At 37.7% G+C, this 72,089-nt stretch overlaps 1 protein-coding gene and 1 non-coding gene across 8 annotated transcripts; both read right to left on the bottom strand.

Moving 5' to 3' along the window:
* Positions 1–12,323: 12,323 nt before the first annotated feature.
* On the bottom strand, positions 12,324–62,602 carry RPGR (retinitis pigmentosa GTPase regulator). Of its 7 annotated transcripts, none has more exons than XM_066249827.1 (18): positions 62,436–62,602; positions 59,691–59,816; positions 59,178–59,270; positions 57,713–57,775; positions 54,863–55,021; positions 53,435–53,584; positions 50,366–50,524; positions 45,213–45,368; positions 41,806–41,930; positions 39,565–39,747; positions 37,385–37,556; positions 34,576–34,670; positions 34,172–34,237; positions 30,731–31,675; positions 19,962–20,129; positions 17,854–17,911; positions 16,242–16,333; positions 12,324–12,962 (listed from the first exon to the last, which is right to left on the bottom strand). In XM_066249827.1, the coding sequence occupies exons 1-18, from the start codon at positions 62,596–62,598 to the stop codon at positions 12,759–12,761; spliced, it is 3,177 nt and encodes a 1,058-aa protein (XP_066105924.1). In that variant the 5' UTR covers positions 62,599–62,602; the 3' UTR covers positions 12,324–12,758. The 7 variants fall into 7 exon arrangements, with proteins under 7 accessions (XP_066105924.1, XP_066105927.1, XP_066105925.1 ...); XM_066249830.1 differs by having other exon boundaries at positions 19,983–20,129; XM_066249828.1 differs by having other exon boundaries at positions 34,579–34,670.
* Positions 54,106–54,212, bottom strand: LOC136317945 (U6 spliceosomal RNA). Its single transcript, XR_010727934.1, has one exon. It is a non-coding gene; the product is annotated as a U6 spliceosomal RNA (small nuclear RNA).
* Positions 62,603–72,089: the final 9,487 nt, after the last annotated feature.

The raw sequence follows: 72,089 nt of genomic DNA, 5'->3' as shown, positions 1-72,089 counted from the left end.
AAAATAAAACTTGGATCCAAACCTCACACTGAAGACAAACATTAATGAAAAATTCATCTTTAGGTAATGAATAATGAAAGTTAAATTCACTAATTCAAAAAAATGATTCTTAGTCCTAATTGTAGAACATTAAACTATAAAATAACTAGAAGAAAACTTAGGAGAAAATCTTTGTGAGCTTAAGGGAAAGATTTTTCAGACATGACACTAAAGCATAATCCAAAAAAGAAAAAAAAATATATTAAATAGACTTCATCAAAATTTTTTTTTTTAAAAATGCTTTTTCAAAGACAGTGTTAGGAAAATTAAAAGAAAAGCCACAGACGGAGAGACAATACTGGAAAATTACACCTCCACATATATAAAGAACTTCCAAAATTCAATAATAATAAACAATCCCTAAATTTAGAAAATATAAATTCCCAAAGTAAATTAACACTAAAAGATATGCAATATCATGAGGAAAATTCAAATTAAAACCATAATGAGATCACCATATACCTTTTATATTTTATTTAAAATTTTTTTCCAGATTTTATTTATTCCTGAGAGAGAGAGAGAGAGAGAGAGAGAGAGAGAAGGGGGAGGAGCAGGAAGCATCAACTCCCATATGTGCTTTGACCAGACAAGCTCAGGGTTTTGAACCAGCAACCTCAGCGTTCTAGGTGGACACTTTATCCACTGCGCCACCACAGGTCAGGCACAACATACCTTTTAGAATGGATAAAATTGAAAGTACTGACCACATATACCAAGTGTTGGTTAATATGTAGAGAAACCTGAACTCGTTTATACTGCTGGTAGGAATGTAAAATGGTATAGTTACTTTGGAAAATAGTTTGGATGTTTCTCAAAAAGTTAACCATACACCTATTCAATAGCCCAGACGTCACACTAGAATAATTATGCTGAGTGAATTTAGACAGATAAAAATGAGTGTATAACACATTGTCCCATTTATATAAATTCTAGAAAATGAAAACTAATCTATAGTGATAGGAGACATATCAGTAATTGGGGGAGGGGGTGGAAAGAGATGGAGTCGAAAAGTAAAGTTACAAAGATGCATAAGTAAACTTTTGGGAGTGATAGAAGATAGAAACATTTGTTGAGTATATATATACATATATATGTATATATAAACATATATGTCAAATTGTATATTTTAAAATATGTAAAGTTTATTGTATTTCCATTATACCTCAATGCTATTTTTTTTTTCCAAAAGTACTATTGGTAAGAATCAGATTAAGAGTGTGATCCTCATTAAATATATTCACTTGTATAAAATTACTCAGGGAAAAGATCTGAATAAGATTATGGCCTTCTCTGGCCTTTTCAGATTCCTTCACCATTAAATTAGGAAAAGATATGGAATTTAGAAAATAGCAAAAACTGTGCCAGATCTGTTAATTATGTCCCAAAAAGAACTGTGGTGTGATTGCTACATGGAATTGACTACAATCATATATTAAGAAATATAGTACAGACCTTAGCTGGGTAATTCAGCTGGTTCGAGTGTCATCCCGACATGCTGAAGTTGTGGGTCCAAACCCCAGTCAGGGCACATGCAAGAACCAAGCAATGACGGTATGAATAGGTGAAAAAAGAAAATCAATGTTTCTCTCTCTCCTCTCTCTGCCCCCCTCTCTCTCACACACACACATACACTCTCTCCCTTCTTCTCGGCTCTAAAATTCAATCAAAAAGAAATCTAGTACATTTTTATTGTGTACTTTTAATATATAGTCCAGTAATGTTTAATATGTTCAAAAGTTGTACAACAATTACCCCTACTACATAATTCTAGAAACTTCTCATGGCTCCAATTAGCAGTCACTGCCCATTCTCTCATCCTCCCAGGCCCTTAGAAACCACTAATCTATTTTGCATCTCTATGGATTTGCCTACTCTATTCATAAAGCAGAATCATATAATCTGTGATCTTTTGTATTTGACTACTGTCACTTAGCATAAGGCTTTTACGATTCATCCACAGTGTACCATGTCTCTATTTCATTCATTTTTATGGACAAATTGTTTCATTATATGGCTGTACCACATTGTATTTACCCATTTATCCATTGATAAGTCTAATAAGTTTTTAACAGTCTTATACAGCCCTGGCTGGTTTGTTCAATAGTAGAGTGTCAACCCGGTGTGTGGATGTCTCAGGTTTGAAACCTGGTCCGGGCACACTGGAGAAGTGACCATCTGCTTCTCTACCCCTCACCTTCCCCCTTATTTTTCTCTCTCTTCCTCTCCTACAGCCATGGCTCAATGGTTTGAGCGCATCAGTCCCAGGTGCTGAGGATGGCTCAAACTCAGGTGCTAAAAATAGATCAGCTGAGAGCATGGCCCCAGATGGGCAGAGCATCCGCTGCAGACAGGGTTGCTGGGTGATCCCGGTCAGGGCACATGCAGGAGTCTGTCTCTCTATTGCCCCTACTCTCACTTCAAAAAGAAGAAGAAAAATCTTATACTGCTAGTTAAGCTACCAGTCTGAAAAAAAAAAGTCTTTGACTATTTAAGACCTAAAACAAATCTTCTAATTTTAATTTCTAATTGTCTAAGGGAAGCTGAGAAAGCTCTATAGACTCCAGGAGTGCATATGTTTTTCAGTAACTTCCCATTTAGAAATGGGAAGGAGCATAACAGGAAAAGGAGGACTCTCCAGAGGGCATATCCAGGGACTATAAACAAAAAAGGACAGTGGGGTTCCTCCAGAGAGAAAACCAGGGCCTAATTCAGAATGTCCTTCACTCTCAACATAGGGGCCTGCTAACATCTACAAAACAAGTTTTAAAATTGCTACATTCCAGTGACATCTGTGTGTCTCCCTTCTTCCCCTAAGTAGGAGTGCTTATGTCTATCATTATTTCTTAGGTGCATGATGGAGGGCAGACCAGATAATCTGTCTATTTTGTTAGTCTTCTATACCAAGAAGAACCAGGACTGGTCCTTATGTGATTACCATGTATCACCACAGATGCAGGATTGTGAGCTAGATTCATTGATTAGATGGGACTTTGATGGTCTCTCTTAGAGAAAGGTGGAAGGTATTCCACATGAGGGAATGTTTTAGAACAGATTTCCCAGAAGTACAGTCTAAGATTCTTGTTCAAGTGATTTGTTGGGGGTATGTTTTCAGGTTAAAGAAATTTAGAAAAGGAGGCCCTGGCTGGTTGGCTCAGTGGTAGAGCGTCAGCCTGGCATGCAGGAGTCCTGGGTTCGATTCCCGGCCAGGGCACACAGGAGAAGTGCCCATCTGCTTCTCCACCCCTCCCCCTCTCCTTCATCTCTGTCTCTCTCTTCCCCTCCCACAGCCAAGGCTCCATTGGAGCAAAAGTTGGCCTGGGTGCTCAGGATGGCTCTGTGGCCTCTGCCTCAGGCGCTAGAATGGCTCTGGTTGCAACAGAGTGATGCCCCCGATGGGCAGAGCATCGCCCCCTGGTGGGTGTGCCGGGTGGATCCCAGTCGGGTGCATGCATGAGTCTTTCTGACTGCCTCCCTGTTTCCAACTTCAGAAAAATAAAAAATAAAAAAATTAAAAAAAAAAGAAATTTAGAAAAGGAAAATAGAGCAGGGGAAAAAAATCTAAGTAAAATGATGGTATTAGATATAGAATAAATTCAGTCTAATACTATGAAATAGTTCTAGAAGACTAGAGTTAGCCCCACTCTGAAGCAAGGGAGACTGGCCTTTGGAACTCTATGTCATTCAGTCATTGGCTGAGGCCCACTCCCCAGGGATAGAGCGCATCGCCTTCTATCCAAGAAGACTTCCCTTTCACTAAGGGCAACTTTCCAGAAGAATAAGCAGCCGCGAGCTGTTGGCCAACACAGCAGCTGGGGATGTATGTAACTGCTTGATAAAGAAATCAAGGTGGGGCACCGATAGCAGCCACTGCTGGGGAGATAGAAGCAAAGGGGTCTTTGCTGAACAGAAGGGTGGACTTTACTTTACATTGAATATGTTTCTTCATATTTCAAGGCCACTTTATAGTTAAATGGAGTCATGTGATCAAAGAGCTTGAGGAAGTAAATTAGTTATTTTTGAGCTAAAGCATTTAAAAGTCCCTTTCTCTTTGTCTCATCAATTATAAAACACAAGTGTTGAGATGTCAGCATCTCCACTGGTCTGTGTCCTTAAATAACTGTGTGGATCAGAGCCATATGCAACACCCACTTTATGGACTCACACTGAATATGTGATACAGAATTTGAAATCTTTGCTAAAGATTAGACCTTAAACAATTTTGAAGCTGGCGAGGAACCGTATGAAGAGCTGTTGTCTCTGCATATGGTGATGAGCCTGAAGTCACTGTAGGTAGCTGAGCTAGCAGTCAGAAAAGCTGAACAGGAAGTATAAGAGAGCAAGGACAACCAGGAACCAATAAGGACAAAGAGAAACCCATAAGGACAGTTCAGCTGTTGTCCTGTGCTAACAAGGTAAGCCAACGTGTCATCAGTCATGTGCACACTCGGCAGTATCGCCTAGCCCCTAACACGGACCTTCGGAGAATATGACTACCACTCATCTTTACTGTCTAAAATCACTTGTGGCCTACCAGAAACTAGAATCACACGAGGACGGAAATTCTGGGAAACATCGTTCCAGGTTAGCTAAGTTGACACAGTACAAGGCTAAAACATGCAGTCTAATTTAGTACAGATCTCAAATGAATCGACAACTTAACACCCCGAATAGGACTCATCAACAGAATTGGAGTAAACTAAAATAAGATCAAAACGAACATTTTCTTGACCACATCAGGTTAAGAATATTCTTCAGTTCAAAAAAAAAAAAAAGAAAATGAATGTAGGAAATTAAGTAATTACAGGGCTCTACACAATTTAAAGCGTAGTGGTTAAGAGCACAGGTTTTTTAAAGTCAGAAATCCCACTTACAAGCTGTGTGTTCTTAAGCAAGTTTATTTTCTCTGTGACTCATTTCTATATTTGAAAATGAGGATAATATTTTCATAGGTTCATTGTGAAGATTAAATGTGTTAAGAGAAAGCTTGTAGAATAATGTAATAATGTGTGGTTCATAAATTCTTTTTTTTTTTTTTTGTATTTTTCTGAAGCTGGAAACAGGGAGAGACAGTCAGACAGACTCCCGCATGCGCCCAACCGGGATCCATCCGGCACGCCCACCAGGGGCGATGCTCTGCCCACCAGGGGTCGATGCTCTGCCCCTCCGGGGTGTCGCTCTGCCGCAACCAGAGCCACTATAGCGCCTGGGGCAGAGGCCAAGGAGCCATCCCCAGCGCCCGGGCCATCTTTGCTCCAATGGAGTCTTGGCTGCAGGAGGGGAAGAGAGAGACAGAGAGGAAGGAGGGCGGGGTGGAGAAGCCAATGGGCGCTTCTCCTATGTGCCCTGGCCTGGAATCGAACCCGGGTCCCCCGCACGCCAGGCCGACGCTCTACCACTGAGCCAACCGGCCAGGGCCTGGTTCATAAATTCTTATCAAATGTTAGTGTTTTAATTATTATATATAATCACGCTTTAACCTTATAAGGAAATATGCACATTTATGATTCTCAGTAAATGCCTAGGTTGTCTTCACACACTTCTGGGTGAAATGCTTCCTCCGTGTTATGTGTTTCTGCCTACTGGCTGTAGGCAAGATGCTGGTGTCTCTCTTGCTGAATGATTTCCATTCAAGAAAGTGTCTGAATTGATAGATACCTAATTAAAATAAACTATTACCACTTCTTTATATCTACACATCAACATAGGATACCTGACATAGAAAAATTATATGTATTCACATTCCATGAATAATCAGATAAAACAAAAACTGTCTTTTAAAAAACTCTTCTAAATTCTGCCCTGTGTGTTTAGTAAAGGCTTTTTCTCAGGTAAATAAAGCAAAGCTATTCAAGTAAGTGTAACTGTGGTTTATCAGAGTTAATTCTGGATTTGGGATGATTTTCAATAGAATGTATGCACGTGTAGGTGTATGTGTGTATGTTCTAGAGGCTGTTACCAAATCAGACCTTGTATTTAGATTTCCACAGCTAATTAGGCTGACTGCATTTGTTACTTTAAACATTCAGTACCTTTTGGTGGTAGGTCTAGGGAGCCATGATGGTGTAAGACGAAACTGGTTAAGGAAGTTGATAATAGAGAACCATCTCCTTTTTTGTAACCTAGATGTGGCTAAGTCTTTCTAATTTTTTTTATCCAAATGAGTTTTTAATAACATAAAAAATCATAGAGTTGCATCCTATAAAATATATTTTACAGTATATAAATTATCCATAGCCATAATGTGTACCATATGTATTAACACATATAAATTGGATGTGGTTAGTGGAATGGGCATCACAAGGTATTCAAAGAACTCACACATGGAATATCACTTACCCTGTTCTTCACTCTTCACTTAAGGGCTAGAAATTGATTCTACCCAAAACAGTGGTTCAATTTGAGAGCTACACAATCTCAAATTTTAAACTCTAGTTTCTTTCATTCTTACTAATCGAAGTACTGTTATACATTGAATTGTGTTTCTCCTAAAAGATATGTTGAATTTCTAACCCTCAGTACTTCAGAATGTGATACAGTGGTACTTGAAACACGAGTTTAATTCGTTTCATGGCCAAGCGCGTGACTCAATTTGCTCGTGTGTCAAATCGAATTTCCCCATTTAAATTAATGGGAATGCAATTAATCCGTTCCAGCCAGCCCCCAAAAACCACATGAATTTTTTGTTTTATATGCTTTTAAATAAGAAAATGTACTTTATAAATAATAAATACACACACATAATAAGGGAGGATGCAAAGAAATAAACTAGTTTATGAAGTGTATTTACCTTCAAGGTTAGGAGAAGATGCTGGCAGAGGGGGAGGAGACTGGAGGAGGAGGTTTTCATTTTGCGTGCTGTCTCTTTCTGTAACTTACTCTCTACACACTTAACGCTACATTTAATTGTGAAATTTAACTTACACACTATGTATGATATGTATCTTTATCACTAAACTTAATTGCTATTTATTTACTTTGCTTAATCATCATCATTTTCTTCACTGACTTTTGGCTTTTTCGCCACACTTTCCTTGCTTTCACTTCGAGGCCATTTCAACAAAAACCTTTCCATGGAAGTTTGTTTCTTCCTCCTTTTCAGAACATTTGGCAGGCCATGTAATGGAGGGTGTCAGAAACTCATGATTCAAATATCCACTCCTGATTTAAAGCAAAAAATCCTGGAGTGACTGCTCATCTCTCAAATTGTTCATGATTTAAAGTGCTCATGTGTCAAGGTACCACTGTATTTAGAAATAGGGTCTTTAAAGAGGTAATTATGTTAAAATGAAGTCATCAGGGTTGGTTCTAATTCAATGACTGATGCTTTTTTTTTTTTTTTTGCATTTTTCCGAAGCTGGAAACAGGGAGGCAGTCAGGCAGACTCCTGCATGCGCCCGACCGGGATCCACCCGGCATGCCCACCAGGGGGCAATGCTCTTCCCACCAGGGGGCAATGCTCTGCCCATCTGGGACATCGCTCTGTTGCATCCAGAGCCATTCTAGCACCTGAGGCAGAGGCCACGGAGCCATCCTCAGCACCTGGGCCATCTTTGCTCCAAAGGAGCCTTGGCTGCGGGAGGGGAAGAGAGAGGAAGGAGAGGGGGAGGGGTGGAGAAGCAGATGGGCGCTTCTCCTGTGTGCCCTGGCCGGGAACCGAACCTGGGACTCCTGCACACCAGGCCGACGCTCCATCACTGAGCCAACCGGCCAGGGCTGATGCTTATATATATATAAAAGAAAATTTGGAAATGGAGACAGACATGCACATTAGGAAGACAATGTGAAGAAACATAAGGAGAATGCTATGTGAGGACACATACTGGAGTGATATCATTTATCAGGAATGCCTGAGGCTACGAGAAGTTAGGAAAGAAGCATGGAACATTCCTAGTGCCTTCAGAGAAAGCATGGCCATGACAGCACCTTTATTTTGGACTCCTGGCCTCCAGAACTGTGAAACAATATATTTTTATTGTTTTTAAGCCTCCTAGTTTATGGTCATCTGTTACAGAAGCCCTAAGAAACTAATATAAGCACTTTTTCAGATTTGTAACTCCTTGTTTTTGAAACTAGTGTAAATTGATCATGCAATTCTATTAACAACCTTTTGATTTTTTTCCTTATTCTTTTTTGAGTTCTCAGATATGGCAGCTTGGTTTTTTTGTTTGTTTGTTTGTTTGTTTGAAATTTAGTGCTCATTAATCTCCTTCCCATTCAATTAGAAAACATAGGTTTTTATTTAAAAAATTTTTTTTTGGTGAGAGACAGAGAGAGGTACAGATAGGGACAGACAGGAAGAGACAGAGATGAGAAGCATCAATTCTTTGTTGCAGCACCTTAGTTGTTTGTTGATTGCTTTCTCCTATGTGCCTTGACCAAGAGGCTACAGAAGACTGAGTGACCCCTTGCTCAAGGCAGCGACTTTGGGCTAAAGCTGGTGAGCCTTGCTCAAACCAGATGAGCCCTCATTCAAGCTGGCGACCTCAGGATTTCAAACTGGGTCCTCCACATGCCAGTCCGATGCTCTATCCACTGCACCACCACCTGGCCAGGCAGGAAACATAGGTTTTTAAATTGCCGTAATACCTCCAAATGATAACGCATTTTCTTCATTTTACTCCAATGTAACTGTGACTTCTATTTTCTTAGTTCCTATGAAGTGCTCAGTAAGTTTTTCAATGTAAAAAACAAAACATGAAACCAAATTTGGAAAATAAGTGTAATACACAAGCATTCACAGTTCAAGGGAAGATTGCTGTTATAATGCTTTTATAAAAGTATTTATTCATACTATGAAAAATGACTCTTGGTGTTGATGATCCTCAACAAACCACGTTATTGAAAATTGAATTGTTCTGACACATCTGACAAAGCAGAAATACTTTGTCAGTTTGGTTAGGCTTTTCTCATGTTTACCTCTTCCAAGTGCTTTGGCTTAATTCTTGTTTTGTCTCTAACCCTTCCCTTTCTCCTTTTCAATGAGCAGCCAAATGGACTGGAATAGCAGGTAGGATCTAAGACGGCCCTTGTGATCCTTGCCTCCTAGTCTTCACATCCTTGTGTCAACTTCATCTTGACTATGGATGGGGCCTGTGACTTGCTTCTAACCAACAGAGTATGTCAAAAGTGATAGGATATCACTTCCATGACTATGTTACCTAAGACTGTGACACTTGTTTTGCTATAACACTATTGATTCTCCCCCTTGCAAGACTCTGATGAAAGAACCTGTCATATAGAAAGGCCCTTCCCCAGGATAAAACTGGTATTAATTTCTATTGTTGCATGACCATTACCGTAAACTTAGTACAGTGGTTCTCAAAGTGTGCGCCAGGTGCACTGATGTGCCCTAGATTTCCAGGTGCATCTTACGGGATTCCAGGGAAATATGTGCCTGTTGGGGACCAAAAAACCAACAGGTTTTTTTTTTTCCGAAGCCAGAAACGGGGAGGCAGTCAGACAGACTCCCACATGCACCGGACTGGGATTCACCTGGCATGCTCACCAGGGGGCAATGCTCTGCCCCTCTGGGGCGTCGCTCTGTTGCGACCAGAGCCACTCTAGTGCCTGAGGCAGGGGCCACAGAGCCATCCTCAGTGCCCGGGCAAACTTTGCTCCAATGGAGCCTTGGCTGCAGGAGGGGAAGAGAGAGACAGAGAGGAAGGAGAGGGGGAGGGGTGGAGCAGATGGGCGCTTCTCCTGTGTGCCCTGGCCAGGAATCGAACCCGGGACTCCTGCATACCAGGCTGACGCTCTACCACTGAGCCAACCAGCCAGGGCCAACAGGGTTTTTAGAGTTTAGATTTTTGGGGGACAGGTGTGGAGAATTGGCTGTAAGCTGACAGTCTGCCCAACCCCCACTTCACTTGCCTGATTAGGTTGCAAAAGGCTGTTAAGCTGTGGTACTTTACACTACCCCCCATGTTCCCTGGAAAGACTGGAGGCAAGTTTCTTCTATCTTTTGTTTGGTGTTAAGATGATATGTAGGGTGGGGGTTTTCTGCACTCAACACAATTAAGAGCAAAAAAGAGAGGAATTCTTCAATGTATTGATGAAGAAATGAGAGTTTGCTTTTCAAATATATGCCCAAACATTGAAGAAATTGCTAGGACACATCAGGCTCATGTTTCTCATAAACACAAGAATGAAAAATCTTAACACATTTGCGCCGGGATCTGCTGAATTTACTAAATCTTACTGAGAATGTATCTATATCTGCCTGACCTGTGGTGGCGCAGTGGATAAAGCGTCGACCTGGAAATGCTGAGGTCGCCAGTTCAAAAACCCTGGGCTTGCCTGGTCAAGGCACATATGGGAGTTGATGCTTCCTGCTCCTCCCCACGTTCTCTCTCTGTCTCTCTATCCTCTCTCTCTCCATCTCTGTCTCTCTCCCTTTCTCTCTCCTCTCTAAAATGAATTAAAAAATAAATAAATAAAAAAAGAGAATGTATCTATATCTATAAAAAGATAATTTTGTCTTTTTCTATTTTAACCCTTTTACAAATTCTAAAAAGCATAACTCAAAAAATGTAACATAAAAATGTTTTTTTAATGTCAGAATAAATTCAATTTTGTTGTATTTATTTCATTTAATTACCATAATTACACTTGGACTTTATATTTTCTTTAATATTTGACTTAATTATTATAACATATTTCTCAGAAATTTGTATATAGTGTGCCTACAATTATTTGTAGGATTTTAAATGCACCCTGACTTCAAAAAATTTGAGAACCACTGACTTAGTGGATTAAATCTACATATATTTACTATATCACTGTTTTCATGGGTCAGGAGCCTGGACATTGCTTTACTGGGTCCTCTACTCAGGGCCTCACAAGACTTCAGTCAAGGTATCAGCCAGTGCTGTGGTCTCATCTGAGGATAGGTACCTTCTTCCAGGCTTCTTGTTGTTAGTAGAATTCAGTACCTTGCAATTGTAGGGTGGGGGCTCTCAGATCCTAGAGCAGGGGTTCGAACGACCAAAACACAGGGGTCGCCTAAAGCCATTGGAAAATACATATTTATTATTCAATACATTTTAAAATAAAATATGTATTTCCGATAGCTTTAGGTGACCCCTGTGTTTTGGTCGTTCGACCCCCACCGGGGTCACGACCCACAGGTTGAGTACCACTGTCCTAGAGGCTTTCAACCATTCCCTGGCACATGGCCCTCTCTATAATGTGGCAGTTTGTTTCTTCGAGGCCAAGAGGAAAGCATCTCTACATCTTGAACTTAACTCCATTTCTGCTTTCTAAAGCCTCTTTAAAAGGGCTCATCTGATTAGGTCATGCCCACCTAGGGTTATTTCCCTTTTGCTTAAACAGATTAGGGATTTTACTTACATATATAAAAACTTTCACCTTTTCCATATAATGTAAACTAAGCAATGGAGTGTTATCACCATATTCACTGGTCCCAATCACACTCAAGGGGAAGCGATTATTCAGGGTAAGTGTATCAGCAAGTTAGAAACTTGGGGGCCATCTTAGAATTCTGCCTACCATAACGGGCATGAGTTAGTCCTATCTGTAAGTTTAAATTTCATTTGGCTCCTATAGTTTATATTTTGGCAAAGTATTTTTGCATGCTGTACTATTATTGTAAGTGGTAATAGCAAAACATTTTATTAAATTCACCTTTAATAAAATTAGAATTCCACTAAATGTAATGTATACATACAGAGGGCTACTTTGTAAGATGTCAAAATCACATCCACTGTGTTTCTTTTTCTTTGTTTAAATGAGGGCAATGGTCACTGTGGTTGAAGAAGAAAATGTTTAGAAGCTAGAGTGGGGAAAATGAAGGTAGTTTGCTCTATTAAATAAGCATCATTTGTGAGCACAGGAAAGCAATGTCTCTATCAGTGTACACTTAACAGCTTTACCCTTTCTATTCATGTGGCAGAGCACTGTGTGATAGAGCCAACCTTGGTTACAACTGTCAGTGCTAGGTATAGCTGAAATAGCAAGGCTGGCTCTGTTTGGTTCTCCTGTGGTGGCAATCTGTGGTATGGTCAAACACTCCAGATCAGACCACATAATCTGCAATGTCCTTATGCCAAATCACCTCCCTGATGAAAGGAGTGGGAGGCAAAGAAATTTCAATACAGTTTCTCTATCAGGATGTACTGTTTACATATTTACACTGAAATTTCCTTTACTTAGAGGTAAAAGCTTTTTATGACTTTCAGTATTTTAAAATGAGATTTTCTGCTCCCATTTTATCAACTGGTAACTCCAAGCACCCCCAATATTTCCTACATAGTCACCCATTTAAACAGTGAAATCAACCAGATATTTATTGAAAGATACTCAATAACAAGTTTGATTCACATTTTAAAACTTGCAAATACATTACAAACTGTTACAGTGTCTTAAGGTTGTAGATATTGCCTTATTAAATTATAAGATGTAAAATTATTTAGCAAAAACTGTGCAATGTCTTAATTCAACCTTCACATATAAAAAATATACTTTTATGGAACACTGAACAGTTAAGGCCACAATACTCGGAGAGTTTGAGATACACGTATTTTGAAATTGCTTGTCAAAAATATTAGCATAAATAAATATCAAAACTGGTCATATTATTCAAACCAAATAAAACATATTATTAACTTATATCTTCAAGTTTGTTATCAGAAACATTCTTATAGAAGTCATGTTATTCAAGTATAAATTAGAATATGCCTGGTAACTTCATAAATATATATTTAAAGTATTACACAGGATTTTGATGCTTTCTCATTATTTGAGGGAGAAACATCCTGAGTATTTTTCCCAGTGATGTTCTTTTTAAGCTCCTTCTTATTTTTAAACTCTGCTGGATCTCCTACTGATTTTGTTTCTCGAAGTGGCTCATTATCACTTGGCATATTTTTCAGACTCATCAATGACAGTCTTTTAAAAAGGAAAGTCTAGAAAAAACACAAAGAATTTATTTCAGTATGTGAAATATTCACTTAATACTATTTGGGGAGTATAATTTTCAACATCTTTATGGGGCACAATATGTGCATTCTTAGCATCTGTAAGCTGCTTTTTACTAATAACAATCATGATTCGTCCTTTAGAAACTAGCTGAAACATGGCAGTGAGAAGGTAGTTGCTAGGAAAGGCAAGAATCCACATGTGTTCTTTTGATAGCAAAATTCTCATCTCAGACTCTTTTATTTATTATAATGACAATGAGTAAGAACTCTACTGACTTCAAAGTAGCACTGGATAGTTAACCTCTGTATCTGCAGCCTCTAGCCCTGTGCCTGGCACATAAGAGGTACCCAATTAATATATGCTAAATAATTACATGGATAAACTAATTTCATAACAAAGAAATTCTTTTTAACAACTGATAAGTTTACTGCTTTTTTTAATTGGCTTATTAAATGTGGAAGGAAATCAAGTCAATAACACAATTTTCTCAGTAGCTAACTGTGTGTCCAAATAATCAGCATTGACTATAGTTTAGAAATGCAATATTTGGTAATTTGGAGATATAACAATCACCCACCAAAAGATCTCTGCTTCCAATTAAAAGTCATAGGTCCTAACCTGGTTATCTGAAACATTTAAAATCATCAAAACAAAATTCAGTGGTGAATTCTGTCTTGTAGACACAAAGAGTGCAATTCTTTCTTTTCCCTCCTTTTTAGATTATCCTTATAGTGTCTGTCTAATTAAGGGAAGCAAAATGCAAAATCTCAAACACATATTTATTTTGATTTATTTTGATATAGGTTAATGAACCATTTTTCCAAGTTTTAAAAACAATTTGATTTATTTGGCTTGGGTAGTATAAATAAGTTAGAGATACTGTAGAGAAAAATATGTGGGAATGATTTTTAAAAAAAATCTCATTTAAATTATCTTATTTCCTTTTAAAAATATGTAGACTAACAGCATATTCCTCAAGTAGGGGATATGTTTATTACTGCTTGATTTGTTAAATATAATTTTCATTACCTTTTGTTTCTTTCTTTTAAACAAGAAAATGTATATTTACTTAAATATATTTTTCCATTAGGTATAAATGAGAATTTAAGCAGAATCAATGTTGAAGAATGAATTCTTCAGCCTGGCCCTTATCCTGGCCTAATCCTCCCTTTGTCCTATTCACTGGTGCTGGCGCTTGGCTGCCCATCTTGGTCTACTCCTACAGGTGTATGCTATTCTGCCTCCTGCAAGGCATTCCTTCCTGGGCTTGGCCCTCTCCTGTCCTGTATATCCAAATCGCACCACCCACAGGCAGTGCTGCAGACTGGAGAGCCTGAAAACTTCCTGAAACTTGATCACATATTCTAGAATACATTAGGTCAGAGCTGTGTAATTCTCTCTTTTTTTCTCCCTGCTTCACTTTTCCTCTCCTTAGGTTTTTATGTCTCCTGACTCTTTAACTTTTCATCTTCCTCCCTCGTATTTGATTTTCTTTTTCAGAGCCTTTCCTTGAGCTCTTATAATCGAAAAAAAAAATTTTAAATATTTACAGGGATGCTATGAATCATAGTATAGTATCTGTTAAATGTTCTGGTCTACTAGACAGAGAATTTAAAAAGTTCCTAAACCTTGATCAAATGTTCTGACGATACATCTGTTATAATTCTAAAAATAATTCCAATGTGTCCTTTGAGCCATGTCACAATTACCTTTTGGGTATAATAATCCACATGTATGAGATAATTTTTATAAAGATAAAAATGATCATAAAGTAATTTTTAGTAAAAGATAACAATATAGGATCAGGGCCAAAATAGCAGTTGAAATTTCTAGAGTAATTCTGGAAGGAATTTCAGAGTGGCATATACCTCCAAAGATGGCAAAATACAGGCTGTTTACTACGCTAAGGATGGCTCCTGGTTTCACACCTTCACCCTTTCGTCTTCTGTACTCCTTTATATTTTTCAATTCATTATCAACCAAAAATATTTACTGAGCATTTACCATGTACCAGAAACTGATAAGTGTGTGAGGATACATGGGAAAAGCAAGACAGATTATCATTTCTGTCCCAATGGAGTTGAAGGCCAGTGGGGAAAGAGGCATAAAGCAAATAGATATACAAATGACTATGCAATTGCAAATTGTGATAAGTATTAAAAAGGATACAAAAAGAGAGTTATATGAAAGAATAGAACATAATAATTTATATAAGTGCTGCTGGTCACAAAAGGCCCGTGTATGGAAATGACATTTAAGCTGAGACCTGAAGGTTGAATAGGAATTAACAAGGCCTCCCCCCCCCCCTTCCATGTCTCCTCTTCAATCCTGACAGATGGTCTCATGATTAAAGAATGTTCTTAAAGTGAAAAGAGCAACTTACTTTCAAGAAGAAATGTATTCATCAGACTTTTAACAACTACAAAAGAGGTATCAGTCATCCTGAGAGACTGGAGTAGCATGCTGTAATGTTTTCTAAGCACAACAATCTTTATTTTTTCATTTATCCTCTCTATTTCTTGGCTTAGCCTTACCCCCTTCTAGACATTCATGATCATTATACTCTTATACTTTAAGCAATAAAGTTCTTCTGTGAATCTTTTATTGTATGACAAATCAGGAGGAACAGAATGATGGAAATAAGTACGTTATTAGATTTTGACAGAACCACCTGAGTCATACATAACTTAATAAATAAATATGCATGTTAAAAATATGAAACATCGGCCCTGGCCGGTTTGCTCAGTGGTAGAGCGTCGGCCTGGCGTGCGGGGAACCCGGGTTCGATTTCCGGCCAGGGCACATAGGAGAAGCGCCTATTTGCTTCTCCACCCCGCCCTCCTTCCTCTCTGTCTCTCTCTTCCCCTCCCGCAGCCAAGGCTCCACTGGAGCAAAGATGGCCCGGGCGCTGGGGATGGCTCCTTGGCCTCTGCCCCAGGCGCTAGAGTGGCTCTGGTCGCGGCAGAGCAACGCCCCGGAGGGGCAGAGCATCGCCCCCCGGTGGGCAGAGCATTGCCCCTGGTGGGCGTGCCGGGTGGATCCCAGTCGGGCGCATGCGGGAGTCTGTCTGACTGTCTCTCCCTGTTTCCAGCTTCAGAAAAATACAAAAAAAAAAAAAAAAAAAAGAAACATCACCTGAAATTATTCACATTTCTGGGCATAAAAACTCATACTAAGGGAGTTAAATTATGTGGATCACCAAAAGGTAGGAGCAATTCAGTACTTTGTCCATAATATTAAAATAAGAAGTTTATTTCACTTACCTTCTTTGATGCTTTCATGCCTTTAGCTGGTATGGATTCAGTATTTTCTAGGATTTCTGAAGAGCTGCTCTTTGCAAGCTCAGACACGTTTCCTAAAATAGAATATATTTAGAAAAATGTTTCCTAACTAATGAGAAAAAGAAAAGTCATGATGCTTTCAGTGAAACTCTATCAACCCTGAATTATTGAGTAATAATAAAACATCCTATCACTGGAGTAATGGAAAAGGCCTATACTGCATACTTTCTGAAACGCTGAGTTAAGTCAAAAAGCCCAGAATGAACTGACCAATGCAGTAAAAGTTGAGGAGGCCAAAAATAGTTACAAAGGTTACAGGAAATGTTAGGAGAGACTTCTGTAAAATATAAATTACCTTTGTAAAATTAACCTACTTATAATTAAATTATTTTACAAATGGACATGTTATTTTTGTGTTCCAAATTAAACCATAAGTTATATAGTTAAATAATGATCTTTAAAGTATACTCATGAAGCATATGCATTTTTTTAATTTATATGATCAACTATTTAAATATTACACTAAACTTCTCTTTAACATTTTAGGCTATACGCTAAGAAAACTTAAGAGATGATAAATATTTTAATATTTTTCTTAAAATATTCTAAAACTACTCTTTGTATACAAGTTCCTTTTCTGCTTAAGTTCAGATCAAGTATCTCTTATTATGAGAGTTATTTCTAATGAGAACACAGTAAAAATCACATTGTGATGTGATGGTATGGCAACATAATATAGGGGTTGTAAAACAAAAACACAGATGATTTGGGTGTAGAAAACGTAGATCGTTAATCTGTGGCACTTGTTCTCTGACACCAACTGCTAGGCCTGGGAAAAGATTCCTCTCAAATGTCTATGGTAAGATCAAAGAGTCAGGTCTGGGGTCTGAAGGAAATAAGTAGCTGGCTCACTGTGGCTCTAGGCCAGGCTGGTCATTGGCAATGGGGTCTGGCAGTGCTTACCATAGATATAAATTGAAATTTGGGGCAAAAGCTCAATTTAATACTACTGATTGAGCCCGGCCAGGTGGTGGCGCAGTGGATCGAGTGTCAGACTGGGATGCGAGGGCCCAGGTTTGAGACCCCAAGGTCACCAGCTTGAGCGCAGGCTCATCTGGTTTGAGCAAAGCTCACCAGCTTGGACCCAAGGTGTTACTTGGTCTGCTGAAGGCCCATGTTCAAGGCACGTATGAGAAAGCAATCAATGAACAACTAAGGTGTCACAACGAAAAACTGATGACTGATGCTTCTCATCTCTCTCCATTCTGTCTGTCTGTCCCTACCTATACCTCTCCCTCTGTCTCTGAAAAAAAAAAAAGAAAAGGCTGTCCTAAACTACTTGACACTGACATATGAACAACTAGGAGTAGTGTGAATATTCTTATGTGAAGAAGCTGTGGTGGTTATCAATGAGAAAAAACTCATGTCACATATTTCATAGCTCATTATAAGGGTCATGTAAAAGTAAAAAGCATAAAATAGAATACATGTGTGTAAGCTATAATTATTCAGTAAAGGCATATATATACATATGTATGTGTGTTATATATCTAGCCTTTCTAAAAGTATATATTGAAATCAAATGTGCTCACACCTTTTGGATTTTCATTGTATTCACAAATGGCCAGTTCCTCTTGGTCGGTTTTTTTGTCCTATAAATAATAAAGAAACAATAATAACAAAAAACATATTTGTGCTGTGCTAGAAAATCTAGTCTTGCTTTTTAAGCAAGGTTCCAGAGTCAACCTCTAGCTATTAACATAAACATGTGACAATTACTTCACTTTGCTGAGCTTTTGCCTAAGATGCTGAGTGACTGCTAAATCACTCCTAGCTTAAAACTGTATAATTAACATGGGAGGGAGGGAGGGAGAGAGTTAGGGGGAGGGGGAGGGGCACAGAGAACTAGATAGAGGGTGACGGAGGACAATCTGACTTTGGGCGAGGGGTTTGCAACATAATTTGATGACAAAATAACCTAGACATGTTTTCTTTGAATATATGTACCCTGATTTATTAATGTCATCCCATTACCATTAATAAAAATTTATTTAAAAAAAAACTGTATAATTAAAATAATTGTATTATTCAAGTATTCTACTAAAAGAATATTCAGAAATATTAATCGGTATATGATTTAGCTCAGAATTTGACAATGCCAAATTGGAGTTTAATGAGTTCTTTGTTAAAGAATTTAGAAACCATCCTAACTGTAATTCATAAATCTCCTTATTAACAGAATCCTTCACTCCCTCTAGAAACAAACAAAAAACAAAACAAACAAAGAATTAACTAATAGACCATTTTTTTTTTTCTAAATGAGAGGAAGGAGTCTTGGTTAAAGAAGGAATCAAGAAAGATAATGAGGCCCTGGCTGGTTGGCTCAGCGGTAGAGCATCGGCCTGGTGTGCGGGGGACCCGGGTTCGATTCCCGGCCAGGGCACATAGGAGAAGTGCCCATTTGCTTCTCCACCCCCCCCTCCTTCCTCTCTGTCTCTCTCTTCCCCTCCTGCAGCCAAGGCTCCATTGGAGCAAAGATGGCCCGGGCGCTGGGGATGGCTCCTTGGCCTCTGCCCCAGGCGCTGGAGTGGCTCTGGTAGCGGCAGAGCGACGCCCCAGAGGGGCAGAGCATCGCCCCCTGGTGGGCAGAGCATCGCCCCTGGTGGGCGTGCCAGGTGGATCCCGGTCGGGCGCATGCGGGAGTCTGTCTGACTGTCTCTCCCCGTTTCCAGCTTCAGAAAAATACAAAAAAAAAAAAAAAAAAGAAAGATAATGACCTAACACAATACCATCTTGTAAATTAAAAACACATGTATACAAAACAACAAACATGTTTTACAAGTACACATTTAAATAAAAGGACAAACATGTTTCAGTAATCGTCTATGACTGGGTGAAGGGAAATGGGGCTAAAAGGGGATCAATTTCAATAAAGAAAGAGGAGCCTGCTTAGAACAATGATAATAGTGTTCGGTCAATGAGAAGACATGACTGACTCAGTGTTTTGCACAAGAGGTCCAAATAATGAAAATGAAAATGAACCAATACAGTGACATTGACTTTGATTTCCAAATTCCATACCTCTGAAATTAATCCAGGGTAGTGTTTAGCAAATGAATAATTTCAAACCTACCAACTATCTCACAGCAGGGTCACCCTTGGACAAAACTACAAAATGGAAGAGATGATTTTGATGTTCCTAGCTCACCTTCAGGATGGTTTTTTCTCTTCATTGATACCTCCTTTTAGTCCTACAAATAATTCCTTCTAGACTGCATCTATGCAGAACTGATCACAGCCTCAAATACTGCTGTGACAACTTTAGTTTCTCCATATACATGTAAATACACACATGTACACAGGCACACAGACATCACATTTCTGCCACAAGTATAGTGCTCCTAGTTTTGCATTTTCATCATTTCAAAAATGATGAAAGTTCACTGGTGCTGAACTTCATTCATTTTTCAACAGTATACTATACTGGCCCATATCAGTTCATTTCCACTCATGCAGGGAATAGAATGCTACCAGTAATTACAGAAAGGGTGCTACAAACAAAGTTTGCCTCATTCATAACTTTGCGTGAACAAAATTATTCATAGAAATATCTCTGCTATCAAAGGATGTTGGAATCTGCCTTAAGCAGATTCCAAAGAACACATATACTTTCTCTTAGGATTTAAGCACATGTCATCATACCTTTTCAGTGGTTGTTAATACCTTTTCAACTGAGGTGTCACCGGTTTCACTGTGGTCATCTGCAGGAACATTTTCATCATCTTCCTTAGCTTTCTTCTCGCCTTCCAGAGGTTCATTAATTTCCTTTTCCTCATCTTCTGGTTCTTCCTTTTCTGAAAGTTTGCAACTCTGTGGCAAAATTGATAATCAGGGAAAAGTTAGATTTTCTTTTGAAAAAAGAGAGATTTTTATTGCTGTCATAACTCATACCATCTCAAAGAACACATGGATATGAATTCAAAGAAATAAAAGCATAGTTACGGGGGGAAGAAAGAGAGGGAGGGGGTCAGGGGAGGGGAACAGCACAAAGAAAACCAGATAGAAGGTGACAGAAGACAATTTGACTTTGGGTGATGGGTATGCAACATAATCAAATGTCAAAATAACCTGGAGATGTTTTCTCTAAACCTATGTATCCTGATTGATCAATGTCACTCCATTAAAATTAATAAAAAAGACCATTAAAAAAAGAACTAAAAGCTGCATAATCTATACTGCCTGCATAGCAAGTTACTATATTGCCAAGGATTATGCACCTGTTGCTTTATTGCATTTTTAATGAAAAGAATTCCCAAAATTCTATTAGCACCTATGAAAAGATTAACATAGAAACAAAATTAAATATATCAGGGCTGTTTCAAAAGAATGTTTTTAAACTTAAAAGATGTTAAAAAGCTTTCTACCTACTGTTGCATTATAACATAATCATATCTATGTATTATGTTCATTTTCCAAAACATAGGAATTTAACATCATTTCAGAAGTACAATTCACTTTTTCATGAGCAGTAAAATTATTTACATTACAGAAAAAAACATAAAGAGACATAAACAGTTCAAATTATTTGTTCTTATTTACAGCAAAGGAAAAATTAATCTGAGGCGGAGCTTAGTCTATCCGACTCTTGTCCAGCTAATCCAAATTATAAAACAGCTTGTCTATGAATTTGATAGACTGAGAGTAAATCATGTGATGCTTATTAAGTTTAGGTGGAAAACATTAGTTTTATCTTCATTTTTATATTGAGTTTTTTTTTTTTTTACAGTTTCATATTTGGGGAGCAACACTGGTAATTGTTTGTCAGTAAGAGATTAGGCTCCCTATTGAATTTTTTCTTATGCTTTTCATTTATGCACTTCACTAATGGTAAAATGACCCCTAAAATAAGCAAGGCAATAAGTTATCAGTGCCATTCATTCCCTCAAAGAACCTTTTTAGAAAGTTCACCTTGGCTCTATTTGCTTCATCTTTCTGTGAGAGTGTTTAGGTTAGGGAGAGGATATGTTTATTTTCGACACCTTGGTAACAGATCTAAGTGGCATCATCAGGCCAGCAGCACTAATGTTGTGGCTGATTAGCACTCCTAAGGATAAGCAATCCAGAAGTGAAGGCTTGAGATTTAAAAGATCTTCAGAAGTTACTCTGGGAAGGCTTGACTTAGGTTAATCAAAAGTCATGAGGTAGTGCATGCAAGAGGGGAACACAGTAGAGGGAAACAGGGTACCAGCGTAAACATGTTTAGGTTGGGTAGGGTTAATTACAAGATAGCTACTATTAGGCTCCTTATTGGGTTTTTTCTTATGCTTTTCATTTATGCACTTCATTAATAGTAAAAACGGTAAAATCAAGAACTTCTGAGGTTTTCTTTTCTTTTTTTTTTTTTTTGCATGATTTCCCCTCTAAGTGACTTATATATTAGGTGTAGTCAGGTGCACATTATGGGTAGCTAAAATGATCACAGGCAGCTTGACTTTGGAAAGGAATGGGAAGATTACTAGATTTAAGACTTCTGCTGATAAACAGATGTAGGCATAAATGTTCATAATTGATGGCCAACTAGAGATAACAGTGCTCCTGACACAGAGAATTTCACTCAGCCTTTCCATCTCCGAGAGGGAAAGTCAGTGAGCTGTGTTCCAGCAAAATCCTCATTACTTGGAGAGTTTGGCTGATTGATTAGCACCTGGGTCAACTCTAATTGTACCAGTTAACTAAGCCAAGGCATTAATGTAACCATAGAGTATCATCCTATTATAAAAGAAAACGTGGAATTTCACCTTATTTTAGAAATAAGCAAAACATTCAGTTTTTTTAATAATGAAGTACAATTTTACTCATTAACTTTATGAAAATCTATAACAACGACAAACGATAAAACTACATCATTTTCTAAATTTGAGAAAACTCTTAGAAAATGATATTTTCACTAGAAATTACAACATCAATTGTAGCACTTTGCACTTATTAAACACATTTAAAATTAATCTATACACATTTGGACAACTACTTTAAATCACATATAGCACTTACCTTCAAACTGAAACAATTTAGGAGAGATTGGTAGAATACTGTCATTTTATAAAAGAAAGGATAAAGTTTAAATACATTCTTATCACCAGCACTACATAAGAAGTAAAGAGTTAGTCTTGAGTGGTCAGTGGAAATTCATGTTTGTTAAGATCACAGTAAAGAAGTGCATGGGGTGGATCCCACGAAAGGACCCTTGTTTCATTGGTCAGATACAGCACAGGGAGCTGCAGTCTTTGGTCTGGCCCAGTGCACTGCTTTTTACATTTCTTATGGGAAATGTCAAGAAACCAAACATTCCTCCTAAGGTTTTAGTTTGCTTAAGAATACAATCACATTGCATGCTTTAAAAATTAGAGATTGCTCTCAGATGTCAGCCTAGTGGTCACCCTTGGGAGGATGGGTGGGAAACGGTGGAAGAGGTTTGAAGGGGAGCTTCTGGGAAGCCAACACTCTGATTTTCTTTAATCTGGATAGTAACTATATGGGTGTGTTCAGTGTGTGGGATATACACTGAGTTATACATGTATGAGATATATACTTTCCTATGTGTGTATTAATTTAAAAGGAATTTTTAATGTTTAAAAAAGAAGGATAAGGCATAAAAATTTAAGCTAATGTCATATACGATAGAAAATGTTTTCCAAATAGGCCAATAGAACACAAAACTTTATATCTAAGTCATATCAGATGGGAAAAGTGCATGTTTTTAAATCTCAATTTCAAGATTTCTTTAGGGCAAAAAGAGTTAACACATAAACTCATGTTTTAATTACACTAGAAATCACTGTGTCTATAGACAGTGGTTATAGATTTAATTCAATGACCTAAGCACTGCTTTCCAAGTATTTCTCCATTAGTCATGGCCTGAGCAAGGTGCCTAATTCATGTACTTTACCGTCTACCTGTAAAATGGGGAAAATGACATTAGCAATTAAAAAGATTACTGACACAGGAAAAAAAAAACATGAGCAAACAGTATCTGTATGTAAATATAACCAATTTTCTAAAGCCTCTTCCATAACAAGATAGGATCCCTACTGTTGACAATTTTGTCATAATGTCCCAGATCTTATAATTAGAAAACAGTTCATTTAAGATGTTCACTTCTTTGTTCTACCCTCTTGTACACATCCCTTTATTCTCTGTCAGGAGCCCAACAGCCAGAGCAAGTGAGGGAAGAGGGCTGCATGCTATCAGGAGCAGCCCAGGACAGCAGGGAAGTAAAGGCAACTCCTTGCCTGGGTTGCAGGTCAGCATTGATTGCCACAGGGCACGATGCTTCCAAGCCCTCATGTTTTCCGAGAGAAGTCCACAAAACATTTTTAAATGTAAAATCTCATGATATTTCAATGTTAGTAACAGATACACATTTAAAAAATTAGATACCAAACTGCAGCCATGGGCTGCAGTTGTTGTCTAGAGACACCAAAGTCTCTAGAATGTATATCTCCTTTCTTAAATTGAGAAATATGCCAGTAGCGTCTTTTGTTTGATAATTATTTTTCAAAGTGTAGTTCTGATTCTATTTCTATGACGCTACCTTATAATTTCTAAACTTTTCCTTCTTTCTATGTACTTCATTCCTAAGGCCATATTTTCACCACCAAACACATTACAGTTTGACTGTCATTAGCAGGCCTGCAAAAATGAATGTGATGCTCAGGGTACAGAACATCTTGCAGGTATACAGTTTTATTATTTTTCATTTTACTCTTTATTATCCCCCTCCTTTTTCCTTAGAAAACTTATTTTCTTCTTCACCTTAAACAAATGTATGGTACATGAATTATTTTTTAAACTATTTTGATAAAAAACATTAGGACACAGAGAAATCTATGCTCTCTACAACATCACTAAAATCTAAATTTTAGGCTAAACATGCGAGTGCTTATCAGCCTTTCATCTTGCTTCAAATGCTGAGGCACAGTATTTGACCCATGTATGGTGTGTAATGGTAGAATCTCACTCTGCCCCATATTTAGGGGTTATCGTTACTGTAATCCATTTCATTCCCACAGATCTATTTCCATAAGCCAATTTTTTAGTGGTTGCTATATCTAAACAAAATTGAGGATTATAAAAGCAAACAAACAACAACAAAAACCTCATGCACATCAGTCAGTGACTTGTAGATTCAGGAGGGTAGCATTGTTCCTGACTTGATGTGAGCAGAGAAGATAATTAGAATGGTACAGATCACTATGAGTACCTCTAACATGCTTCATGTACAAACCAATTATCAAACCTCCCCTTTACTAAAAGAGGGAAATAAGACTCAGAAAGGTTAAAAACAAACAAAAAACTTGTCTAAGGGTCCACAGAGCTCATCAGTGAATGGTTGAGATTTGAATTTAGGTTTACTGGAATCCAGAGTCCATGCTCTTTCTCAGCTCTGCTCAAATAAATTGAAGACCATAATGCCTGCCCTCAGAGTCCACCCCACTACATACACATCTGATATTTAAAGCACTGTAGACTCTTATGTTGATAGCTCACTTAGATAACATCCTACTCTTACATACTATTTTATATTGTAATTGTAATAGCAGCTAAACATTTAGGATTTTCTTTTCTCAGAGCACCAAAGTCTCTAGAATGTATATCTCCTTTCTTAAATTGAGAAATATGCCAGTATCGTCCTTTGATAATTATTTTTCAAAGTCTAGTTCTGATTCTATTTCTCTGCAAAGCAGACTTCCTGGAGCTCATTCTTTGCTGGCAGTGTGGGCTCTGTCTGGCCCTCTGCTGGGCCTCTCATAGGCTCTGCCTTACACCTTTCTTCATTGGCTTGAGCAGCACCTCTCTTTCTTAGAAAGTGTTTCTACCCCATCTATTTCTCAGACTTCCTTTTCTCACCCTCCCCTTATCTACTGAAATTTCCCTGAATTTTAAGTTCTCTTTTCACTCTATGAATGCTACCTCTCATTCAACTCCAGTTTTAACTACATATATGTGCTGATGATATTCAGCATTTTCCCGAGCTCCAGACCCAAATATGCATCTTACTGCTGAACATCTCCTGGTTCAACAAACCCCCAGCAGCCTTTCAAACCTACCTCTGCTCCTCTTTTCAGCCTTAGTTAATGACACTTTTACCACCCATTTCTCCAGGCCAGAAACAAGAAAAGATTGGCCTTTTCCCATCTTCCAAGCTACATCTCTTTATTGAGCTCTCCAATTCTACCCCATATGTCTCTTGACAATATATGTCTCAGACTCTCCATTCCCACTGCCCTAGCCCAGCCATTCTTCAGTCTGCCTGGTGTACTGTAACTGCCTCCTAACTGGCATCCCTGCCTCTGGTCCCGTTCCAATCCACCCTCCTAGGCACATATAGGAGTTGATGCTTCCAGCTCCTCCCCCCCTTCTCTCTCTCTGTCTCTCCTCTCTCTCTCTCTCTCCCTTTCCTCTCTAAAATGAATAGATAAAAATTAAAAAAAAAGAAATAGAAACCAATCCACCCTCCATATTTCTGCAGAATGATATTACAAAAGTCCAAGTGTGATCATCTTACTCTTGTTATTTAACATCTTTAACAAACATGTACTCTAGGCCTCACTGACAGAAACACTCTCATCACTCCCATCACCTGAAAAGCCCTGCTCTCTACACTCCCCTTTTCCTGGCTAGGTTTTACTTTTCATGACTCAGTTCATGTTTTACCACTGCTCCCTGGAAGCTCTTTCCTAGCCTTTCTCTGTGGCAGCTGAAATGCCACTCCTGAAGGACTCTACTGTACTCATAAAATTTTCTGGTCAGTCTGTAGAAAAAATCAAGTGTTTCTGGAGATCAAGAGCCATATCTTACTCTCTGCATAACCAAGGCACAAAACCATTTTCTTATTATTAAGGGATTTGATGCAGGAAAGCCATAGATATGTTTTAAGATCATATTTTTATCTTTGGGCAGTCCTGGCTAAGAACATTAGGAGAAAAGGTAAATGAATGACACTGTTTAACAATAGTAAAAGCAGTCTGGGAACTCCTCTTACCTGGTGTTCTTTCAAGAAATCTATATTCAATGAATGTCCTTCACAGGGACAAAGACAACAGGAGACTGACTATAAGCAGCCCTCACTTCTTGAGATCCACCTGATTTTGGAAAGCTACTGTTCTATTTTTGGTGCTTGGTATATAAGAATCAATAACATGTAACACATATTGTTATGTGTCAGGTTATGGGCATATAATATCACATCTAATTTTCACAATGGAAAGAATGAAGGAATTATAGTACCTTCTTCCATGGTAGCATTTTATTTTAAACGTGTGTGTGTGTGTATGTGTGTGTGTATGTATACAGTAAGTTTATCTCTATGTGAAATAATAACAAATATTTCCATTTCACTCACCTCAAGTGCTGATGTTCAGCAGCAGTAGATCCTCCTGTAGTACTCCTTTATAGTTTATATTAAGGTATTTTTTTTGCCAGGGTCGTCATTTTAAACTGTAACTCAAAGGATTCTATACACACCTGCCTCAGAAATGATCACTGATAAACTATAGCAAAAACTTGATTGGCCAGCAGATGATACAATTTTTTTTTTTTTTTTTTTTGGCCAGGGAAACGTGAAGAAATGCTTAAGTGATAATTAAAATAATGGTTATCTAGACTGGTTCAAATACTGAGTTGGATACAGTTTAAAAATACCATTTCATTATTGTTGGCTGATTATCTCTTCAATGGAAGATGAATGCCTATATCTTTAACATTGATAACTCGAGTTTAAGAGTTTCTCACCTCCCTGGAAGTGTTTTCCTTTATGAACTGCACTACTGCCATCCATCTTATTTAATCATCTTAAGTCTAATTTTTAAATAACCATGCTTTTCACTAGAATTAACAACATGGCATATACATCTTTACTGAAGTTAATTAACTACATTCCACTAGAATGAATTTTGTAGAATTTGGAAGAACCCTGCAATGCCAAATCAGCAAATTTCTTTTTTTTTTTTTTTTTTTTTGATATTTTATTTATTAATTTTTAGAGAGAGAGGAGAGAGAGAGAGAGAAGGGGAGGGAGGAGCAGGAAGCATCAACTCCCATATGTGCCTTGACCGGGCAAGCCCAAGGTTTCGAACCGGCAACCTCAGTGTTCCAGGTCGACGCTTTATCCCACTGCGCCACCACAGGTCAGGCATCAGCAAATTTCTTTAGTTAGGGTAAGCTACCTGAGATTCTTACAGCTAAAACAAAATTTACAGTTGTTCCTAAGAGTTTCTTCAATTCATATTCTAGTCTTTCTCCTCATATTCTTTTTCACTCAAAGAGAATCAAATGTGCAAAAAATCAGCTACACAAAATTCACAGGAAGTTTACCATTAAACAATGTATAAGAAATCCTCGTGCCCATGATATGGGAGGGACAGGGGAAGGAAATCAGTTGAAAAGGGAACTATGAATAAACTATGAATAAAGGACAATCAAACAAATTAGCTGCATTATATACACTGAAAATGTTAAGATTGAAATTATACTAGTGGAAATCTAGCCTTTGTAAAACTCAATATCTAAGACTAGTTTCTTTTTACAAACCAATTAGTGACTGTGTACATCTAATTTTTATTTTACTTGAAACACTGGACAACAAACAGAATTACATTACAAAATACTCAGTGAAGAACACATTGAGGGTACATAAAAAATACATACTGAGAATGAAGTTTCTTACAGTACAGTTAAAACACGGAAATTATAGGAGTTTGGAAATACAGAATTACAGAAGACAAGAAACATTAAAGTTGTCATAACTTTTTTAAGAATAAAGAACATTTTAGAGAAAACTAGTTTAATTTTAAAGTGCAATTCTTCCTTAAAATTTCTTATGAAAATAACAAATAGGGTAGAATCAATTAGTCTGAGAATGGGAAAATTTAAGTTATAAGTAGAGTTGTAAAACACTAATCCACTCCATTTTATAGATGAGAAGACTGAGGCCTAATGAGTAGCTCTGCCTGGCCAATAAATTCTTATTGTTTTATAAATGTACAAATTAGAAGTTTTAGTTAATCTCCGTTTCATTATATATACTGTTGTTTGCCTAGACAGTAACTAAAGGAGACTACATTATTAAGATCTGAATCCAACTATCACTTGGTAGATTGTTCAAAAAGGACACATAAAAAGTAGAAAAGACAGCATTATTTCTTCAAGATATGAATTCTTCATGTTAGCTTTCAAATACTATTCATTCTTATAAAATTATTCTATGTGGTAAGTAAACTGAAATGAGACCGAAAATAACTGTGCTCACATATTTATAAGAAATCAGATGTTTTTATAGCCCTTAAGGATTTGTGCCATTTTTGTATACACAAAATACTCTTATAGTGTACTTTTATTTTCTAAATATATCTTTAATGAGGAATATACAATATTAATTATCTGCTGACCTTTTGATATTTTCTAGTTATAAATTAGCAATTTTGAAGAAAAGACACCAAGATATTTAAGAGGAACCAGAATTTACCAGTGCCTTGTGTTGTCTTTATTGGTTGTTACTATACCACACATAAGTAACCATGACATAAAATCAATTTAATAAAATATATTGAGTTTTAGTATGTGCATGGAGATCAAATTGTTCGGCTAGGCAATATCAGATCAAATTTAGTTTGTTATTTCAGTTCCAAATAATGTGGTAATACATTATTCCAGAATTTTTTGGAACCTGGTGGTTTCAGAAAAATTTTAGAACCATTTTCTAAAAGTTGTTTTGACTGCACTGACATTTTGAACTGCTCTACTCCATATCCTTTCTCCTTTCCCTCTGTGTTAGTAATAAACTTTCTGTGATATGTTTTATCTTTGTTATATTTTACAGAGCCTTTGATTTTGCTCACTTTTCTGGATTCTTTTCCTTCACTCTGAATTCCCAGCCTTTCACTCCCTTCATTACCTGTCTCCTGGTATTTCCTTTCCTCTTCATCATTGTCCTTTTCTTCCTCCTTCTCTTCTCTACTCCTGTTTTCTTCCTCTTCCCTCTTCTCTACTTCCCTTTCCTTCCTTTCCCTTTCCTGGCTTTTCTCCTTCCCTTCTTCCCCTTCCCTCTCTTCTTCATCACCTTCCCCCATCTTTTCCCCTACTCCTTTCTCCCTTTCCCCCTCTCCTTCCTCCATTTCACCCACTCCTTCCTCATCTTCCCTTTCTCCTTCATCTTCTTTCCCCACCTCTTCCCCTACTCCTTTCTCCCCTTCCCCTACCTCTTCCCCCTCTCCTTCTTCCACCTCTTTTCCCTCCCCTTCCCCTTCCTCCCCTTCCCCCTCCCCTTCCCCCTCTTCTTCCTCCCCTTTACCTTCTCCTTCCTCTTCTTCCTCCTCTCCCCACTCTCCTTCCTCCCCTTCCCCCTCTCCTTCCTCCCCTTCCCCCTCTTCTTCCTCCCCTTCCCCCTCTTCTTCCTCCCCTTCCCCCTCTTCTTCCTCCCCTTCCCCCTCTCCTTCCTCCCCTTCCCCCTCTCCTTCCTCCCCTTCCCCCTCTCCTTCCTCCCCTTCCTCCCCTTCCCCCTCTCCTTCCTCTACTCCCTCTTCCTCTACTCCTTCTCCTTCCTCCCCTTCACCCTCTCCTTCCTCTCTTTCACCCTCTTCTTCCTCTATTCCTTCTCCTTCCTCCCTTTCACCCTCTTCTTCCTCCCCTTCACCTTCTCCTTCCTCTATTCCCTCTCCTTCCTCTACTCCCTCTCCTTCCTCTACTCCTTCTCCTTCCTCCCCTTCACCCTCTCCTTCCTCTACTCCTTCTCCTTCCTCCCCTTCACCCTCTCCTTCCTCTATTCCCTCTCCTTCCTCCCCTTCACCCTCTCCTTCCTCTATTCCCTCTCCTTCCTCCCCTTCACCCTCTTCTTCCTCTATTCCCTCTCCTTCCTCCCCTTCACCCTCTCCTTCCTCTATTCCCTCTCCTTCCTCCCCTTCACCCTCTCCTTCCTCTATTCCCTCTCCTTCCTCCCCTTCCACTTCCTCCTCTCCATTTCCTCTCTCTTCTTCCTCCTCTTTCCTCTCACTTCCTTCTCCTTCCCTTTCCATTTCCTCCCCTTCCTCTTCTTCATCCCTCTCTCCCTCCTCCACCCCCTCTTTCACTTCTTTCCCTCCTTCTTTCCCTTCTTCTTCTCTGTCTCCCTCCGCCTGTTCCTCCTGTCCCCCTTCCTCATCTTCTTCCTCCTCCTCCCCTTCCTCTTTCTCCACCAATTTTTTTCTTTTCTCCTGATGGCCTTGTTTCCACTCCTTTTGTTTCTGTTTCTTCTCTTCTAAATCTTTCTCTCCCTTACCATGGCTCTCCATTTCTCCTCTTCCTTTGTCGTTCCCCTCCTCTCCCTCCTCACTCTGCCTCTGTTCTACTGGTGAATTTCCCTCCTCCCAAATTCCCTCACATACACCTTCAGGCACATACTCTGCCTTTCCCTCTGACTTTCCATTGCCTTCACTCACCTCTGCTCTGTCTGTAAGGTCATCTGACAGGATCTCTGCTTCCTCCTGCTCCTTTCCTCCAGGCATCTCCACATTTTCCTCTACCTCTTGCTCCTCTATTCCACTTCTTTCTATATCATCTGTTCCTTCCTCTTCCTCTGGAATCTCTGGCAAATGCTCAGACTTAAAATCATATTGTGCCACGAATTCGGACATTTTGAGGTCGGTATCTTCCTCATCTTCTTGTTCAAGACATTTTCTGCTATACCATAAGTTTTGGTAAGTTTCCATTTCATCATCATCTTTTTCTTCACTACTAGATTCTACTGACACAACAGGCTCGGGGTTATCACTTGTACTCTGCTGACTTTCACTTTCACCTTCCAAGTAACTGCATGGCTTCTCTAAAGATTCTGTTTCATTGTCAATGGTTTCATCTTGCTCGTTCCTTTTCCTTTCCTTAACAGAATCATTTTCTTCAAAATCCTCATCAATATTCATGGTTCTATTTAACTCATCAAAGAATGTGTTAATATTTTGTATATTCTCTTCACTTTTTCTTACATCTTTCAGACCTGCCATTTCTGCCAGCTTAGGTTCCTTTTCAGAGACTATTTCTTCTGCTTCTTTCCGACTGCATTCTCCAACATCTTTATTTTCTAGTTCCTTATCATCAGGTAGATTAATATCATGCTTACTTTTAAATCTAAACGCCTTTATGGGCAGGCCCTTCTTACTGGTGTCGGCCTGAGGCCCAGGTTGACCTGAGTTGCCACCTACATCCTCATCTGAACATGGTTCTACATCCCCAGATATTGGTATCATATATGTTCCTGCAGCCAAAATTTGTCTATATACTGTCCCTTCTTTCATTTGTGGGAACTTCTCTTCACTTTCACATTCATTGCTATCATCATTTTCAGAATGAGCTGTATGCTGCTTCAGTTTCTCAATTGTTTCTGGTTGCTGAAAATTTTTTGAAGTAATCGTCATACTACTATTACTCTACAAAGGTAACTTATTTACTACAAAAACTGCCAAGATTTTGTATTGTTATCAGTTTCACTAAGAGACCAAAAACATCCAGTTTTACCAAATACTGTGCCCAGATTTTGTTTTCTTTGGGGATAATTTATGCTGTTCTCTATATCTACAGTACATCTAATTTTCATTTAGTAACATGTATCCATGTTTAACTTTAAAATTCTTACTACTTGCTATAATTTTGCCATTATTCACAGGACTATGAATATTTCCTCTCTGACCCTTTTCTAAATTGGAATCAATTTTTAAATACAATACATTCCCAGATTGATTTGGCAAAATACCATTAAAAATGTACACTTCTGTTGCATGAAGTGCAGTTCTGTTTAATTTTTTCTATCTCATCATTTTAAATTGTCAAATTCTGATTGGTCTTTTGATTCCATAAAATATATAAAATTTAAAACATATATACAAATTAAAATAAATAAAAATGTGAAATTTCTAAAAACTGAAGAAATAGTTTATTTTTAGAAGAAAACAGAAATAAAAACTGAAAATGAAATCTTTATCAATATACTAAATAATAATAATTTTCCTTTTCAAAACAAAATCTTGGGTTTTCAAAATTTTGACCCTCTATTATATTCTTTAATGATAATAACTTGCATACATGAAAAACCACTATAAGGAATACTTAAGGTAAAATGTAAGATTGTTTATAGAAAAATTATGAAATTAAACATTGAGATTTAAATGATACATTAAGAATATGAAATTAATTTCCTGGTGGACAAAATAAGGCAAAATGAAACTGTTGACCAAAATTTTGCAAGCTAATAGGTTGAAATATTTGATGAATTTGGGTCTCTGGAGAGTAAAACTTCACTAAAGCAAGTTTTATAAATTGTGATGAGTGTTAAGCCCAAGAAGAGGTTTTTTTTTTTTTGTTTTTTTTTTTTGCTAAAGGAATTATTTTAAAAGTATAAGTTAAAAAGAAATATATAGAAATGCTATAATAAGTCTTTTTTTTTTATTCACCAATGTAGGCCTGGTAGGGCTTCTACTTAACTGGAGTATGTGAAGTATAAAACATATTAAGAGTTCAAAAGGGAACACCTTCTTTTTCTGTTTGTTCTAGGTCCTATTTCTTAAAAAGTTACAATTCTTTCAAAAGCCCTAGGACAGAGGCCCAGGGGCCAGAAATGACTCCTAAACGTACATGCTTTATTGCTCTAGCAAATAAAACAGTACAGAAATTGCAAAGCCCAGAGTCTAAGACAAGGGGAAGGAAAGACACAGAAAAGCTATCTCTTTAAAAGTAAGGTCCGCCAATAATCAGTCAACATTCACTGAGCTTCTATAACTATGTTAGAAACCTCTCCCATATTAAAAAAAAAATTATTTTGCTGTTATTCACCATGACTCTTGGTGAAATAAAGATAAGACTGATGAGGATTGGCAAGAAATTTTTGTACTTAGGAAGATTCTCTTTGCATTTCAGTGACTTTGATTTTTGAGCTTAACAACGTGGAAAAGGCATTAGAAATATAAATTAAATGTTTGCTACAGCCTTTTTCCTTCAATTTACATTTCTCCAACTTATTCTTCTAATCCCCTAAATCCTCATACTTTCATCCCGCTGGTCCATAAAGCTAGGAAAAGGAAAATAGGGGAGGCATTTCTCTCTCCAGGTTTGTGAAAACCAGACTATTTCTTCCTCTTGCTATTCATTTGTTATTCATTAAATGTCTGTTTTTATCAAGCATGCACAGCTTCTGACTAATTTCCAAATGTTTAATCTTGTTTTATGCTACCAATTCCTTGATAAATTAAAGTCCATTGCAAACACTGAAAAAGCAATTATTAAATGTGTTCACAAAAAAAATCACAAAATTTTGGAACTAGAAAAGATGTTAATATAATCTCGTAAGGTCAGCACAGTTACTCATCCAAAGTAATATTCAAGTCAGATCTGAGAGCCACTTTAATGAGCAGCAGCCTCTTCTAATGCTTAAGAACTACAACAATAATCTTATAATCAGATTATTTTTCAAGATAAAATGACCAAAGTCAAGGATACTTAGCAAGCTTTTCTTGTATTTCAGTGACTTTGATATTAAGGATTTTTAGCTTAACAATATGGAAAAAGCACTAGACATATAAATTAAATGTTTGCCATATAAACATTTCCTGTCATTTCTTGATGACAAGAAAGTATTGCTATTCTGACTTGTTAGTGACTCCAAGAGCAAATTTCAGCATTGGAATTCTATCCATCTTGTTGCATCACAGAAAATACACACGAACAGAACAAACCCAAATTGAGGTGATATACATTGTTTTTTGTTTGGTTGGGTTTTTTTAATTCTAAAGTAAGTGAATGGTTACCTTTCATATGTTCTTTCCAGAAACCTTTCAAAGAAAAAAATTAAACTGTTCTTACCCACCATCTTAAAACAACTCTCTATAGTGTACCTTTTGTTTTGAAATTGGCGAAAATTTACGAAACTTTTCATTTGAATTCAGGCTCATCAAATGTGTCTGAAATAAATAAAAAAGCATATGTTCTAAAAACAATGATGACTATATATGATTTTATATTTATACACTCTAAAAATACAAAATACAAAACAGTTCAGATAGTAAAATAATCATGTCACAACTGCATTCTTATAATGTGAGCACTGCAATGAATTTTACTGGATGTAACCTATAGCTCAATAAAGCTGATTTCAAAATAACAAAATGCAATCAAAACAAAAAGCATTTATGCATATAACAGTATAGTAAGTATACACATACATATATATATGTACTTACAAATACATGATGAACTAAAATTAAAACATATCTAAATATATAAATAAGAAAACCATTACCACATTTAAGATATCAGTAGTTTCTCCAAGACTTTTTGAATCCACTGATGAATTGTCCGTATCCTCCACTTCAGTCATTTTATCTTGAAAATAATCTGAATGATTAAAAGAGAAAATAGAAAAACAGATTTCAAAGGAAAAGTGAAAGTCAGCTGGACAATAAACAAATTATTCTGTACTATAGGGGGCAGATATAATTTTATTCAAGTTCTTTTAACTACATGTTAAGGGAACTGAATAGAATTCATTCACAGTTGTAACAGGTTTTAAAATTTCCCTTTGAAAATTTAAAGATTTTGACACTGATAAGATAATGCCAGTTTCATTCATATATGAGTAGGCAAACACTATTCCTTTGGGTTAAATACTATCCAGGTATCAGGCACCGTGAGAGCCAGTCTGCAAAAAGGGCCCCAACGATCCACATCCTCCTGGTATGCATACCCCAATGTAGTTCCTTTCTACATTTTACCAGATTGGTCTGTATGACCAAATAAAGTGAAGCAGACATAATTGTGAAGTTATTGTGGTTTATGTCTTGGTCCCACACATTCTCTCTCTTTCTTGGATTACTTGCTCTGGGGAAAGCCATGTTGTGAACATCCGTAGGAGAAGCCCATGTGCTGAGGAAGGGAAGCCCACTGACAATGGCCACATGATTGAGCATGAAAAAAGATTCTCCAGCTCAAATCTAGCCTTCAAATGACTGCAGCCCCATCTGCCAGCCTGTCCGCAACTGCATGAAATGCCCTGAGTCAGAACTACTCAACTAGGCTGCTCCTGGATTCCTAATCCTCAGAAACTGTGTGAGATAGTAAATGTTTGTTGTTTTAATCCTGTAAGTTTTAGGGTCATTTCTTATGTAGCAACAGATAACTAGTACAAGCACCTAGAAACTTTCATGGAAAACTGCAAGATTATATCATAAAAATAATTAAAAGTTATAAGCTCTATTTATCATATATTTTTCTCAATTATTATACCCCCATTTGCCACTTGTATATTTATTTTAGAGGAGCTCCTTAATGAAGTCTTCACTAAAAATGCCAGTCCACACTAACTCTCCTTTGTAAATTCATTTAATTCAAATAAGCAAATAATCATTTTGTGTTTGTTCCATGTGATGCAATATGCAGGAAATATCACCTTAACTATTAATTTATTTTGGATGCTATACATTTTTTTATTTTTCAATTACATTTTACATCCAGTGTTATTCTGTATTAGTTTCAGGTGTACAGCATAGTGGTTAGACAATCATATACTTTACAAAGTGGTCCGCCTGATATTTCCAGTACCCAACTGGCCCCATACTTAGTGAACTTATACTCTAGAAGGGAATATAAAATATATGGCACAAGGGAATGAGAAATCAATCACATCTTAATGATGGGAATCAGGAAATGTTTTACTAAGGAGGTACAGGGAAGGATGAGCAGAATTCTAAGATGCAGCGATGAAGGTGAACAAGGAAAGTGCTAACAAAAGCAGAGTTGCCTGCATTGAAGGGTTACCATGTGATGGAAACATATGCTTGTATACATTTTGGGTTAATCTCATGAGAGCAAGAGAGATAAACATTATATGTCCACTTCACAAATGAATAAATTAAGGTAAATGACCCTTTTGGTGCCAAGTGTCAATCTCAGGTCTGTCTTAAATTCACAGTCATTCCACTGAATCTGACTGTAAAGAGCTGTTTGATCAAAATCAGGAGTTGGCAAACCTTTTCTGCAAAAGGCCATAAAGTAAACGTTTCAGGTTTTGTGACCATATAGTCTCTGTCCTAACAACCAAAATGCCACCATAGTGTGAAAGCAGCCATAGACAGCACATTAAAGGAATGGACATGACGGAGTTCCAATAAAACTTTACAAAAATAGGGGGCTGGCTAGACTGGGCTCTTGGGCCGCAGTTTGCAGACTTGTAAACTCAGTTAAGGTTATAAGAAAAAGACAATTGAGAGATGGAGCTAGAAAAGCAGGTGGGAGTATATGGGTAAATTTATACTTATTAAAAATAATATTAGGGCTGACCAAACAGTGGTGCAGTAGATAGAGAGTCAGACTGGGAAGCAGAGGCCCCAGGTTCAAAACTCCAATGTTGCCAGCTTGAGCGCAGGGTCGCTGGCTTGAGCATGGGATCATAGACATGACCCCATGGTCACCGGCTTGAACCCTTATTTAACTGTCACAATCATTCTCTAAAGTAGGCATTATTAATCTCATTTCAAAGATACGGAAACTGAGGCTTAGAAAATGAACCAACTTTCCTAAATTTAGTCACATAATTAATAAATGTCAGAGCTGTCGTGGCCCCAGATCAGTTGAATTCCATACACCAGGCTCTTAACCACTATGCATACTGCCTGAATGCAGAATTTCACATAGGTCCAGAATACCTGCATTCAAATCTGTTCACTTTATTTATAAGCTAAGTGACCTTGGAAAAGTCACTCAATCTCTTTAAGCCTTGGTTTTTTCATCTATAAAAAAGAATATACTGTAACTCTTACCTAATTCACGGAGTTGCTTCAGGGTTTAAAGGAGATAATGTAAGCTAAGGTACTTTGTATGCCAAACACTGCCCTATAAAGATATGTAGCTATTGTTATATGGGATCTTTAGCATCAGTGACAAATCTTAATATTTGTAAGAGCATTCCTGGATTTGAGGTCAAATGAGAAATGTCAATCTTTAACTAGGAAGAAAATTTAATTGGATAAAACATCTTATGGTTAACATGAAAACAACTGGAATAAAAGGTACATTTTTTTCTGAGAGCAGGCAGAGAATCTATCAAATATTACCTGGATCTATGGGCTGTGTGGGCTCCTCCTCTTCAGTCATCATTTTCTCTGGCGGATTAATTTCAGATACACAGAAAGGAACTGAACTTGGGGAATAACAAACAGGTGGCTCAGGAGTCCCTTTAACTGGAGGTAGTGCTGGTGTCATTTGAAGAGAATCTGGGGATTTTGCCTTTAAAACAAAAAGTTAAGTAAACTGTTAGATGATGTTATGTATTTAATATTTTTATTTTATTTTATTTTATTTTTATTTATTCATTTTTTTTTAGAGAGGAGAGGGAGAGACAGAGAGAGAGAGAGAGAGAGAGAGAGAGAGAGAGGAGAGACAGAGAGAGAGAAGGGGGGAGGAGCTGGAAGCATCAACTCCCATATGTGCCTTGACCAGGCAAGCCCAGGGTTTCGAACCGGCGACCTCAGCATTTCCAAGTCCACGCTTTATCCACTGCGCCACCACAGGTCAGACAGATGATGTTATGTATTTAATGTACACATCAACTATCTTGCGATTACTAAAAATATTTAAGGGAGCCTGACCTGTGGTGGTGCAGCAGATAAAGCGTTGACCTGGAACGCTGAGGTTGCCAGTTCAAAACCCTGGGCTTGCCTAGTCAAGGCACATATGGGAGTTGAAGCTCCCTGTTCCTCTCCCTCCTCTCTCTTTCCCCCCCCTCGCTAAAATGAATAAATAAATAAAAATTTTAAAAAAGTAAAAATATTTAAGGGAGACTTCAGAGTTGGTCAATGTCCCACACCATTCACTTTTTATAATCCTTAGGGGCTCAAAAATGTTTTGTTCTGTTGTCTCTTTATCTAAGTTGCTCTAAATTGTCAATTTTGATGCCTGTTTTTCACATAATGGGGAAAAGTACATGTATGTTTTCTCTGCCTTCCTTGGGAAACAAAAAAAATTCATGATATAAAAAAACAACTGCAAAATACTTATGGGATATTAAATCAATTTTTCCATAGATACGTTTTTTCATAATAAAAAGTCAAACTTAGGTCATGGTGCAGTAGACAGCGTTGGCCTGGGATGCTAAGGACCCAGGTTCAAAACAACTATGTAACCAGCTTGAGCATGCGCTCACCAGCTTGAGTGTGGGGTTGCTGGCTTGAGCGTGTGATCATAGACATGACCCCATGGTCGCTAGCTCAAGCCCAAAGTTCACTGGCTTGAAGCCCAAGATTGCTGGCTTGAGCCCAAGGTTGCTGGCTTGAGCCCAAGGTTGCTGGCTTGAGCAAGGGGTCCCTCACTCTGCTGGAGCCCCTGGGTCAATGCATATATGAGAAAGCAATCAATGAACAACTAAGGTGCTGCACTAAGAGTTGATGCTTCTCATCTGTCTAGTTCACTGTCTGTCCCTGTCTGTTCCTCTCTCTCTCACTAAAAAAAAACAGTCAAACTTAACCTTTTACTTCAAAAGAAATACATTTTGCAACTTAAACTAATTTTTTTTAAAAAGAAATAACTTTTAAAAATGATTTGGCATGCTATTTTTTAAAATATTAGTCTCTTTAAAATAATTTTAAAGCACGGAAAAGACTGTAAATTTAATTGAGAAAAAAAATTCCTTCTCTCAAACTGAAGTCCTTATTTCTTTGTTTTCCAGGTTTCATTGTTTACAATGTATAACCTTCTACTGAAATAGAATTAAAGGATAAAAGCAAAGCAAAAGTCAATCCACATAAAGTTGAAAAACCAACTCAGCATTCAATCTGAGTTGTTAAAATAGTAATAATCTACAAACCAATGTTATTTTCTAATTTGTATGTTTAACAGCTTAACTCTTAGTTCCCTTTAAAAGTTTATAAGGCCTCAGCTCTAATAATTTTATTTAGTAAATGTATCTTGCAAGACTCTTCTTTGATTTAAAAAGAAAATATCTTTTTTTCTTCCAGTTTGCTTTGTAGTGCTAGACAATACTGTTATATGGAACATTCCAGTGTTTTTCAACTGTCGGTCCATGGACCGGAGCCACTCCACCAGAAATTTTGTGCCGGTCAGCAAAAGGGCTAACCACCCTGATGTTGTATGAAGATTATAGACCCAATGATCTTAGTCTAATTCGCTTATGCTCAGGGTAATTTCTGCCTTAGCAGTCCCTGAAAGAATTCTCCTATTTTCACCAGTCCCTAAATGGGAAAAGGTTGAAAACTACTGGAATAGGCCACAACTGTACCCTCTCTCTTCGACGTACACGAGCTGATAAAGTTCTATGAAGTACACTTCCTGAGGTCAGGTCGCTGATAGACAGAGAAGATGCTGGAGGTATGCAAGAATCACCAATTTTCTCTAATTCAGTTTTTTCTGTAACATGTTGTGGAGTGGCAAAAACTATCGTGTGACATCCACCACAGGCAACCTGCAGCATAAATCCACAGATAAATTAATTGACACTGTTTTCAAAGACAAATAAGTTTTTAACAGTTTTCAGCTGCAAAATATTTACTTAGTGGTAGAGATTTTGATTCTATCTAATCTATTTATCTATCTATAGACAGAAACACATACTATATATACATACATACACACATGCAAACATATAAATTATAATAAACAGTTGACCCTTGAACAACACAGGTTTGAACTAAACAGTACCACTTATATGTTGATTTTTATAATATAGACAGTCAGCCCTCTATGTCCCTGGGTGTCATATCCATGGATCCAACCAACCATGGATAGAAAATAGTAATTTCCAAACCATTGTTACAAATCTGTAGATACAGAGGTGCAACCATATGCACTGTTCTATGCCAATTTATATAAGGTACATAAGCATTGGTAGATTTTGATATATGTGGCAGGTCCTAGAACCAATCTCCTAAGGATAACGAAAGATGATTGTGGTTAAGTTTTTAGGAAGTCATAAGTATTACATGATTTTGCTACCTTGTGGGTGAGAATGCCTAACCCCTGCATTGTTCCAGGGTCAACTGTATATTCTTTAAATACTATGATTAAAAATTAGGACAAGTTTAACATTATTTTAATTTCAATTTGATATATTATAGAGAAAAAAAAACTAAATGCAATGCTACAATTTTCCAGACAAGTTAGAAAGTGTTATTTTTATTTATTTTTTTATTTTACTGATTTGAGAAAGAGAGAAAGGAAGGAAGGAATGAGAGAGAGAGAGAGAGAGAGAGAGAGAGACAGACATCAATCTGTTTCTGTATGTGCCCTGACCAGGGATCAAACTGGCAACCTTTGTAACATCAGGATGATGCTCTAACCAACAGAGATATTTGGTTAGAGCAAAAAATGTTATTTTAATCTGAGAGTAACATGTTAATTACTTGGAAAAAATTACTCAGAAGAATTCTACTTGGAAAAAGTGGTCCAAGAATAAATCAGTCTCTTGGGTTAATTAAATCTCCATGCATTTTTCTTTATATGAACATTTAAAAAAAGCCCTCCAAGCAAAATGCAAGCATGCACAATGATGGAACAATGAAAAAATAACATTCAAAGAATTTTAATAAATAAGGAATTTTCAATAAGGTGCTTAAAAGAAACATTGCGTAGTATTTGCAATACACAGATATTTAGGAACTTTACAAGTGTACATGATGCCATAAGGATAGCATATTCTGAACCTCTCCTTTATAATATTTTCAAAGTTAAAATTTAAATGTTTTTGTATAACACTTTTAAAAATGATCTTCTCTATAAGACTGTAGCTCAGTGAATGAGGGTTTGATTATTTTGCTTATTACTGTGTGCTCTGTATTCTTTATACTCAGTCAGTATCTTGTTCAGAGCAGGGGTTCATTAATAGGGTAACAAATCAAAGAATGAAAATGTTCTATAGTATGGGGCCCTGAATTTTGGAAAATAAATTTCAAGTGATATACCAGTAATCATCAGCAAAGAAACAGAATTTTCAAGTCTATAGTTCTTAATTGGCAAAAGTGTTAGAAACAACAGATACAAAGTACCTGCTGGGAATAACAATGAAACAATACCTTCTTATCTAAATAATATTCAGCCAACAAAACATACTTTCAAAACTCTTCATTAATTATCAGATTTTCTCATGCTGAATTTTAGAGTCTTAGTAATATCTAACTCAACAAATATTTATAGATGACTACTGTGAGTAAGGTACTTGGCTAGGTGCTATAGGAGTCACAAAGCTTTCAGACATGGCACAGTCCTGGCTTTCAAGAGACATATGAGAATAAAATAGAAGAGTCAAGATTAGGGCAAAAAGGAAGACATTAAAGGAGGAAAATTAGGAAAGGGATAGATTTTCAAAATTGCATGATGTCTGATATTGGCTTTTAGGAAATGAGTATATCAATTAAATATAACCATGGTATTCTCTCATATAAACATACAAGTAGCTATTTTCTATAAAATACTGAAAGACTCAAAGGAATATAAAAATATAAACAAGGAAATATAATACACTTACCAAATAAACTTTAAATTTCAAAAAAAAAGGGCACAAAGTAGGAATAAACTGATTGGTAAAATTGTCCACTCCAAGTGCTAATTTTCCATATCGACCATCTCCAAAAGTATATATGCGGCCTATATCTTAAATGCAAAAAAGAAAGAATTAGAGAAGTGTTACTAGCATGGATTGATTTGTAAATAGACAAATATATTAACTTACATTGCAACTATAATATTCCCCTCACATTCTACATTGAATTTACTCTGATCCATTGATGTTTCTATACTCTCTGGTCTCTGTGGTCCTGCACATAACATTAGACAACAGATACTCTGAGAATAAATCACTAAGCCTGTGGTGGTTGGTAAAGTTGAGCTAGGTTGTGTGAGGCCTTGTGTGGAACAGCAGCAATTCACCATGAGATCTCCATCTTCTCAAGGGGAAGGAAATTTTTGTATTCTGACCTCCCAACATCTGAATACAACCTACTGTATTTTTCCCTTAGTTTATTGATTAGATCAAAGTTTCTCAACATTGGCACTACTAACACTGGGGCCAGATAATTCTTGATTGTGTGGGTTTGTTCTATGTACTGTAGCATGTATAGCAGCATCCATGGCCTCTATCTACTAAATGCCCATAGAATAACCTGCCTATGAAGTTGTGACAATCAAAAATGTCTCCAGACTTTTCCATGTGTCCCCTTCGGTGAAAAAATCATCACTTGTGAAAATCTACTGGCTTAGATCAATCCAGCTGCCTCTTTTACTAGTTCTGTTCCTGGGATGTACAACACTGTGGATGTAAATGCCATAAACCAACCATGCCAACTAATCCCTATACCAACACTGGGGGTCCCCTCTATAGGTGGGCCCACAGTGATGATAAGTAAACTCATTGTTTCTCTTCAATTAACCTGTTTTGCCCCACTGCTGTAGCAGTTATTCTGAACCTTTACTCTTCAAGCTCTCCTTCATAACCTCCATCTCAAGTAGGGTAAGCACCTCAGAAGCAAAAGTATCAAGAAAGGTACCAGTATGGGTGCAGAGCAGGGGGTTCTCCTACTAGTCTGGTTATTAGGCAAGGATTTCAAACTGGAGTGTAAAGGATAGAGTGTAGTTGCAAGAAGAAGGAAGCAAAGAATCTTCCAAGTAGAGTCAGCAGTACATACAAAGGATCGGAATCAAGAAAAAAGCAGCCTAGTCAAGAAGCTGAAAGGCAACCAACATTCCTGTCGCACAAGGGGAGAGTAGAATGAGATGAGTCTGAAGAGACAAAAAGGAACCACAACACAGGGGATCCTGCTAATTCATCTTCAGAATTTTTGAGCTCTATTCTAATGGCAATAATAAGCTAAATGAATGGTTTTAAGTCAGAAAATAAGATCACATTTGGGAACTTCTAGTTTAAGATAGCAAAGTAATTGCACACTAAGAAAATCCAAGAGAATTGACTGAAAAATGATTAGAAATAATATAATTAAGAAAAGTGGAAAGCTAAAACTTAATGTATAAAAATAGATTCCCTACAAATCAGAAATAACCAGTATTTAGGCTCTAAATTTACACTCTTATAATTCTTACTATTAGGTATTTATTTCCTTTCTTTATATATATATATATTTTTTTTTTTTGCCTTCCTCCTCCTTCCTTTGAGACTGATTCCTTTATCCAAAATGCCTTTTAAGATCTTCCCTTTTAATTTGATTATCTGTAGTAGGAAAACAAACAAACCAGAAATAAAAAAGCAAACAAACTCTGGTCCAAGCTGCTTGACTCTACTTCCAACCACACAGAGCTTTTAAAAAACATGAGCCACTGGCTACAACGGGGAACTGGCAAAAACTTACAGATAACTCACTACATACCTCTCGTTAATCCTGGAGAAAAAAATATTCATAAAACCTGTCCCCTGGGGAGGATTCCCAAGCAAAAGGGCAAACAACATTAATGTTCAATTATTTATGCTACAGCTTCTTTCATCAGGAGGAAAGGTATTGTGAAATTTTAAAAACTAATCTCATTGTATGTTACATGATTTATAAAAAGTGTGTATTTACCATCAATGGCAATTTAGGATTGATGAAAAATGGTAGTAATGGCAGATAAACTGAGATTAAGATCCTGCAATATGGGATACATATATATCAAAAACAATCCAAGGACCATGAACAAATAGTAAATCTTTATACTGTATATATATATACAATCATATGTGTGTGTATGTGTGTGTATACACATATGTTCTACTGCATGCTATATTAACAAAAACATGAACATTAATACTTGAAAATGGGCAGGTAAGTCTCTCTGAAAGGTTCTTTGAGGAAGAAGAGACAGTGAATGGTAGGTAGTGCCTTGTATTTGCAGACTCCTAGTTCCTCTAACCAGAAACTGTTAGATGATCTCCAGTGAAGCAGTAGCTTTTTTAAAAAAGGGGGGGGGGAAGACATAGACATACCAATATCTGGATTTTCTAAAATAATATGATTCCTAACTTTTTAAAGCTTTAGTTCACTTTTAGGTAGAAATGTGAGTTGGAAGTAGTGAAATTACAGAACCTTTTGTTCCAAAGCAATTAAAATTGTGGACTATATCAATAACCAACAAGTAACTGAGTCAATGATTTTAAGGAAGGCTCTTTATTGATTCCTACAGTAGAAGTACCTAGTTTCTGAGGTTGATAGTTGGCCCAATGCAGCCTCTCCCTGGATAAAGGAGAAAGTACAGAGCAGAATACCTAGAGAACCCAGTTATTCACTAGAGAACCCAGTTATTCACTTAGTGGTCTTTGTGGTGGTGCCTTTCTACCACTGTGGAGCAAGTAGGAAAGGGTCACTCCTGAAAATGCCTCCTAGTGGCAAAAGCATCAGAAGAATTGACTCAGTCTGAATGTAGTTCTGTCAGACTGAACAGAGAGAATGTTTTAAAATAAATTCTCCCCCTGACTCCCAGCAAATAGAACTGGGAAATATAGAATCATACAATTGAAACCCATAGAATTTTATTAACCAATTTCACCACAATAAATTTAGTAAAAATTAAAATAGTAGTAACAATAATAATAGGCATGTGGTTTTTTTCTTGTAAGACTTTTCCCTCTGGCCTGGGCAGAGTTAAGAACCTTCAAACTGATACAATTTCAAAAAGATTCCAGCTTTGTGCCACAGAATAATACTATGGTCTTATCTTTAACACTGCTGACATGTTCTGAGGTTCTAAATCTGGATAATTTATATTAATTTTAAATTGAATTAAAATTTAAAAGGAGTTTACAACTTTATATTTTGGCATAGTAAACAAGAAATTCAATTTTCTCAATTATTAATTATTTTAAGTTAAACATATTAATTCCATATAGTATTTATTTTATAATAAAATATACTCATTTCTATAAATATATACCAGAAATATGATCTGTACCTGTTATCAAAGCTGTGTGATTTTCTCCACAGGAAATAGAAGTTACTTTTTGGTCCATAACAGTCTCAATAATTTTTGGTTCCGCAATTTCGAAGACAAAAGTACCATGACCCAGCTGACCAAATTGTCCAAGCCCAAAGGTGTACACAGCTTTCTCTGAAAGGGAAGACGCAAATATAAGAAAAGGATTTCAGGAAAGCAGACACTGTCACCATTTTTTCTTTTCTTTTTTTTTGTCTTTCAATCGTAATTTTATATACAATGTGACTATATTGTTAGAAGTGTCAAAACTTAAAGTTGTAAATTAATGTAGAGCAGACAGTGTGTTCTGACTTTAAATACATTTTTTTAATTTAAATAAATTTTTATTAATGTTAATGGGGTGACATTAATAAATCAGGGTATATATATTCAAAGAAAACATGTCTAGGTTATCTTGTCATTCAATTATGTTGCATACCCATCACCCAAAGTCAGATTGTCCTCCGTCACCTTCTATCTAGTTTTCTTTGTGCCCCTCCCCCTCCCCCTAACCCTCTCCCTCCTTCCCTCCCATGTCCTCCCTCCCCCCACCCCTGGTAACCACCACACTCTTGTCCATGTCTCTTAGTCTCGTTTTTATGTCCCACCAATGTATGGAATCATGTAGTTCTTGTTTTTTTCTGATTTACTTATTTCACGCTGTATAATGTTATCAAGATCTACTCTGCCATAAGAAATGATGACTTCGGATCATTTACAACAAAATGGTGGGATCTTGATACCATTTTTTCTTGAAAAACTGTGATAGTCAACCTTTCACAATGAAGTTTAACTACCTCTGAAATGCCCATATAAGAATACTTAATAATTAAGCATACATTTCTCAATGATAAAGGAAGAGGATAAAATGACAAGGTACACAATTGTAAAAATTATAGGATAGCACTAATTTCATCTTTTACATCAGACCATAGAAGAAATTGGTAAAGATACATAAGTCAGTAAACTACCTAAAATATCCCTATAATTATCAGTCAGCTCTTTAAAAAGTATCAATTGTCATTAAGCTAATTCCTTTCACTTCTTTAAAATAATGAAGTGTTTCCTATAGGAAGAGTCCTTACTTTAAAATGTAGTTTAATAGAATAGTATATTTTATAAAAGAATTTCATAAGAGATTCTGCATGAGAATTAAAACACAGGAGATAATGCTAGATTTATTTACAGGTAAAGCTCATTTATTAGAAAATGCAGCAATAATGAAAGAAGAAATAAAAAAGCTTGCATCTATATTTATATTTTAAGTGATTACAAAGGACCTTCAATAACTTAGTAAATATATGCTCATATACTCTCTAGAAATGAAAAAGCACAAAAACAGTGCTGAAAGGGTCCTTTTAGACACAAAACTCTTGCTGTCCCCTGTGTTAAGAAGCACAGTGTTTATTACATTAGTCTACTTCTCCAGAGTTCAATACATTGCCTTCCTTCTACAGAGAAGAAAAAGAGTTTTAGATTCAGGCAGGAGCTCAAACCAGCATTATTATTACTAGCTGTGGCAATAAGGACGTTACTTAAATTCTCTGATATTATAATACCTTTTTAATAGTTTCTATGAAGATTAAATGAGAAAACATTCAGACAGATTTTAAAACATCACAGGACATTCAGTTGGAAAGAACACTTTTCTAAAAGGTAATTATCTAACCAACTCATCTTCTAAAAATGGAAGATACTGAGGAACCTATAAATACTATTATGCCCTTATATGTTTTTGTCTGATAAGGAAGTTTACTTCATAAATAAGACATATAGATATTAATTCTTAAGGAAAATAAGCTGTATCAAAAATATGAAGCAACAGTGAGGCAATGGCAAAACAAAACCTTATTTTAGTGTAAAAAATAACATCTGTTAGTTTAACTAATAATTACATGGCATATCTTCAGTTCTGAATATTCAGTTTAATAGTAAAATGTTGGATAAATTAAAATAATTGTCTATTTCTAGCTGGACAACAGTTACTCTAAATTTTTTTTACCTCTCTGATATTGTCTATAAAATTAGGCTGTTTAGACAGCCTGGATCACGTTACAAAAGTATTATTCCTTACCCTGTTAGGTTCACTTTCAGGTGCGTGAATCATTGACAATAGTTTCCAATTTTTTAAAATGGCCTAAGACTCTTTCATCTAAGAGCATTACATATAACAACTAATATAATTCTTGGCCATATCACTTTTGTAAACTATAGCAATGTAACTCAGTGTTAATAAATAATATTGCATTAGAAAAACATTCTATTAGTTGGCTTCAGATCAAATACTATTTTAATTTCACAGACTATATTATATGACTAGTAACTTGTTGCCCTGTAAAGATCTTAAATCTGACCAAACATAATCTTCAGAAATTACATTCTTATTTTTCTTGGGATCTAGATTTCTTTGAGAACTCAGTCTTATAACCAGGTCTTTCTTGACTCCTGTTAAGTGCTGGGGATTACATACAAACTAGCATGTATCACTCTGCCTCATTTAGTGTGATTCTAAGTTCCAGTGTGACACTTTCTCAATAGAAGTCCATTGTTTCCCTAGTTCTAAGAAGAAACTCATCAAACCATCACTACAACCAGTAGTTGTATTTTTTCATCTATTATAGTCACATTTAAATATTGTATTTTCAATAAATTCATCAGTAATGAACTAATTTAAATTATCTTTGAAGTATTTTAATAAATGATACCTAAATAAATTTTAAGATGGGAGTTACAGACATAAGGAAAAATCAAGCTGGGAAAGACCCCCATAAAATCATCTAACCCAAGCCCCCTTTAATGAAGGGAATATGGTAATTTCAAACAGATGATTAGCTATTCTTTCCTTAAAGGTCTTAACAAAGTATTCTGTAACTCTTTGGTATTGAATTTAATACTTAGTAAAACTGATGGTCACATACACTCTTCAGGTTCATTTCTTCATCAGAACTAAATATTTTTAATCTTTTTGTGCATGCTGTGCTCCAGAATATATGTTTCTCATCAAGTCTAACTCCTAAAAACGTTCTCACAGATCCATGGAGAAATGTGAAAAACAAACCAGTGAATATTTCATACAGGTAAGTTTATACAATTTAAAGGTGTGCCTTTTATTATAAAATTAAGAGCTTTTTAATTTTTGTTTTGAAAAATCCCTTTATTTTATAAAATAATGGCAAAAATGGATTGTATTTTTTGCAATGTCCATATTAGCTAAATGAAAATCACAAGTTGGCAACCATATGTTCATCCTCAAATTTTATAAAACAAAAACTTAAAATATAAAAAACTTTAAGTCTATGATATGAGATCAAAGACAAAGCATGCAAAAATCTGGAGAAAACAAACAATTCTTGGCCACACAGTTTTTTAACTAAAACGAAGTCCAAAGGAAGCTAAATGTCTGTAATATTATAAGAAAATATCACACTTAAGTACATTTTTTTAAGTATAAACAAAAGTACCACCGATGACCTTGGTGCTCGCTTTACATGAAAATATGTTATAATATATGGTTGAATGACATTATTATTATATGGTCAATATATGTGTCCACTACCTTTAATCACCTAATAAATTAATTCTTTCTGTAATCTTTGTATAAACTGCATAAAATACATAACAAAGAATAAGGTATATTTCTGCCTACAGAATGAATTTTCTGATAATTTATAAAGACTAATTTCAAAGTTTAATTCCTAAAACAAATATTTTTGAGAATACATGAAAATTCATTTTCTTGGCAAAAATTTTAAAAAATCTTAAAACTCAAAATTATTTCAAAATTTAGAGTGGAAGCCTTGAGAAAATTATTTCTAACTTAGAAAAAGTTTCCATCTGGAAATTGTAATTCTGGTAAACCATAGTTTAATAAGCATGACTGAAACTAGAACAAGAATCCAAGGAAAAGTTATGTAAAAGAAGAAAAGCTAAAGATAAAAAATCACCTTGCAATATTAAGCATATTATTTGAGAATTAGATTAGATATTATTCAGAATTTTCTAGACTACTTCTGACTTTGGGCTACTGAAGATTAATAGTGATTTCAGAGACTGTTCATTACTTTTTAACCAAAAAAAAAAAAAGAAGCATAATTCACTACTTTAACTACATAACCTCTATACTACTCATCTAAAATAAAAGTAATATTTTTAAATGATATTTATTAAAATTCATTAAATTACATTTATTAAAAGTTTCCATTTTGTTTGTATGATTTCAACTTCAGGAAGTACTAACAAATAAAATCGCTGCCAACCAAAAATAAAATAAAATAAATAAAATAAAATAAAATAAAAGTGATGCTGAAGAAATTTAGGAACATCAATTTAGTAAGCATATTAAGTAGTAAATATATCTTAATATATTAACTATAATCCTAAGAAATGATATGTCATACCAAATACAAAAGTGACATTATTATTAAGGTTCTAACTTTCTTTATTAAATTGCCTATAATTTAAAATCGTAATACTTTTTAATAAATTACTATAACAGAACATAAAAACCACAAAGAAATCACCAAGTCATACATGGTGAATGTCACCAGGAAAAGAATTATCAATGACTAGAAAATAGCATGAAAAGGAAGCTTTTCTAAAAGAAAGTATTTCAGAAAAAGTGTACATTTTAGATAAATAAGGAACATATATAGACACATATGTATGGAAAATATATATATATTTCTATATCAATTATGTAGCAAAAACAATTCAACAAGATTCATTTTTTCTACTTTAGAAATTCTTCCATAAGTCAGAAATATATATTAACTACAGGAATAAAAAGTGAAGATCTTAACAGAAAAAAGATTCAAAGTCAATTTATATGAGCTATCTAAAATAGTCAAAGTTATAGAAGCAGAGACTAGAATAGTGGTTGCCAGGAGCTGGGAGTGGGAAGAAGGGAGCTGCTAATCAACGGATATAAAAGTTTTAGCTATGCAAGGTGATTTGTCATACAACATTGTGCCTATAAATAGTACTGTATTGTATAATTAAAACATCACTTAAAAGAGTAAATCAGATAAGTGTTCTTATCACAATAAAAGAAAAAATGTATATATATATATATATTTTTTTTTTCATTAGCCACCACAGAAAGCAAGAAACAGAGCAGCAGAGTCCACATATACCTGTGAGAACCACTGTGTGCCCACCACCACATGCTACTTGGATCACTTTCTCGGGAATTCCAGGCACCAGCTGAGGCACTTTGCAATTCATCAGTAGCTGTTTGGGAAGACCTAACTTCCCATACTCAGATTCTCCAAATGTATACAGTTCTCCCTCCACTATTAAAGGAAAAGAATGTTGATCAATGATGACATAAATAGGAACAAGATAACAAGATACTGGTCTTTTTTAGCACATGTTCTCATGTTCAATTAAAAATATAGAAAATGGCAACTTAGTAAATTTGACCTTTCTTGAGACAGTTTTACTATATGGAGAGGAAATAAAGCCAGACTTTCTTTTCCATGATTATTCTAGTCCAAAATCTTCACGAAGAATTCACAACCATCATTACTAAGGAACAACTGGAAATTATTTTAGCTGTTTAACAAAATAGAAAAAAACTATCTTACTTCCACTTCTTTCTAATAAAGCAAAATGACTAGACATTAAGCCCCCATAAGGACATAGATTTTGTTTTGTTCATTAAGGTATTCCAAAAACCTAGTGGAGTGCCCATGCCATTCTAGTACACTAAGAATTTAATTAACAGTTGAATAAATAAATGAATAATTGCTTTTTATAAAATTTGTTTCAGAAAATTAATTTATATGAGAGTAAATATATTGTATGCATCTTAAGATAAGAGATATTGCTGTTAGATGGTATTTCCTCCAGAAAGTCTCTTATCAAGGAACCCCTGACATTTAATCAGGGTCAACACCAACACTACTGACTTACACTTACCACACTATAATATAACTATGAACTTCTTGAAAGTAGGCATTTTATTCATTTCTATGAACTGAACTGAGTTCTATAAAGCAGGAATTTAAAAACCTTTCTAAATATATAATCTAATCTGAAGAATGACACAGAACATATTACCACCAGTGTGAGGAAAGAGGTAACACAGCATGTCTCCAACAGAATCATGATTGCCCACTGACCACTGGGAATATTGCCCTTGACGTGTTCTTTATGTTAGTGATTAATGGTTTTGTTATGTACACTTGGAGCAATGAATTATGCCAGCTTAGACTCTTAGTGTTGCTTTGCACAAACATTAACATTGATGAGGTACACCTGGTTTCACTGTTGAGGGACCTGAGTTTCAGAAGCTGTGGCCAGTTGCTAGCAGAATGTGCCTACATGAGCAGTGCCCCGTATAAAAGCCTCAGACCTTGAGACTACAGTAGGCTTCCCTGGGCAGAGATATTCCACACATTTCCCTGAAGTTTGCTGCCAAAGAGAAAGTATGTCCTGTGTGACTTTGGAAGAGGAACATCTAAAAAGCCTACATTGGACCTCTCTAGACTCCACCAATATCTAACTTTTTCTTGTTGCTTTTGTTCTGCATCCCTTGCTATACTAAATCTTAGCCATTGGTGTAACCCGTTATTGAAGTCTGAGTGTTCTTCTAACAAACCATACAATTTAGGGAAGTTGTGGGACATCCAACACACATGGTATGCACTACTTAAAACTTGGTTAGAAATGAGACTAGTATTGTATGCCAACTATAATTTATTTTAAAAAACTTGGTCAAATACTGCAAACATAACTATGCCAATTTTTTCAGTTTTTTTAAATAAAGTACTTAGCAAACACTGACTCAGAAGGGGTACTCAGTAAGTCAGTACCCTTTTTTTCCCATGCCTTTTTGTCTTCACATGAAATGAGCTACTAAGTCCATAAGAGTTTCTTTCCTCCTCTGTTTGTAAATTTCTGCTGTTCCTTATACCTTAGTATGGGTAAACCTTATGGTATGTAAGCTTTATCTCAATAAAGCTGTTTTTTAAGGCATGAAAATAAAACAAAGATGAAAAGCTCACTTTAACACTTGCTGGTTAAGATGAACAATTCCACTTCTTCACCAACTGGCTAAAGAAGAGTTTAGTTATAAAAGTAATTCTGGAAGTTTTATTAGAACCTAAATATAAGATAGTGCTTTTGCTTGTTCAGATTGTTTTTCTATTTGTTTGCTTTTTTTAATCCTTTCTTTGATTTTTTTTTTAAGAACAAAGTGAGCATAGACTACACCAAACACAGGACCCTAAAGTTACTAATAAATTGGTAGGTAGTATTGCCCCAAGAAACAATCAATTGGTCATTCATTCACTTACTCCATAATTTGACAATATTTATTATCAGTTTGTTCAAGAAACAAACTTATACAGTGGTGAACAATATGAACCAAGTTGGATTTTGTCATCTCTTGGTTACAAGCTGCTACCAATTCACTGGTTAAGTCTGAGGAGCATTGGGATGAGTCAACTGGCATTTTTTGAAACTGAAGCTGAGGTGCATGGAATAAGGAGTAAATGTATAAAGCAAAAATTTAGAGAGATGTCTAGGAGAAGCCACAAAACTATTTCCTCTAGGTATTTTACTGTTAGAAAAACCATCAATAAGATGAAAGCCATAATCATACTTCTATTATTGATAGTGTAGATGTAGGCTATCATAGCATCCAATATTTAAAATACTTTAAGGTAGAAACAGTTGCCAGCGAGCCCAGGAAAGGGAGAATTGAGGATGCTGAGAAAAGTTCCTCCAAAGGAAATCATATCTCATACTGACCTTTTCCACCCAGTCTTTATCCTATTTCCCACAATGAAAGTCTATGACTCATTTATTAAAACAATAAAAGCAAATTATCAGGACAAGAGTAGAATATGTCAAACTACAGAGGCAAGTGGATACAGAGGAAGGTGGACCACAGGTCATGTTTTTCATGCCAAATGATTCCAAGAAGTTTGAGACACAAAACTTAGAAAGGTTTCTAATATATGTATGCTTTGTTTTCTAATACACCTAATATTCACTAAGAATCTAAAAACTCAGAGAGAGTTTGAAATTATAAACTCTCATTACTGAAATATTATTTTAAAACAAACCAAAGTTATTTCATTACATGGACTACCATGGCATTATTTCTATAGAACTTTAGAATGCTATATCATTTTATTATTAACTAATAACTTATAAATGGGAGATAACACGATGAATCCAAAATGTTCTCTTACTTGTTACAAAAGCTGAATGGTAATAGCCACAAGAGATCCAGGCAATAGGTTTTCCAACAGTCACTTCTTGGGGAACACACACATAAGATATATTATTTAAGCCAATCTGCCCTTCAGAATTGTCTCCCCACATAAAAAGTTTTCCATCCTCTATAAAGAAAACAAGGAGGGGAAGGTTTTAAAAAGTGGCAGGGCTATAAATTTTTTATATTTCCAACAGCCCATTTATTTTTAATTTAGAAAAATTATGTCTTGAAAGAAAAGTACTCCTAAAACATTTATACCAGTTAGTTACTTTACAGTTCAATTTCTAGTATAAAATGCTCTATAACAATAAAGGACAGAGAATAACCTGATATACATACCTTTAGTCATGTTCATATTCCTATCTTAATAGCAAAGACAGAATATCTTTTCCTATAATAACCTTTTCTTATTTTAATGTGTCAGAAGAGAAAATGGTTAAATGGCTTCTTCCTTTCAAGCAGACTATTTGCAACTGAACTAAATGACACCACAAAACACACTGGACATCATCTCCTAGCAAGTCCCAGGTCAAAAGGTCCTGGAAGACCTGGCTCTGAGAACACTGTGGAAATGATGCTTTAAAGAAAGAAAGAAAATAATTATAATAAATTAATTTATTACCTTAATTAAAAAAAAATTTTTTTTTAAATATGGAACACTTCACGAATTTGCATGTCACCCTTGCACAGGGGCCATGCTAATCTTCTCTGTATCGTTCCAATTTTAGTATATGTGCTGCCGAAGCGAGCACTACCTTAATTTTTTTTTTACAATTTACACGTGAAAACATATAATCTAGCTTCAGAGAATCAGGAGATATATAGCATACGTAGCATCTCAAATACAAGTTAACTTATGCTCTTTCTGATAAGGGTTTTGATGTCAGGAAAAAATGCTCCTGACATCCAGAGCAACACAAGTTACACAGTTCTCCAGACTGGGACAAAGAAGCACATCAGTGTGCTTCTTCTGTAAAAATAGGTTTTCCCTGGGTCCACAATTTAAAGACTTTTTATAGGGATGAAGAGAGATACCATGACCTTTACAAACTGTATTTTAACAACATATATCCAACAGATTTCTATGATGTTTCTGATAGCAACTTTATTAAAGCTGTATGGTTTCAGAACATACAATGAAGATAATATTTAAGAATATCATATAAGTAGAACAAAATAGCTAAGAATTAAACAAGTACCTTCAAAATGTAACTCTAAATAAGCATAAAATTATAATATGTCATGTATTAAATTTCTATTTTAAATGCCTTCTGAAAACACATCATCAATGGAAGAAAAGTAAAACTAAACAGCAACACTGTCTTCAATTTACTGAGTTGGTATATCCTAATCTAAAGGAAAGGGATGTGCTCCAGCTTGAAATGGAAAAAAAAAGTCTCACCAGTTAGTGCAGCTGAAATGTTAGCTCCAGCAGAGAGCTGTTTAAGCTGATACTGGGATGTAAAAAACTGGATTAGATGAAAGGTGTTTCTGTCATCAGTGTCACCAAGTCCCAGCTGACCTTCAGTATTTCCTCCAGCTGCATACACTTTGCTTTCTTCTGCACATAGAAAACATTAGTATATTACAGTTATCATCTTTATTAGACAGGCTAGTATATACCAGATATTTCCTCTATTAACAGTGAACAAAGTTGAAAGCTGACATTACCGTATTATAATTTTGTTGCACAGCTTCATTTCATTGTCAAAAATGAAGCAAAACATGCAAGGTTATACATTTTTGTGAGATTTTACACAGTTCCAGTAGCAACTGAAATGCACTGAATATGTGGAATGTATTTTCTTAATCATGCAGCACTTGATTAAATCAGAACAGAGGAAAGCAATTTCTAAATTAGTTTACAATCCAAATCAAGCTATTTTAAAAGAGATTTGGTTCATTGATTTTAACTTCCATGCCTATTAAAGCTAAGATATAATAGGTAACAAGTAAAATGAGGGAAATCCAAGAATATAATCAGAAACATGAAAAGTCTATGTTGTATAATGGTTTTGATTTTATAGCTAACTAGAAAGGCAGTATAGTATTGTGTTTAGAGAAAGGACTATAGAGCCATATTTCCTGGATGCAAATTCTAGGTTGCCTCTTATCAGCTATGTGACTTTGGGCAAGATATACTTAACCTCTCCGTTTCTCCTTTTCCTCACCTGTAAAACAGGGATAATAACAGCGCCTACTTCATAGAGCCATTATAAAGTTTAAATTAGTTTATATTTATAAATAGTTTAAGCGAGAAGCAGGGATGCAGGAAGACAGAGAGACAGACTCCCGCATACACCCCAACCGGGATCCACCCAGCAAGCCCACTAGGGGGCAATGTCCTACCCATGTGGGGCTGCTGCTCCATTGCTCAGAACCTAGCCATTTCAGTACCTGAGGCAAGGCCAAGGAGTCATCATCAGCGCCCAGGGCCAAACTGCTCAAACCATTTGAGCCATGGCTGTGGGACTGGAGGGGAGGAGGAAGAAGAAGAGGGGAGAGGGGAGAGGGGAGAGGGGAGAGGGGAGAGGGGAGAGGGGAGAGGGGAGAAGGGAGAGGGGAGAGGGGAGAGGGGAGGGGGAGGGGGGGAGGGGGAGGGGGGAGGGGGGAGGGGGGAGGGGGAGGGGGAGGGGGGAGAGGGAGAGGGAGAGCCATCATCAGCGCCCAGGGCCAAACTGCTCAAACCATTTGAGCCATGGCTGTGGGACTGGAGGGGAGGAGGAGGAAGAATGGGAGACGGAGAGGGAGAGAGGGAGAGAGGGGGAGAGGGGGAGAGGGGGAGAGGGGGAGAGGGAGAGGGAGAAGAGAAGAGGTGTGGAGAAGCACATGGTCCCTTCTCCTGTGTGCCCTGACAGGAAATAAAACCTGGGACTTCCACACACTGGGCTGACGCTCCACCTGCTAAGCTAACCGGCCACAGACTATAAAATTCTTAGAGCAGCATTTGGCTTATTGGAAACACTATAATTGTTTATTAATTATTTTATTAATTAAGAAGTAAACCATGCCTACATAATAAACATTGCCAGTAAACTCTGAAGTAATTATGACTTTTTTGAAATATATATATATATATATATATATTAAAATTAGTGATAGCTGTCATAAAAATGGACATGAAGTTAAAGCCTCACTAAATAATAGGGGAAACTGAGGGCAAAATCAGCCTGAATCAGTAAAAATTAAAAAGGAGATTTTTTTTAAATGAAAACTAATTGAGGTAATAAGACTAGTTTTCAAATGGGAGATACTACAAGGCCATATGGAATTGGACCACACAGTTACACATGGAGCGAACTAGAGTTGCTGAAATGCTTAGCACAGTTCAGAGAAGATGAGCAAAAAGTTGAATAGTCAGCAAAAGATCCATGGAAAAAGTTTAAGACTTATATTGCATCTTAAAAAGAATCTAAGGAAGAGAAAAGACATTTCAGCAAGGAAAATATCTGAACAGGGCAGAAAGATAAAGAGGAGTCAAGGCAAGGAGATCAGCCTAAAGACAGAAGCTGTGTGGAGGGGAAAGGAGGTAGGGAGGACCGGTCAATGGTAAGGGCCTGAATGTCTAATAGTTCCAGAAGCATTTGTTGAAAAGTCTACCTTTTCTCCATTGAATTACCTTGGTACCTTTGTCAAATATTAGTTGAGCAAATAGATGTGAATCAATTTCTGGATTCTATTCTGTTCCATTAATTTCTGCCCATTTTTTGTTAATAGTACACCCTCTTGATTACTATAGCTTTGTTAGTGGGTCTTGATATTGGGTAGTGCTAGTCCTTTAATTTTGTTCTTTTCAAAATTGTTTGGCCATTCTAGGTCCTTTGCTTTTCCATATAAACTTAAGAATCACCATGCCGATTTCTATACACACAGAGAGCCTATTCGGATTTTGACTGAAATTGTGATGACTCTCAGCAATAGGGGTTGATGTGAGGGTGCGTATGGCTCCCACTCATCCTCAAAAAATCAGAAGAGCAAGAACAGGAACAACCAGCCCCTGAGGTGTGTACACATGTAAGAAGATGCTGCCCCTTGACATAGTCCAAGGAAACAAGCTTCTTCAGCCATTTAACAAGTATCTGCATATTTTCAAAGGCAAACAAGTATACTAACCATTTACAGTATTAAAAATCCTAATCTTACTGTGTTGCCAAGATATAACCTTCTATTAATTTTACAAAATCACAAATGTATTGGAACGAGACCTCTGTCCTAAAATTGGGCAGGAAGTCATACAGATTGAATATCATACCTGTTAAAACTAGGGTGTGGTTCCGTCCACAGGCAGCAAGTTTCACCTTTTCAGTTTTTAAAGCTAAAAATATGATGATTAAGTTGTGAAATGATTACAAAAATGACAAATAATACAGATCAAGTGATAAATAAGTGGTAGAATGAAGATTTAAACCCAAGCCTGTGTGACTGCAAAGTCAAGATTCTTAATCACTAAACCAAAAGTTTTCAGAACTATATGTTCATCAAAATAACCAGGGGAGTCTGAGAAAATTACAAATAACTCAGTTCCACCCCTGGAGACTTTTGAGGCAGTAGGTCAGAGCTAAGGTTTATACTTCTATATATTTTTTAAAGCTTCACAGGTAAGTAATATGTGCTGAGATCTGCTCTATTCTGTTATGCTGTCTCCATACCAATTTGATATTTTACCCAATCTGCCATCATCATCAATCTCACCTTCTACCTCACTCAATGAAACTCTGTAAGTCTAATATCCACAGGCATATACCTTTGTTAAAGTTCTTCATTCATTAATTTTTATATTAAAAAACTTTTACAGAACATATCTTAAATGCTTAACATAGTGGCTGCAAAGATCACTAAGACAGAGTCCTTGGTGTAAAGGAACCCATAGTCTAGAGACAATCCTCTTAGCTTGTCTATTAGATAAGATATTTAAGAGTCATAAACACTGTGAATACACCCAAGGGTTTGGCAGACTGTGGCCAATAAATACTTTATGACCAAGTGTAATACTTCTAATATTCCATAACACCACCTTTAAATGCATAGATATGATAAATTACACTGAAATTTTGAGCTAAAATTAAAAATTTGGCTAGGAAGATAAAAAATGCTGCTCTAGTCATTACCCAAGAAATCCCCATTGCCATTCAAGTTTAGCTGATGTTTACAGGTTATACCTAAACAGAATATTTGCACATAATACAAAAATCTTTGTAAAGGTATTATAAGGCCTCTATTTTCTCAGACAGCCCTGATTTAAAATATTTTGTCCTATTCTTGTAAGAAGAGTAGTACTAATCAAACTCTAGTCTTAATGTTTTGTTCAGTACATCTAATCAGTAGATACAGCATTTTTAAGTGTTTTAAAAACCAGCAACTACTTAAAAATATAATGTCCTCAACTCTTAATACATGAGATAGAGTCTAAAATTTTAACATTGTATTTCTGTTCTTTGTATATAGATGGGTGTTCAAGTACAATACAGTATAATCATTACTTCCTTTGTGGCGTCTGGGTTTAGAAATCAATGTGATTTTTAGAACCTAACCTATAACAGTAGTTCTAAATATCATAAAAATTAAGTTAAATGCCAATAATACTCAAGTAAATATCAGAAGACAAAGAACTAAAGGTTTTATTATTTATAATATGATATTAAAGGACTACACAATCAATATAAAAGTACTTTGGTTAATTAAGTATTTCAGGTGACAAAGAAGAAAAGACCCCAAACCTTTGACACATGTTGGTTTGCAAACAGCTGAGTTTGATCCTAATCCTAACTGGCCCCAGTTGTTACTGCCAAACATGTAAAGTTTATTATTTCCTGGTGGAAAGGAAAAATAAATAATAAATTGAAGCATTTTTCACATAAAGTAATGCAAGATGAAGTCATCACAAATTAATAAAGATGCTACACCTAAAAGGTGTGATTGTTTCTCATGTTCAAACAGGTTACCTTGTCTATATACATATAGCCAGATTCTGTTAGGTGTAAAAGAGTTTCTAAGATTACATATATAATAATAGATTTTTGATTAATAGTTATATTAAAAGAGATTTATTCTAAGAAAATTGTGTATATTGAAAATCATATTTAAATATAGTAAGATATCTTAAAATTTAAAAAACTTGATAAATTTGTCAAGAATTATCTGGTAAAATAAAAAAAAATAACATTTTCTATATTATTTTCAATATGTTTAAAACATGGTGCATCTATAATATTTAGGATTTTAATACTAACCTGTAATAATAGCAGAATGTTCATCTCCACATTCAACATATGCAGGGATGTTATTTTTAAACCAGAATTTGCTGGGAATATTTTCATCAAATTTAGTTTTTCCAAATGTAAACACAGCACCCGAATCTGCAAATATATGACAGTTTCTATTTTACATCTTTTACTATGTTGCCTGTTACTATTTTCTTCAGTAATTTATTCAGACTCCTTGTCCCATAACAGCTTTTTCTCTGCTATAGGCCGGTTTACAACCTCCTTCTTCCACCTTAATTCAGTCTTACTCTTCAGACTTCCTTCTATTACTATTTATGAAATCTACTAAATTAAGTATGTATCACTAATTTACTAGTACAAAGTAAGATATATATACTATCACGAGGAGGGCAGTCCTCCATTACTGATAGTCCTGCTGTCACCAGGGGACCTACACACTCATGGTTTAGCTTTAGCCTCTAAGAGAGGGCTTTTCTCTACATATAGAAACAGGATAGTACTGAGTTTCACCATTAGCATCACCAGGATATACAATGTTTGACCCAGTACCATTCTGGGAACCAAAAACCCCTATCAGTTAATTGCCAATAACCATTTAAATACACACACACACACACACACAAACACACACACACCAAATTGGAGGCCAAATCCAGCTTTTAAGGAAATCTCAAGGATGATGAACACACATAAAGAAACTAATGGCTATCAGATAGGAAACCATAGTGAACATATGTATTAATAATAAATATAAGTGCAAAAGAGACTATACACGTGCAAAACTTAAAACAATTGTAAGATGTCTTATTTCTAACTGGTAATGGAGATGTGGTAGGCCAGGCTCTAGACAAGGCTCTGGGTTTCCCTAGAATAATTTAAACTGATTTTTCCTGCTCTGGATCCTCAGGAAACTCCTCAGGGAAATACCCTCATCCCAAGGCAGGTTTTGGTGGTTCTGATCTGGCGTCCTGGTCAGCTACTGTCAAACAGTATGGGTATTGTCACTTTACTTACTTTCGTGTATCCCTCACTAAACTGTGAACCCCAAGAGGAAGGAATCGAATTGATCGAGTCAAGCATGGCAGAAAACGAAATATTTCTTTCAGCAAAGGCATGATTCTGCTCTAACCCAGTGTTTTTGTTCAAACTATTGATCGTGACTGGTTAGTGGGTCAGAAAATTCAGTGGGCCACAATGAGCATTTTTAAAGGAATGTATTATACAAAAGATCTAAAGCCCTGGCCGGTTGGCTCAGTGGTAGAGCGCCAGCCCTATTCCCGACCATCCGCTTCTCCACCCCGCCCCCTCCCCCCTCCCCCCCTCCCCCCCTCCTCCTCCCCCTCCCCCTCCCAAACGCTCGATCTGAGCGACCCCAGCGCTAACGGCCACTGCACCGCCTCCGCCTCTGGCGCTCAGAGCGCGGTTGCTGAGCAACGGAGCCCCGCCCCCACAGGCAGAGCACCGCCCCCTTGTGGGCTTGCCCCGTGGAGCCCCACCCCCACGAACAGAACCCCGCCTCCTCGTGGGCTTGCCCCGTGGAGCCCCGCCCCCCACGGGCAGAGCGTCACCCCCTCTTGGGCTTGCTCCGTGGATTCCAGCCCGCGCGCAGCGGGAGATTGTCTTTGCCTCCCCTCGTCACACTGAATAAAAAATAAGTTAATAGGCCCTGGCCGGTTGGCTCAGCGGTAGAGCATCGGCCTGGCGTGCGGGGGACCCGGGTTCGATTCCCGGCCAGGGCACATAGGAGAAGCGCCCATTTGCTTCTCCACCCCCCTTCCTCTCTGTCTCTCTCTTCCCCTCCCGCAGCCAAGGCTCCACTGGAGCAAAGATGGCCCGGGCGCTGGGGATGGCTCCTTGGCCTCTGCCCCAGGCGCTAGAGTGGCAGAGCGTCGCCCCTGGTGGGCGTGCCGGGTGGATCCCGGTCGGGCGCATGCGGGAGTCTGTCTGACTGCCTCTCCCCGTTTCCAGCTTCAGGAAAATACAAAAAAAAATTTTAATAAAGACGTGAGCGCTTCCCAGTTCCAGTACTGCCCAGCGGAACCTCCATGACTGCTCGAACGCGGGAAGGCAGGCATGCCGTTACAATGTCAAATGCACTTGGCGACTGAGGAAAAAAAGTGTTAAAAAGCCCCAAGCCCACTCGCCGGGGGCGGCCCGCCCCTCCTCGGCCGCCTCCCCACCCTCTGACCCCGGCCCTCGGCGCCCTCTCTCAGGTCTTCAGCACGGAACGGGCCCGGGGGCCTGGGCGCAGGTACTCGGGGAAGTTCACACGGACGTAAAAACTGCCCCGAACTCCGAGAAACACACACAAAGCTACACAAAGCTTTATTTAAAAAGAACGAAAGAGATAGCCACCCCCTCACCCCGGCGTTCCCCCTCAGGTCCCACCATCCTCGGCCCGCTCCTCAGCTACCCCGCGGGCCCCGCTGGAGCTCCGGCCCGGTCCGGCGGCCGCGGCCCCGCACTGTCCCCTGAAGGGGCCGGCCCGGATAGAGCTCCGGCCCGGCTAGAGCTCCGGCCCCGCACTGTCCCCTGAAAGGGGCCGGCCCGGCTAGAGCTCCGGCCCGGTCCGGCGGGGGCGGCCCCGCACTGTCCCCTGAAGGGGCCGGCCCGGCTAGAGCTCCGGCCTGGTCCGGCGGCCGCGGCCCCGCACTGTCCCCTGAAGGGGCCGGCCCGGAGGCGGGGCCTACCCGCCCACCTCCCACAGGCCCTCCCTCTGGGCCCGCCGCCATTACTGCGCGCGGGACTCACCGGGGACTGCCTCCTCAGGTTCTCCCATGCCGAGGCCGATATGGGGTATCTGCACTTGGGCTGGGAAGACGGCAGGAGCGGTTCGGCTAGGCCTAATATAGTTTTTCAGTCCGAGCGGGGGTCGCAGACGCCCCCTCAGCTTCCATGGGGACCCGGTGGGCATCTGAGGTTACTACGCTCCCGGAAGTCAACAAATAGCAACCTAGGGCAACCGTTAAAGCGCGTGACGGGGCGGGGCTAAGCGGGAGTGGGCGGGGCGAGGACGGAGGGGTAGGAGCTGGAGCCGGAGGGAGAGGAGCTGACGCTGGATGGCAGTTGAGGCGCAGGCGCAGACGCAGCGGCGTGTCGAAGGAGCCCGCGCGCCCTCTCGTGGCCAGGAGAGGAAGGGCGGTCACACCGCGTAGTGGTATTCCAGAGCGGTCATGCTCATCTCTGGTGGAGATCCCGGTCCCTCAGGGACCCTGTCCACTTAGTGACAGACATCACAAATATCACATGCTCGCAGTCAAGCTCTGTGAACATAGGCAAGCATCCATGCAAAACTGTAATAATACTAGTAAAGGCAACCATTTGTAATTAAATGAGATAGGCACTTTTCTAAACATCCTAAATGGCATTTGTAGTCCCAGCATCTAAACGAAAACCTGGCATATACTAGATGTTTATTAAATCTTTGTTGAATGAGTGAGCCCTACTACAGCCCTGTATTGTGGTTAATGTTACCCCGTTTTCAGATCTGTATGAGGGAGAGCTGGGCTCCAGTTTAGTCAGTCCAGCTGTTATGGTGAAGGCTCCACTGCGTCCTCCTGTATAGTCTGTGACAGGAACAGGTCCAAAGAGACTTTACCAACAGCAGAACATCACTGCTTTAAAATTTGCCCAGAGACGTTATATTTTTCTTCAAGCAAAACTTTGTTTCCCATGCATCAACAACTGACCATCATAAAACAGGCAAAAAGACTTTTAGCATGAGTAGATTTATGTACATATGGTATTTTGGGCCATGGGCTCTAGAATCAAAGTTGAATTCAAGGATTCATGAATTCCCATGTATACAGAAGTGTGTTACAGACTTTTTAAAGAGCATTTGCATTAAAACCAAGAACTGCATGATTCCATACATTGGTGGGACATAAAAACGAGACTAAGAGACATGGACAAGAGTGTGGTGGTTATGGGGGGCGGGCTGGGGCGGGAGGGAAGGACGGAGAGGAGGAGGGGGAGGGGCACAAAGAAAATTAGATAAACGGTGACGGAGGACAATCTGACTTTGGGTGATGGGTATGCAACATAAGTGAATGACAAGATAATTTGGACATGTTTTCTTTGAATATATGTACCCTGATTTATTGATGTCACCCCATTAACATTAATAAAAATATATTTTAAAAAATTGGAAGGGGAGATTAAACTATCCAATATCGAAATAACTTACTTAGAAAGCATAGTGAGAGTTACTATGAAAGTATTTAACAAGAAGAATTGACCTAGTGTGAGAGGTTAGGAAAAGTTTATCTGAAGGAAGGACTTTAAATATAACAACTGAAGAAGAAGAAGCTGGAAAGTATGAGAGAGCTCTGGGAAAAAAGTAAATCAGTAAACTGCATGCAAAGACTCAAGAAGCTTGACACTTTCCAGCATCTGAAATAGGTACCATTGGCTCATGGCAGATTGGCGGTGTCACCTGAGAAGTATCACCTGGGTCCTTGCGTTTCTCCCTCCTTGGTTCTTGTCATGCTCATGAGAAAGAATTCAGTCAAGAGACGGTGCAGTACTGAAGCGAAGCAAGCAGCTTATTAAGCACACTTATACATTTGGCACAAGGCACAAATGGGCAAACTCAGCTCGTCTGAGTGTCCTGTCTGTTGGGGTGTTAGGAGTTATATACTCTCCACTTCAAAGCTCCCCTTCCCTGATATTGAGAATAACAAACAGTGTTTCAAGGCCATTTGAACAGCTGGTGATTTTGTTTTGGTAGATCTTAAGACTGCTGACTCCTTCCTTCAGTGAGTTATAACTCCCCCTTTTTTTTCTTTTCCCCTTTTCTTGCCTTGATAACTGTCTGTCCTACCTGACAGCAAGATCTTAGGCCTCCTCTGGCCGGTTGGCTCAGCGGTAGAGCGTCGGCCTGGTGTGCGGGGGACCCCGGGTTCGATTCCCGGCCAGGGCACATAGGGAAGCGCCCATTTGCTTCTCCACCCCCCCCTCCTTCCTCTCTGTCTCTCTCTTCCCCTCCTGCAGCCGAGGCTCCATTGGAGCCAAGATGGCCCGGGCGCTGGGGATGGCTCCTTGGCCTCTGCCCCAGGCGCTAGAGTGGCTCTGGTCGTGGCAGAGCGTCGCCCCCTGGTGGGCAGAGCATTGCCCTTGGTGGGCATGCCGGGTGGATTCCGGTCGGGCGCATGCGGGAGTCTGTCTGTCTCTCCCCGTTTCCAGCTTCAGAAAAATACAAAAAAAAAAAAAAAAAAAAAAAAGGATTTTGGGCCTCCTAAGAATTTGATATTTTATTCAAAGGATAATGGGAAACCATTGTGGGCTTTCAAGTAGTGGATTCATAGGATCAGTTATGTGTATTCTTGGAATCATTCTGCCTGGCTGCTCTGAGAATAAATTGGATAAGGGAGGAGGAAGCAGAAATTCAGATAAGCAGCCATGCCTAGCTTGTAATATGGGGCATTGGCACCAAAGAGGTGCAGAAGATTTGAAAATATTTTAGGACATAGATTCAACAGGAAATAGTATCTGGCTATTAACTCCTAGGCAGGGCAGAACTACCAAATAGCTCTTAGAAGAGGAGCCAAGGAGGGGCCCTGATTATTTTGCAAAGATTTGGATGTTCTTTTAAAAAAGCATTATTGTAGTTGCTATGGGAAAACCCAGAATTTTTAAAGACTTACTTTAATTATGATATGCTTTAATTTTTTATTTCAAAATATAGTTAACTACATTTTGGTGCCAAGCACTGAGGAAGGTACTGATGCAGCCTTGCCTAACTCCCAGGTTTCTATATAAAATGAGCAGGCAGGGGCAGAGTGGTGCCATTTACTGAGGTGGCAACACTAAGGAAGGAGCAGGAGGGGTTGGAGTTAGGTAGGTCAGGCGGAGAGAACGTGACAGTTCATGACATCAAGGTAGAGGTACGGAGTGGAGCAGGCTATTAAGCAGAAGCTCCATGTAAGCAGAGGAGGATTAAGGTTGGTTAAGGCCCCAGGCACAGAAGAAAATATTGGGTCCCTTAGAGAAAAGAGAGAGGTAGGGGAAACAAAAATACAGTACAAGTTAGCCATATTTTTAAATAAATAAAAAATATTATGTACTATTAATGTTAAAATTGCACATATGAAACCAAACTTGGTGTCATTAGAAAAAAGTGTAAAGTTGTGGTTTTGCAGAGGTGGGGGGCAGGACGCGCGCCTGGTGCACCTGCCTTTAAATCCACCTCTGCATATAGAGGCACATTTTTTGGCCCAGCAACAGATACTGAAGCTGAAGAGGAGATAGTATAATCAGAGAGGGACGACTTACAGAATGGAGTTTCAACAAGTAGGCTGTGGTCAGTTGTATTCACGCTATGCTGAGATATCAAGTAAAATGAAAACTAAATGCCCACTGAATTTAGGAATGCAGAGATCATTAGTAGTGGTAAATTAAAAACAAAAACTGATAGAGATCTGAAGGAAGAAACAATGTTGGAGTAGTCAGAGAGTGGGAGAAGCTGAGAGAAAGACATGACGGTGAACGTTTTGGAGACTGGAGGTGTAGATAGTCTGGGAGAGAATGGGAGAGAGTAATTGGAGGAGGAAGGGAGAGGGATGGAGGACTTCTGTTTAGCTTGGAGGAATTTGAGAACGCTGAGGGGTAAACTGCACAGAAGGTGGGAAAACAGATTTAGGACAGTGAGGAATATTCAGTATAGTAAGGGAGGAAGAGATGACATTTAGATCGCATGTGGAGGGTCTGGCCTAAGCCAGAAGAAACTCTACTTCAGCATAACAAGAGGAAAGGAAGAAAGTCTGTATATTTTAAATATAGATATGGTATATCTTAAATATACCATATATAAATATCTATATTTATATTTATATAAATATCTATTTTAAATATAGATATTTATATAGATATAGATATAATATCTATATACTACTGGTATGTCATATAATTTATGAGGATATTATTGTCTATCTCAGAAGATTGTTGTAAGATATTAGGTAATGCATGTAGAATTTACAACTTGATGCCTGCAATAGAATAGCCCTAAGAGTATAAGCTATTACTAATAAGGCAGAGTCAGATATATTCGTTGTATTCATCAGCATAACCCAGGCTATGCTGCAATGCAAACCACATCCCAATCTCAGAGCTTATCACATACAAAAAGTCTTTTTTCTCACTTATGCTACATATCCAACGTGGACCAGCAAGGGGATCTGTTCTACCTTGTCCCTCAGGGGCATAGGCTACTGATGGAGGTTCAACTATCTTATAGCTGTACCATATGTGATCCTGACCTTTTTGCTTGCTGTAACAGGGCAAGAGAGAGAGGGAGCAAGAAATTCAATTTTTCAGGCCAGAGGTAACACATGTCTCCTCCTCACAACCCATTGGCCAGATCCAGTGTTCTATGACCCTGCGTACTGCAGGGGTCTGGGAAATGTGGGAACACCCATGACATTCAATGAGTAGTGAATACATCTGCCATAATCCATGTAGCCAGATAGTTTCAACCTGTGGAGTTATCTCCCTCATGTTGGAGAAGGCAGAGAGTTCAAAAATGTATAATTTAATAACTGATTTTATGTCCATTCATGGCCAACCACCCTCATACTATTTTATATGCAGAAGTCACCACCTATCTGACAACATGTACAATTCTTTGCAATTTCCCCTGTTAATTCTAGTTGTTATTCATTTCTGAAGTATTTCGTGTCAACTACAAATAGAGGCATGTATGAACAAGGAAAACATTTGACAGATTACTGTTTTTAGCTGAACTAGTTCCTTTTTGGACAGCATTCAACAAAACTTTCAAGGCTTTTTTGAGTTGCATTACAATGAAACTGTCATCACTGTGTATTTCTCTATTTGGAATGAAATAAACAGGTGTGTCTCCACTTTAAAAATTCCACTATGAAATCCCCAAAGCATCCAAATTTACAAATCAGATTCTAATGACTTCTTCAATTTCCGAATTTTTGTAGTGCAGCTCAAGGATATATGAATTAAGAGTGCACAGGTTCAAAGCCAGGGAGTTTTAGTTATAAAGAATATTTTCTCCCAGCTTATGAACTACCTCCTTCAAATTTTAAAAAAGAAAAAAGAAAAAGAATCCAACCAAAAAAATCAATGAACAAAAATAAGTTTATACAAAAAAATCCAAATTTTAGACATTTGAAAAGACAATTAACTCTACTACTAAAAGTGAAAACAAAACAGTAAAATTTATGTATTTATTTTACCTATTACATTGGCAAGGATTAAAGGGTCTGCCCAGTCTAGTTAAGCAGGAGGTATGAGCACATTCATTCACAGTTTGTGAGGATTTAAAAAGGTACGTCCTTTTGGAAAGGAAGTTTATCATTATAGACCCCTGGATTCTATAATCTACATACAGCATTAGAGTGGGTAACTCTTTCAAGGACCAGCATGAAATTTCTGGTGGATGGGCACTGGGCCATGGAACCAGGTTGAAAATTACTGCTCTAAAGGCATGTAATTCTTACTCATCATAATCACTACTATAGATAAATTATCCCAGAATGTTTTTCTACAGAAATATACAAATTTGCACCAAAAAATGATGTGCAAGGATGTTAATTGTACCATTCTTTGTTAGAGCGGAAACATTTAAAGACACCTAAATGACTCCAGTAAGCTAATAAATACGTAAGTTATTAAACTTCTATACAATAGAATACAATGTAACCATGAAAATCAGTATTAAAGCTTTTATGGAAATATATAGAAGATCAGGGGTGACGTCACGGAAATGGCGCCGTGAGCAGCGCGTCCGACAGCTCTCCCCTAAATCACAACAAATTTATCAACTAGAAACAGAAAAATTTATCCTCGGAGCATTCCGGAGTTCCACACAAACTGATAGTGAAAGGACTGTTATCACTTGAATCTGAGAGACGAGGGTGTGGAGGAATCTACCACAGGGACGTTCTTTCAAACCGCAAGGAAGTGCGCCTGTGGTGAGTCAGCCCATATACTTGGGAACCGCGAGCTGCCGCGAGCGGCCGACGTGAGCCACCACCGCGAGCCGCCGCGAGCCCCCGCGAGCCGCGAACCGCCACTGCGAGCGGCCGCCACGAGCCGCCGCCGCGAGCCACCGCGAGCAGCTGCGTGCGCGCCCGGTCCGGTTGAGCACCGCTGACGTTCCCAGCGGCCCGCACACTGCGAGTGGGGGTCGCCGGCCACCGGAGCGCCCCATTCGCACGCGTGCCTTGGGCATTCCACGCGCCCAGGGCGCCCTGCTGGCCCGCACACCCAGGGGGCTCCATTATCCTGCGCCTGGTGCGGTCCAGCCGCCAGCGGCGGGGCGAGCGGGAGAGGCTTGGGAGATTCTCTCCGTGGGCGGGGCTCCTCACCCAGCCATTCAAGCTAACAATCAAGCATTGGGGGAGGGGCGCGCGCAGGCAGCCTAAAATACCTTCGGAAGCACAGCTGCGACCCAATCACTGAAATTAGCTTAACCCATAAAATCTGTGCACCCTCGGTTCTAATTGATAAGATCTCTCTCAGTTCAGCGATCCAAGACAAGAGGCGTGATATTTTTTAGTGCCTCTCGCTAAAGGGGCGGGGGCAACTTCTGATTGATAGAGCCTCCATATTCAGGGATAAACGCTAACAAGAAGGACTTGGCAGATAATAAGGTCTATACTACACTAGTCGTAAGCAGAGACTAGTGCCTCTTCTTCCCTGCAAAAACAGGCTACAAAGTGTGGAAAGCCTGGGTTGAGAGGTCCAACTAAATGATAGGCGCTGAACAGTCACCTTGACAACAATTGACTCCCACCCCCGCCTGATTACACTGGAGGCCCTGACTCTCAGAGCCTTTCCCAAAGCCTTGCACTGAGTGGGGATAGAGTGGGGATTTCCCAGCTCTTTGAGCCTCTTACTCCCCAGGCAGAAGCAGTTGCAGCCTTATAGCTGGATCACCAGGCTGCTAATTCAGAAAGGGGGGACTAGGAGAGAGAATCCAGGAAAGCAAACTCTCTCATCGTTGGGCCCTGCAAACGCCAACAAGCCTTTACTTCCAGCAAGACTAAAGCCAATTATATGACATTGCCATAGAATCGCATCAACTGCAAATCCCTACCTAAGAGTGACACAGGGGCAGAGCCTGGGGTACAGAGTCACCGACCAGGAAGAGGGAGAGAAAAGAAAAAGGAAGAAGTTAACCTCTCAAAATCAAGAAAAACCCACAGACTTTACAACTTGATCCACTAATTTTTTGTTGTTGTTGTTGTTTGTTTCTTCTATCTTTTTGCCTTTATTTCCTCCACCTCGGTCCTTCTATTCTCTGCCCATCTTATGCTTCCCCTTTCTTGAGCTACACTACCCATGAGTGTTGCATTTTATTTTTCTTCTTTATCCTCACCCTCCTTTAAGGTTATACTCCAAAACACTTAACTCTCACTCTCTCCTCTTTTGTTGTTTTTTTTTTTGTCTTGCTTTATTTTGTTTTTTTCTCTTCCTATTTTATTTCTTCCTTCGTTTTTCTCTTTTTCTTATTTTTTCCTTTCTATTCGTTTTTTCTTTTCTCATTTTACTTTCCTCCCATATAATCCTCAATCACGAACAAATTAGTTAATTTGGGACTCAAGGCTTTTTTTTGGCTTTATTTCTCTTTTTTGCTTTTGTTTTTTTTTTTCTTGTTTGTTTATTTTTGTGGCATTTTGGGTCCTCCCAACCCAAGGTCTCCATTGTATTTAGTCTTCGCTCCACTTAATACAACAGATTTTTACTTATTATTTTTATTTTTTCTTCTTTATTATTCTTTTTTGGTCCTTTTTTCTGGTTCCCTCTTATCCCTCTCATTATATCTCTTAGTTGACCATCACTTACAAGCAAATCATCTTATGCTTGTCTAAGATTTTCTTCCTTTTTTTTTTTTTTTTTGCATTTAGTAGGTCCCTATTCCCTTTTTTTTGCCCCTTGAACTCTTCACCCCAAATCAGGCCCTCCATTATAGGCACAATATTTCCCTGAGGAGGGGAGAGGAGGGAAAGAGAAGAGAGAAAAAAAGGGGGAAATAATAAATTATTACTGTTTTTTTTTGTGGGGTGTTTTACCTTTTTTTTTTTTTTTACTTTTTACTCTTTATTAATTCTAATTAGTGCTATCAATAAGACCACCCTCAAATGCCGATAAGAAAGAGGAAATCGAATATTATGGATACAAAAGAAAGAGAGGTAACACAAATAGATGTGGAAAAATCTATGGAGAAAAGACTTAACATATTGGAAGCCTTGGAGCTAAATGACAGAGAATTTAAAATAGAAATCTTAAAAATACTCAAAGATGTACAAGAAAACACAGAAAGGCAATATAGGGAGATCAGAAAACAACTCAATGAACACAAAGAATATATTACCAAGGAAATTGAAACTATAAAAACAAATCAAACAGAAATGAAAAACTCAATTCACGAGCTGAAAAACGAGGTAACAAGCTTAGCTAACAGAACAGCCCAGATTGAAGATAGGATTAGTGAAATAGAAGACAAACAACTTGAGGTACAACAGAGAGAAGAAGAAAGAGACTCAAAAATAATAAAAAACGAGAAAGCCCTACAGGAATTGTCTGACTCCATCAGAAAGAATAACATAAGAATAATAGGTATATCAGAGGGAGAAGAGAAAGAAAATGGAATGGAGAATATACTCAAACAAATAATAGACGAGAACTTCCCAAGCCTGTGGAAGGAACTAAAGCCTCAAATTCAAGAAGCAAACAGAACACCAAGTTTTCTTAACTCCAACAAACCCACTCCAAGGCACATCATAATAAAGATGGCACAAACCAATGACAAAGAAAAAATTCTCAAGGCAGCCAGGGAAAAGAAGAGTACAACATATAAAGGAAGGCCTATTAGATTATCATCAGATTTCTCAGCAGAAACTCTACAAGCTAGAAGAGAGTAGACCCCAATATTTAAAGCCCTGAAAGAGAGGAACTTTCAGCCAAGAATACTATACCTATCAAAGCTATCCTTCAAGTATGAAGGAGATATAAAAACATTCACAAATACAGAAAAGATGAGAGAATTTATCAACAGAAAGCCCCCACTCCAGGAAATACTAAAGGGGGTTTTCCAACCAGATTCAAAGAACAAAAGAAAACAACACCACAAGTAACAGCTCCACCAAGAACACAATACAACCAAACTTAAACTGTGACAACAAAGGAAAAAAAGGGGGGAGAGGATGGAGATTAACAGTAGCAAAGGATGATGAAGTGAAGAAATACTTATAAGATAGGGTACTACAATGAATATGGTAGGTACCCTTTTCATTACTTAATGGTAACCACCCTTAAAAAAACCACCACAAAAACACTTGACTTAAAAAAGGTAGCAACAGAGGAAAGAAGTATGGAACACAAACAAACAAAAACAAATGATAGAAAAACAAAAGAGAAGAATCAAACTAG

This window comes from Saccopteryx bilineata, chromosome X, assembly GCF_036850765.1.
Source record: "Saccopteryx bilineata isolate mSacBil1 chromosome X, mSacBil1_pri_phased_curated, whole genome shotgun sequence".
NCBI lineage: Eukaryota > Metazoa > Chordata > Mammalia > Chiroptera > Emballonuridae > Saccopteryx > Saccopteryx bilineata.
Note: the sequence above shows the minus strand (reverse complement) of the source record. Positions and strands in the feature narration are given on the sequence as shown.

Coding starts and splice junctions, on each gene's coding strand:
- RPGR (XM_066249834.1), bottom strand. CDS start 62,598: ATGCCCACCGGGTCCCCATGGAAGCTGAGGGGGCGTCTGCGACCCCCG. Junction 53,585..54,862: donor CATTTCAGCTGCACTAACTG/GTGAGACTTTTT, acceptor TTTTCTTTATAG/AGGATGGAAAACTTTTTATG. Junction 39,748..41,805: donor TGAAATTTAAAGTTTATTTG/GTAAGTGTATTA, acceptor TTTATGCTGCAG/GTTGCCTGTGGTGGATGTCA.